Raw genomic sequence first — 72,089 nt, forward strand, 5'->3', positions numbered from 1 at the left:
TTTCCGAAAAAGCTACTTTTTCGAACTCCTCCTAGGCCGTTGCTCCAATTTCCACGAAAATTGAATCAGATCATCTTCAGACCATGCCGACAAAAAGTTATGGAATTCGTGTTGATTCGTCAAACCGTTCTCGAATACCGCGCAAACAAATTTTACGTAGCGCTAACGAAAACAGACACAAGCTTGTATCTCCTCAACACTTTTTCATATTCAGACCAAACTTGGTCCATATCATCACAAGCATGACCTGAGGCTACATGCTGCGTTTCGCCATAGTGCCACCTACTGGTCCGGAGATATGAAAAATGGCTGTTTTTGCTTATAACTTCTGAATGGATTGCCCAAAAATCATAAACGTGGTCTCGTTAGATTCAGGACGTCATGCTGAGTCGACTGATATCCAATTTTCCCAGATCAGCCATTTTGGCTGTCGGCCATTTTGAATTATGTGCTAAAATGCTGTATTTTAGGAATGCATGAACGTATCGTTACGAAACTCGGTATGGGTCATCAGCACGATGTCCTGAAGGAGTCTGAGAAGTTTCGAAACAGTGCCATCTAGTGGTGAATTTTTTTCCCCAAATGCTTCCAAATGCTTATAACTTTGGGTGTGGTCAACTTATTTTCACGAGACTCATCTCTTTAGACTCCTGAATCATTGCCGAGTCCAACGATACCAAACATGTTAGGTTTTGCCTTATGGTTTGTGTAGCGTTGTGATTTAGCGCTTAAAAAACATTTGGCTATATCTTTGAAACCGCTTGTCCGATCGAGACGAAACCACCGTCAGAAGTTTGGAAACATAGGTCGATAGCTATACGCCAATGCCCAAATGTGAAAATATTGATGTTTAGGGGTAGTAAATTCCAATCAAAGTCATGTGTCAGTCATTTTTTACGTGTTTTTTCATATAAATGTCTATAACTCCGAAGCGAATTGAGATATTTTCACCAAAATTGACACAAATATGCATGGGCTCACTCTGAGGACACATAAAAAAAATGGTGGGACTGAGTCTCTTGGTGGCGATATAACAGAACAAAACATGAAATTCCCATTGACTTCAATACAATTTTGTGAATTAAAATGCTATAGTAAACAAATGCATTGGTGTAATATTACGAAACTCAGAATGTGCCATCAGCACCATCCCCTGAAGGTACCCAAAATATTTCGAGACAGCGCCACCTAGTGATCAAATGTTATGACAAAATTTCCAAAAAGGCTAATAACTTTTGAATAAATCTGGCTTTTGAAATGCCACTGGTCTTAATAGATTCCTTGGGTCAAGCCGAAAACATAGATACCAAGTTTTCCTTATTTGGCCGAACTTCCTGTCCGCTATCTTGATTTTCAGTCAAAACCTACTTTTTCTAACTCCTCCTAGACCATTTATCTGATTTTCACCAAAATCGAATCGTATCATCTCCAGACTGTGCTGACTAAAAGTTATGGATTTCGTGACGATACACGAAACTGTTTTCGTATAGCGTAGCAGCAAATTTGAGGCATGATGCTAAAAGCACTATTCAGGCTTTATCTCTGCAATGCCTTGACATATTGACACCAAACTTTGTATGTGTCATTGTCACTTCACTCTGACCACATCACATCAGTTTTGTAACTGCGCCACCTATTGGTCGAAAGTGATAATCCATTAAATCATATTTTGAATGACAATTTATGTGATTTTTCAGCCATTTCACCTAAAATACTCTTTAAATGTATTTAATTGCTCATTGTTGCAGTTGGTCTGACACCTTCAGCCATGTTGGCATATCCTGTCATCTGCTTGCGCTTGGCCCCGATAATTGCTGCTTGCAGCTATATTTATTATTATTATTATTCTTCCGCCATGGGAGTCTATGGCAGCCCATAGAACCGATTGCGGGAAAGTTGTTTTGGTTTGACATTCTGATAGAGGACCGTCTCAACATTAAATACACCAATTTTGGTGTTTCTAAGTCATTCCCTCTAGCGCCACCACCTGTCCAAAGTTTCACTTTTATTTTGCTAATAACTTTTGAACCGTAAGGCCAATCAGCGAAATTCTTTTTTCCTCTGATTCCTGAGCTCATGGCGATTCGATTGCACCCTATGACGTCATTTGACGTCATAAAAATATGGCCGCCATCTTGAATTTTCAAAAAAAGCTACTTTTTCGAACTCGTCCTAGACGGTTTGTCCGATTTGCACGAAAATTGAACCAGATCATCTTCAGGTAGTGCTGACAAAAAGTTATGGAATTCAAATGGATTCGTCAAACCGTTTTCAATAAACGCACAAATACATTTTACGTAGCGCTAGCAAAAACAGTCGTAAGGCCGTATCTCCGCAACGGTTTATCGTATTCAGACCAAACTTGGTACTTGTACTCACAAGCATGACCTGAGGCTACATGCTGCGTTTCGGCGCAGCGCCACCTACTGGTCCGGAGTTATGAAAAATGGCTATTTTTGCTTATAACTTCTGAACAGTTTGTCCAAAAATCATACAATTGGTCTCGTTAGATTCAGGGCAACATGCCGAGTCGACTGATATCCAATTTGACCATATCGGTCATTTTGGCTGTCGGCCATTTTGAATTTTGTGCTAAAATTCTGTATTTTATGAACGCATGAACAGATTGTTACGAAACGTGGTATGGGTCATCAGCACAATGCCCTGAATGAGCCTGAGAAGTTTCGAAACAGCGCCACCTAGTGGTGAATTTTTTTTTTCAAACGCTTATAACTTTGGGTGTGGTCGACTTATTTTCACGAGACTCATCTAATTAGTATCCTGAAACCTTGCCGAGTCCTACGATACCAAACATGCTAGGTTTCGCCTTACGGTTTGTGTAGCGTTGTGATTTAGCGCTTAAAAAACATTTGGCTATATCTTCGAAACCGATTGTCCGATCGAGACGAAACCTCCGTCAGAAGTTTGGAAACATAGGTCGATAGCTATACGCCAATGCCCAAATGCGAAAATATTGATGTTTAGGGGTAGTAAAATTCAAACAAAGTCTTGTGTCAGTCATTTTTTACGTGTTTTTTCATATAAATGTCTATAACTCTAAAGCAAATTGAGATATTTTCACCAAAACTGACACACATATGTATGGGCTCACTCTGAGGACACGTAAAAAAAATTGTGGGACTGAGCCTCTTGGTGGCGCTATAATAGAACAAAACATGAAATTCCCATTGACTTCAATACAGTTTTGTGATATAAAATGCTATTTTCATTCAAAATCTACTTTTTCGAACTCCTCCCACACCGTTTGTCCGATTTTCACCAAAATCGAATTGTATCATCTCCAGACTGTGCCGACTAAAAGTTATGGATTTCGTGTCAATTGACGAAACCGTTTTCGTATAGCGCAGCAGCAAATTTGAGGCATGATGCTAAAAGCATTATTCAGGCTTTATGTCTGCAATGCCTTGACATATTGACACCAAACTTTGCATGTGTCATTGTCACTTCACTCTGACCACATCACATCAGTTTTGAAACTGCACCACCTATTGGTTGAAAGTGATAATCCATTACAAATTATTTTTAATTATTGTTTCTATGATTTTTCAGCCATTTTGCCTAAAATCCTCTTTAAATGTCTTTAATTGCTCATTGTTGCAGTTGGTCTGACACTTTCAAACATGTCGAAATGTCTTGTCGTCTTATTCTGCTTGGCCCCGGTAATTGCTGCTTGCAGCTATATTTATTATTATTATTATTAGGGGCCAAGCACCGAAGGTGCGGAGGCACCTATTGTATCTGTTCCGTTTCTTATTATTATTATTATTATTATTATTATTATTATTCTTCCGCCATGGGAGTCTATGGCAGCCCATAGAACCGATTGCGGGAAAGTTGTTTTGGTTTGACATTCTGATAGAGGACCGTCTCAACATTAAATACACCAATTTTGGTGTTTCTAAGTCATTCCCTCTAGCGCCACCACCTGTCCAAAGTTTCACTTTTATTTTGCTAATAACTTTTGAACCGTAAGGCCAATCAGCGAAATTCTTTTTTCCTCTTATTTCTGAGCTCATGCCGATTCGATTGCACCCTATGACGTCATTTGCCGTCATAAAAATATGGCCGCCATCTTGAATTTTCAAAAAAAGCTACTTTTTCGAACTCGTCCTAGACGGTTTGTCCGATTTGCACGAAAATTGAACCAGATCATCTTCAGGTAGTGCTGACAAAAAGTTATGGAATTCAAATGGATTCGTCAAACCGTTTTCAATAAACGCACAAATACATTTTACGTAGCGCTAGCAAAAACAGTCGTAAGGCCGTATCTCCGCAACGGTTTATCGTATTCAGACCAAACTTGGTACTTGTACTCACAAGCATGACCTGAGGCTACATGCTGTGTTTCGGCGCAGCGCCACCTACTGGTCCGGAGATATGAAAAATGGCTATTTTTGCTTATAACTTCTGAACAGTTTGTCCAAAAATCATACAATTGGTCTCGTTAGATTCAGGGCAACATGCCGAGTCGACTGATATCAAATTTGACCATATCGGTCATTTTGGCTGTCGGCCATTTTGAATTTTGTGCTAAAATTCTGTATTTTATGAACGCATGAACGGATTGTTACGAAACGTGGTATGGGTCATCAGCACAATGCCCTGAATGAGCCTGAGAAGTTTCGAAACAGCGCCACCTAGTGGTGAATTTTTTTTTTCAAATGCTTATAACTTTGGGTGTGGTCGACTTATTTTCACGAAACTCATCTTTTTAGACTCCTGAATCGTTGCCGAGTCCTACGATACCAAACATGCTAGGTTTTGCCTTACGGTTTGTGTAGCGTTGTGATTTAGCGCTTAAAAAACATTTGGCTATATCTTTGAAACCGCTAGTCCGATCGAGACGAAACCACCGTCAGAAGTTTGGAAACATAGGTCGATAGCTATACGCCAATGCCCAAATGCGAAAATATTGATGTTTAGGGGTACTAATTTCCAATCAAAGTCATGTGTCAGTCATTTTTTTCGTGTTTTTTCATATAAATGTCTATAACTCCGAAGTGAATTGAGATATTTTCACCAAAATTGACACACATATGTATGGGCTCACTCTGAGGACACGTAAAAAAAATTGTGGGACTGAGCCTCTTGGTGGCGCTATAATTGAACAAAATATGAAATTCCCATTGACTTCAATACAGTTTTGTGAAATAAAATGCTATACTAAACAAATGCATTGGTGTAATATTACGAAACTCAGATTGTGTCATCAGCACCATCCCCTGAAGGCAACCAAAATATTTCAAGACAGCGCCACCTAGTGGTCAAAAGTTATAACAAAATTTCCAAAAAGGCTAATAACTTTTGAATAAATCTGGCTATTGAAATGCCACGGGTCTTAATAGATTCCTTGGGTCAAGCCGAGAACATAGATACCAAGTTTTCCTTATTTGGCCAAACTTCCTGTCCGCCATCTTGATTTTCATTCAAAACCTACTTTTTCTAACTCCTCCTAGACCGTTTGTCCGATTTTCACCAAAATCGAATCGTATCATCTCCAGACTGTGCCGACAAAAAGTTATGGATTTCGTGTCGATTGATGAAACCGTTTTTGTATAGCACAGCAGCAAAGTTGAGGCATGATGCCAAAATGACTATTCAGGCTTTATATCTGCAATGCCTCGACATATTGACACAAAACTTTGTATGTGTCACTGTCTCCTTACTCTGACCACACCACATCAATTTCGTAACAGCGCCACCTTTTGGTCAAAAGTGACAATCCATTAAATCATATTTTGAATCACTTTTTACATGATTTTTCAGCCATTTCGCCTAAAATCCTCTTTAAATGTCTTTAATTGCTCATTGTTGCAGTTGGTCTGACACTTTCAGACATGTTGGCATGTCTTGTCGTCTTATTCTGCTTGGCCCCGGTAATTGCTGCTTGCAGCTATATTTATTATTATTATTATTATTATTCTTCCGCCATGGGAGTCTATGGCAGCCCATAGAACCGATTGCGGGAAAGTTGTTTTGGTTTGACATTCTGATAGAGGACCGTCTCAACATTAAATACACCAATTTTGGTGTTTCTAAGTCATTCCCTCTAGCGCCACCACCTGTCCAAAGTTTCACTTTTATTTTGCTAATAACTTTTGAACCAAAAGGCCAATCAGCGAAATTCTTTTTTCCTCTGATTCCTGAGCTCATGGCGATTCGATTGCACCCTATGTCGTCATTTGCCGTCATAAAAATATGGCCGCCATCTTGAATTTTCAAAAAAAGCTACTTTTTCGAACTCGTCCTAGACGGTTTGTCCGATTTGCACGAAAATTGAACCAGATCATCTTCAGGTAGTGCTGACAAAAAGTTATGGAATTCAAATGGATTCGTCAAACCGTTTTCAATAAACGCACAAATACATTTTATGTAGCGCTAGCAAAAACAGTCGTAAGGCCGTATCTCCGCAACGGTTTATCGTATTCAGACCAAACTTGGTACTTGTACTCACAAGCATGACCTGAGGCTACATGCTGTGTTTCGGCGCAGCGCCACCTACTGGTCCGGAGATATGAAAAATGGCTATTTTTGCTTATAACTTCTGAACAGTTTGTCCAAAAATCATACAATTGGTCTCGTTAGATTCAGGGCAACATGCCGAGTCGACTGATATCCAATTTGACCATATCGGTCATTTTGGCTGTCGGCCATTTTGAATTTTGTGCTAAAATTCTGTATTTTATGAACGCATGAACGGATTGTTACGAAACGTGGTATGGGTCATCAGCACAATGCCCTGAATGAGCCTGAGAAGTTTCGAAACAGCGCCACCTAGTGGTGAATTTTTTTTTTCAAATGCTTATAACTTTGGGTGTGGTCGACTTATTTTCACGAAACTCATCTTTTTAGACTCCTGAATCGTTGCCGAGTCCTACGATACCAAACATGCTAGGTTTTGCCTTACGGTTTGTGTAGCGTTGTGATTTAGCGCTTAAAAAACATTTGGCTATATCTTTGAAACCGCTAGTCCGATCGAGACGAAACCACCGTCAGAAGTTTGGAAACATAGGTCGATAGCTATACACCAATGCCCAAATGCGAAAATATTGATGTTTAGGGGTACTAATTTCCAATCAAAGTCATGTGTCAGTCATTTTTTTCGTGTTTTTTCATATAAATGTCTATAACTCCGAAGCGAATTGAGATATTTTCACCAAAATTGACACACATATGTATGGGCTCACTCTGAGGACACGTAAAAAAAATTGTGGGACTGAGCCTCTTGGTGGCGCTATAATTGAACAAAATATGAAATTCCCATTGACTTCAATACAGTTTTGTGAAATAAAATGCTATACTAAACAAATGCATTGGTGTAATATTACAAAACTCAGATTGTGTCATCAGCACCATCCCCTGAAGGCAACCAAAATATTTCAAGACAGCGCCACCTAGTGGTCAAAAGTTATAACAAAATTTCCAAAAAGGCTAATAACTTTTGAATAAATCTGGCTATTGAAATGCCACAGGTCTTAATAGATTCCTTGGGTCAAGCCGAGAACATAGATACCAAGTTTTCCTTATTTGGCCAAACTTCCTGTCCGCCATCTTGATTTTCATTCAAAACCTACTTTTTCAAACTCCTCCTAGACCGTTTGTCCGATTTTCACCAAAATCGAATCGTATCATCTCCAGACTGTGCCGACAAAAAGTTATGGATTTCGTGTCGATTGATGAAACCGTTTTCGTATAGCACAGCAGCAAAGTTGAGACATGATGCTAATAGCACTAATTAAGGCTTTATCTCTGCAATGCCTTGAAATATTGACACCAAACTTTGTATGTGTCATTGTAACTTCACTCTGACCACATCACATCAGTTTTGTAACTGCGCCACCTATTGGTCGAAAGTGATAATCCATCAAATCATATTTTTAATTATTGTTTCTATGATTTTTCAGGCATTTTGCCTAAAATCCTCTTTAAATGTCTTTATTGCTCATTGTTGCAGTTGGTCTGACACTTTCAGACATGTTGGCATGTCTTGTCGTCTTATTCTGCTTGGCCCCGGTAATGGCTGCTTGCAGCTATATTTATTATTATTATTATTATTATTCTTCTTCTTCTTCCGCCATGGGAGTCTATGGCAGCCCATAGAACCGATTGCGGGAAAGTTGTTTTGGTTTGACATTCTGATAGAGGACAGTCCCAACATTAAATACACCAATTTTGGTGTTTCTAAGTCATTCCCTCTAGCGCCACCACCTGTCCAAAGTTTCACTTTTATTTTGCTAATAACTTTTGAACCGTAAGGCCAATCAGCGAAATTCTTTTTTCCTCTGATTCCTGAGCTCATGCCGATTCGATTGCACCCTATGACGTCATTTTCCGTCATATAAATATGGCCGCCATTTTGAATTTTCTGAAAAAGCTACTTTTTCGAACTCGTCCTAGACGGTTTGTCCGATTTGCACGAAAATTGAACCAGATCATCTTCAGGCAGTGCTGACCAAAAGTTATGGAATTCAAATTGATTCGTCAAACCGTTTTTGATAAACGCACGAATACATTTTACGTAGCGCTAGCAAAAACAGTCATAAGGCTGTATCTCCGCAACGGTTTATCGTATTCAGACCAAACTTGGTACATGTACTCACAAGCATGACCTGAGGCTACATGCTGCGTTTCGGCGCAGCGCCACCTACTGGTCCGAAGATATGAAAAATGGCTATTTTTGCTTATAACTTCTGAACAGTTTGTCCAAAAATCATAAAATTGGTCTTGATAGATTCAGGGCGACATGCCGAGTCGACTGATATCCAATTTTGCCATATCGGCCATTTTGACTGTCGGCCATTTTGAATTTTGTGCTAAAATGCTGTATTTTAACAACGCATGAACGGATTGTTACGAAACTTGGCATGGGTCATCAACACGATGTCCTGAAGGAGTGTGAGAAGTTTCAAAACAGCGCCACCTAGTGGTCAAAAGTTATAACAAAATTTCCAAAAAGGCTAATAACTTTTGAATAAATATGTCTATTGAAATGCCACTGGTCTTAATAGATTCCTTGGGTCAAGCCGAGAACATAGATACCAAGTTTTCCTTATTTGGCCGAACTTCCTGTCCGCCATCTTGATTTTCAGTCAAAACCTACTTTTTCAAACTCCTCCTAGACCGTTTGTCCGATTTTCACCAAAATCGAATTGTATCATCTCCAGACCGTGCCGACTAAAAGTTATGGATTTCGTGTCGATAGACGAAACCGTTTTTGTATAGCGCAGCAGCAAAGTTGAGGCATGATGCTAATAGCACTATTCAGGCTTTATCTCTGCAATGCCTTGACATATTAACACCAAACTTTGTATGTGTCATTGTCACTTCACTCTGACCACATCACATCAGTTTTGTAACTGCGCCACCTATTGGTCGAAAGTGATAATCCATTAAATCATATTTTTAATTATTGTTTCTATGATTTTTTCAGGCATTTTGCATAAAATCCTCTTTAAAGTCTTTAATTGCTCATTGTCGCAGTTGGTCTGACACTTTCAGACATGTTGGCATGTCTTGTCGTCTTATTCTGCTTGGCCCCGGTAATTGCTGCTTGCAGCTATATTTATTATTAGGGGCCAAGCACCGAAGGTGCGGAGGCACCTATTGTATCCGTTCGCGTTCTTATTAGGGGCCAAGCACCGAAGGTGCGGAGGCACCTATTGTATCTGTTCCGTTTCTTATTATTATTATTATTATTATTATTATTATTATTCTTCCGCCATGGGAGTCTATGGCAGCCCATAGAACCGATTGCGGGAAAGTTGTTTTGGTTTGACATTCTGATAGAGGACCGTCTCAACATTAAATACACCAATTTTGGTGTTTCTAAGTCATTCCCTCTAGCGCCACCACCTGTCCAAAGTTTCACTTTTATTTTGCTAATAACTTTTGAACCGTAAGGCCAATCAGCGAAATTCTTTTTTCCTCTGATTCCTGAGCTCATGGCGATTCGATTGCACCCTATGACGTCATTTGACGTCATAAAAATATGGCCGCCATCTTGAATTTTCAAAAAAAGCTACTTTTTCGAACTCGTCCTAGACGGTTTGTCCGATTTGCACGAAAATTGAACCAGATCATCTTCAGGTAGTGCTGACAAAAAGTTATGGAATTCAAATGGATTCGTCAAACCGTTTTCAATAAACGCACAAATACATTTTACGTAGCGCTAGCAAAAACAGTCGTAAGGCCGTATCTCCGCAACGGTTTATCATATTCAGACCAAACTTGGTACTTGTACTCACAAGCATGACCTGAGGCTACATGCTGTGTTTCGGCGCAGCGCCACCTACTGGTCCGGAGTTATGAAAAATGGCTATTTTTGCTTATAACTTCTGAACAGTTTGTCCAAAAATCATACAATTGGTCTCGTTAGATTCAGGGCAACATGCCGAGTCGACTGATATCCAATTTGACCATATCGGTCATTTTGGCTGTCGGCCATTTTGAATTTTGTGCTAAAATTCTGTATTTTATGAACGCATGAACAGATTGTTACGAAACGTGGTATGGGTCATCAGCACAATGCCCTGAATGAGCCTGAGAAGTTTCGAAACAGCGCCACCTAGTGGTGAATTTTTTTTTTCAAATGCTTATAACTTTGGGTGTGGTCGACTTATTTTCACGAAACTCATCTTTTTAGACTCCTGAATCGTTGCCGAGTCCTACGATACCAAACATGCTAGGTTTTGCCTTACGGTTTGTGTAGCGTTGTGATTTAGCGCTTAAAAAACATTTGGCTATATCTTTGAAACCGCTAGTCCGATCGAGACGAAACCACCGTCAGAAGTTTGGAAACATAGGTCGATAGCTATACGCCAATGCCCAAATGCGAAAATATTGATGTTTAGGGGTACTAATTTCCAATCAAAGTCATGTGTCAGTCATTTTTTTCGTGTTTTTTCATATAAATGTCTATAACTCCGAAGCGAATTGAGATATTTTCACCAAAATTGACACACATATGTATGGGCTCACTCTGAGGACACGTAAAAAAAATTGTGGGACTGAGCCTCTTGGTGGCGCTATAATTGAACAAAATATGAAATTCCCATTGACTTCAATACAGTTTTGTGAAATAAAATGCTATACTAAACAAATGCATTGGTGTAATATTACGAAACTCAGATTGTGTCATCAGCACCATCCCCTGAAGGCAACCAAAATATTTTAAGACAGCGCCACCTAGTGGTCAAAAGTTATAACAAAATTTCCAAAAAGGCTAATAACTTTTGAATAAATCTGGCTATTGAAATGCCACGGGTCTTAATAGATTCCTTGGGTCAAGCCGAGAACATAGATACCAAGTTTTCCTTATTTGGCCAAACTTCCTGTCCGCCATCTTGATTTTCATTCAAAACCTACTTTTTCGAACTCCTCCTAGACCGTTTGTCCGATTTTCACCAAAATCGAATCGTATCATCTCCAGACTGTGCCGACAAAAAGTTATGGATTTCGTGTCGATTGATGAAACCGTTTTCGTATAGCACAGCAGCAAAGTTGAGGCATGATGCCAAAATGACTATTCAGGCTTTATATCTGCAATGCCTCGACATATTGACACAAAACTTTGTATGTGTCACTGTCTCCTTACTCTGACCACACCACATCAATTTCGTAACAGCGCCACCTTTTGGTCAAAAGTGACAATCCATTAAATCATATTTTGAATCACTTTTTACATGATTTTTCAGCCATTTCGCCTAAAATCCTCTTTAAATGTCTTTAATTGCTCATTGTTGCAGTTGGTCTGACACTTTCAGACATGTTGGCATGTCTTGTCGTCTTATTCTGCTTGGCCCCGGTAATTGCTGCTTGCAGCTATATTTATTAGGGGCCAAGCACCGAAGGTGCGGAGGCACCTATTGTATCTGTTCCGTTTCTTATTATTATTAGGGGCCAAGCACCGAAGGTGCGGAGGCACCTATTGTATCTGTTCCGTTTCTTATTATTATTATTATTATTATTATTATTATTATTCTTCCGCCATGGGAGTCTATGGCAGCCCATAGAACCGATTGCGGGAAAGTTGTTTTGGTTTGACATTCTGATAGAGGACCGTCTCAACATTAAATACACCAATTTTGGTGTTTCTAAGTCATTCCCTCTAGCGCCACCACCTGTCCAAAGTTTCACTTTTATTTTGCTAATAACTTTTGAACCAAAAGGCCAATCAGCGAAATTCTTTTTTCCTCTGATTCCTGAGCTCATGGCGATTCGATTGCACCCTATGACGTCATTTTCCGTCATAAAAATATGGCCGCCATCTTGAATTTTCAAAAAAAGCTACTTTTTCGAACTCGTCCTAGACGGTTTGTCCGATTTGCACGAAAATTGAACCAGATCATCTTCAGGTAGTGCTGACAAAAAGTTATGGAATTCAAATGGATTCGTCAAACCGTTTTCGATAAACGCACAAATACATTTTACGTAGCGCTAGCAAAAACAGTCATAAGGCCGTATCTCCGCAACGGTTTATCGTATTCAGACCAAACTTGGTACTTGTACTCACAAGCATGACCTGAGGCTACATGCTGTGTTTCGGCGCAGCGCCACCTACTGGTCCGGAGATATGAAAAATGGCTATTTTTGCTTATAACTTCTGAACAGTTTGTCCAAAAATCATACAATTGGTCTCGTTAGATTCAGGGCAACATGCCGAGTCGACTGATATCCAATTTGACCATATCGGTCATTTTGGCTGTCGGCCATTTTGAATTTTGTGCTAAAATTCTGTATTTTATGAACGCATGAACGGATTGTTACGAAACGTGGTATGGGTCATCAGCACAATGCCCTGAATGAGCCTGAGAAGTTTCGAAACAGCGCCACCTAGTGGTGAATTTTTTTTTTCAAATGCTTATAACTTTGGGTGTGGTCGACTTATTTTCACGAAACTCATCTTTTTAGACTCCTGAATCGTTGCCGAGTCCTACGATACCAAACATGCTAGGTTTCGCCTTACGGTTTGTGTAGCATTGTGATTTAGCGCTTAAAAAACATTTGGCTATATCTTTGAAACCGCTAGTCCGATCGAGACGAAACCACCGTCAGAAGTTTGGAAACATAGGTCGATAGCTATACGCCAATGCCCAAATGCGAAAATATTGATGTTTAGGGGTACTAATTTCCAATCAAAGTCATGTGTCAGTCATTTTTTTCGTGTTTTTTCATATAAATGTCTATAACTCCGAAGCGAATTGAGATATTTTCACCAAAATTGACACACATATGTATGGGCTCACTCTGAGGACACGTAAAAAAAATTGTGGGACTGAGCCTCTTGGTGGCGCTATAATTGAACAAAATATGAAATTCCCATTGACTTCAATACAGTTTTGTGAAATAAAATGCTATACTAAACAAATGCATTGGTGTAATATTACGAAACTCAGATTGTGTCATCAGCACCATCCCCTGAAGGCAACCAAAATATTTCAAGACAGCGCCACCTAGTGGTCAAAAGTTATAACAAAATTTCCAAAAAGGCTAATAACTTTTGAATAAATCTGGCTATTGAAATTCCACGGTTCTTAATAGATTCCTTGGGTCAAGCCGAGAACATAGATACCAAGTTTTCCTTATTTGGCCAAACTTCCTGTCCGCCATCTTGATTTTCATTCAAAACCTACTTTTTCGAACTCCTCCTAGACCGTTTGTCCGATTTTCACCAAAATCGAATCGTATCATCTCCAGACTGTGCCGACAAAAAGTTATGGATTTCGTGTCGATTGATGAAACCGTTTTCGTATAGCGCAGCAGCAAAGTTGAGGCATGATGCCAAAATGACTATTCAGGCTTTATATCTGCAATGCCTCGACATATTGACACAAAACTTTGTATGTGTCACTGTCTACTTACTCTGACCACACCACATCAATTTCGTAACAGCGCCACCTTTTGGTCAAAAGTGACAATCCATTAAATCATATTTTGAATCACTTTTTACATGATTTTTCAGCCATTTCGCCTAAAATCCTCTTTAAATGTCTTTAATTGCTCATTGTTGCAGTTGGTCTGACACTTTCAGACATGTTGGCATGTCTTGTCGTCTTATTCTGCTTGGCCCCGGTAATTGCTGCTTGCAGCTATATTTATTATTATTCTTCTTCCGCCATGGGAGTCTATGGCAGCCCATAGAACCGATTGCGGGAAAGTTATGAAATTTGGCACAATGATAGAGGACAGTCCAAAAAGTCACCATACCAAATTTGGTGTCTTAAAACCAATCCCTCTAGCGCCACCACCTGTCCAAAATTTCACTTTTATTTTGCTAATAACTTTTGAACCGTTCGGCCAATCAACAAAATTATTTTTTCCTCTGATTCCCGAGCTCATGCCGATTCGATTGCACCCTATGACGTCATTTTCCGGCTTATAAATATGGCCGCCATTTTTAGTGGGCTGAAAAAGCTACTTTTTCGAACTCGTCCTAGACGGTTTGTCCGATTTGCACGAAAATTGAACCAGATCATCTTCAGGCAGTGCTGACAAAAAGTTATGGAATTCAAATTGATTCGTCAAACCGTTTTCGAATAACGCTCGAACACATTTTACGTAGCGCTTGCGAAAACAGTCGTAGGGCTGTATCTCCGCAACGCTTTATCATATTCAGACCAAAATTGGTACATGTCATCACAAGCATGACCTGAGGCTACATGCTGCGTTTCGGCGCAGCGCCACCTACTGGTCCGGAGATATGAAAAATGGCTATTTTTGCTTATAACTTCTGAACATTTTGTCCAAAAATCATAAAATTGGTCTCGTTAGATTCAGGGCAACATGCCGAGTCGACTGATATAAAATTTTACCATATCGGCCATTTTGACTGTCGGCCATTTTGAATTTTGTGCTAAAATGCTGTATTTTAAGAACGCATGAACGGATTGTTACGAAACTCGGTATGGGTCATCAGCACGATGTTCTGAAGGAGCGTGAGAAGTTTCGAAACAGCGCCACCTAGTGGTGAATTTTATTTTTCAAATGCTTATAACTTTGGGTGTGGTCGACTTATTTTCACCAAACTCATCTCATTAGACTCCTGAATCCTTGCCAAGTCCAACGATACCAAATATGCTAGGTTTCGCCTTACGGTTTGTGTAGCGTTGTGATTTAGCACTTAAAAAACATTAGGTGATATCTTCGAAACCGTTTGTCCGATCGAGACGAAACCACCGTCAGAAGTTTGGAATCATAGCTTGTTAACTAAACGTTAATGCCCAAATGCGAAAATATTGATGTTTAGGGGTACTAATTTCCAATCAAAGTCATGTGTCAGTCATTTTTTTCGTGTTTTTTCATATAAATGTCTATAACTCCGAAGTGAATTGAGATATTTTCACCAAAATTGACACACATATGTATGGGCTCACTCTGAGGACACGTAAAAAAAATTGTGGGACTGAGCCTCTTGGTGGCGCTATAATTGAACAAAATATGAAATTCCCATTGACTTCAATACAGTTTTGTGAAATAAAATGCTATACTAAACAAATGCATTGGTGTAATATTACGAAACTCAGATTGTGTCATCAGCACCATCCCCTGAAGGCAACCAAAATATTTCAAGACAGCGCCACCTAGTGGTCAAAAGTTATAACAAAATTTCCAAAAAGGCTAATAACTTTTGAATAAATCTGGCTATTGAAATGCCACGGGTCTTAATAGATTCCTTGGGTCAAGCCGAGAACATAGATACCAAGTTTTCCTTATTTGGCCAAACTTCCTGTCCGCCATCTTGATTTTCATTCAAAACCTACTTTTTCGAACTCCTCCTAGACCGTTTGTCCGATTTTCACCAAAATCGAATCGTATCATCTCCAGACCGTGCCGACTAAAAGTTATGGATTTCGTGTCGATAGACGAAACTGTTTTCGTATAGCGCAGCAGCAAAGTTGAGGCATGATGTTAATAGCAATAATTAAGGCTTTATCTCTGCAATGCCTTGATATATTGACACCAATCTTTGTATGTGTCATTGTCACTTCACTCTGACCACATCACATCAGTTTTGTAACTGCGCCACCTATTGGTCGAAAGTGATAATCCATCAAATCATATTTTTAATTATTGTTTCTATGATTTTTCAGGCATTTTGCCTAAAATCCTCTTTAAATGTCTTTAATTGCTCATTGTTGCAGTTGGTCTGACACTTTCAGACATGTTGGCATGTCTTGTCGTCTTATTCTGCTTGGCCCCGGTAATGGCTGCTTGCAGCTATATTTATTATTAGGGGCCAAGCACCGAAGGTGCGGAGGCACCTATTGTATCTGTTCCGTTTCTTATTATTATTATTATTATTATTATTATTATTATTCTTCCGCCATGGGAGTCTATGGCAGCCCATAGAACCGATTGCGGGAAAGTTGTTTTGGTTTGACATTCTGATAGAGGACCGTCTCAACATTAAATACACCAATTTTGGTGTTTCTAAGTCATTCCCTCTAGCGCCACCACCTGTCCAAAGTTTCACTTTTATTTTGCTAATAACTTTTGAACCGTAAGGCCAATTAGCGAAATTCTTTTTTCCTCTGATTCCTGAGCTCATGGCGATTCGATTGCACCCTATGACGTCATTTGCCGTCATAAAAATATGGCCGCCATCTTGAATTTTCAAAAAAAGCTACTTTTTCGAACTCGTCCTAGACGGTTTGTCCGATTTGCACGAAAATTGAACCAGATCATCTTCAGGTAGTGCTGACCAAAAGTTATGGAATTCAAATGGATTCGTCAAACCGTTTTCAATAAACGCACAAATACATTTTACGTAGCGCTAGCAAAAACAGTCGTAAGGCCGTATCTCCGCAACGGTTTATCGTATTCAGACCAAACTTGGTACTTGTACTCACAAGCATGACCTGAGGCTACATGCTGCGTTTCGGCGCAGCGCCACCTACTGGTCCGGAGATATGAAAAATGGCTATTTTTGCTTATAACTTCTGAACAGTTTGTCCAAAAATCATACAATTGGTCTCGTTAGATTCAGGGCAACATGCCGAGTCGACTGATATCCAATTTGACCATATCGGTCATTTTGGCTGTCGGCCATTTTGAATTTTGTGCTAAAATTCTGTATTTTATGAACGCATGAACGGATTGTTACGAAATGTGGTATGGGTCATCAGCACGATGCCCTGAATGAGCCTGAGAAGTTTCGAAACAGCGCCACCTAGTGGTGAATTTTTTTTTTCAAATGCTTATAACTTTGGGTGTGGTCGACTTATTTTCACGAAACTCATCTTTTTAGACTCCTGAATCGTTGCCGAGTCCTACGATACCAAACATGCTAGGTTTCGCCTTACGGTTTGTGTAGCGTTGTGATTTAGCGCTTAAAAAACATTTGGCTATATCTTTGAAACCGCTAGTCCGATCGAGACGAAACCACCGTCAGAAGTTTGGAAACATAGGTCGATAGCTATACGCCAATGCCCAAATGCGAAAATATTGATGTTTAGGGGTAGTAATATTCAATCAAAGTCATGTGTCAGTCATTTTTTTCGTGTTTTTTCATATAAATGTCTATAACTCCGAAGCAAATTGAGATTTTTGCACCAAAATCGACACATATATGTATGGGCTCACTCTGAGGACACATTAAAAAAATGGTGGGACTGAGCCTCTTGGTGGCGCTATAATAGAACAAAACATGAAATTCCCATTGACTTCAATGCAGTTTTGTGAAATAAAATGCTATACTAAACAAATGCATTGGTGTAATATTACGAAACTCAGAATGTGCCATCAGCACCATCCCCTGAAGGTACCCAAAATATTTAGAGACAGCGCCACCTAGTGGTCAAAAGTTATAACAACATTTCCAAAACTGCTAATAACTTTTGAATACATCGGCCTATGTAAATGTCACTGGTCTTAATAGATTCCTTGGGTCAAGCCGAGAACATAGATACCAAATTTTCCTTATTTGGTCAAACTTCTTGTCCGCCATCTTGATTTTCATTCAAAACCTACTTTTTCGAACTCCTCCTAGACCGTTTGTCCGATTTTCACCAAAATCGAATCGTATCATCTCCAGACCGTGCCGACTAAAAGTTATGGATTTCGTGTCGATAGACGAAACCGTTTTCGTATAGCGCAGCAGCAAAGTTGAGGCATGATGCTAATAGCATTAATTAAGGCTTTATCTCTGCAATGCCTTGACATATTGACACCAAACTTTGTATGTGTCATTGTAACTTCACTCTGACCACATCACATCAGTTTTGTAACTGCGCCACCTATTGGTCGAAAGTGATAATCCATCAAATCATATTTTTAATTATTGTTTCTATGATTTTTCAGGCATTTTGCCTAAAATCCTCTTTAAATGTCTTTAATTGCTCATTGTTGCAGTTGGTCTGACACTTTCAGACATGTCGGCATGTCTTGTCGTCTTATTCTGCTTGGCCCCGGTAATGGCTGCTTGCAGCTATATTTATTATTATTATTATTATTCTTCCGCCATGGGAGTCTATGGCAGCCCATAGAACCGATTGCGGGAAAGTTGTTTTGGTTTGACATTCTGATAGAGGACCGTCTCAACATTAAATACACCAATTTTGGTGTTTCTAAGTCATTCCCTCTAGCGCCACCACCTGTCCAAAGTTTCACTTTTATTTTGCTAATAACTTTTGAACCGTAAGGCCAATTAGCGAAATTCTTTTTTCCTCTGATTCCTGAGCTCATGGCGATTCGATTGCACCCTATGACGTCATTTGCCGTCATAAAAATATGGCCGCCATCTTGAATTTTCAAAAAAAGCTACTTTTTCGAACTCGTCCTAGACGGTTTGTCCGATTTGCACGAAAATTGAACCAGATCATCTTCAGGTAGTGCTGACCAAAAGTTATGGAATTCAAATGGATTCGTCAAACCGTTTTCAATAAACGCACAAATACATTTTACGTAGCGCTAGCAAAAACAGTCGTAAGGCCGTATCTCCGCAACGGTTTATCGTATTCAGACCAAACTTGGTACTTGTACTCACAAGCATGACCTGAGGCTACATGCTGCGTTTCGGCGCAGCGCCACCTACTGGTCCGGAGATATGAAAAATGGCTATTTTTGCTTATAACTTCTGAACAGTTTGTCCAAAAATCATACAATTGGTCTCGTTAGATTCAGGGCAACATGCCGAGTCGACTGATATCCAATTTGACCATATCGGTCATTTTGGCTGTCGGCCATTTTGAATTTTGTGCTAAAATTCTGTATTTTATGAACGCATGAACGGATTGTTACGAAATGTGGTATGGGTCATCAGCACGATGCCCTGAATGAGCCTGAGAAGTTTCGAAACAGCGCCACCTAGTGGTGAATTTTTTTTTTCAAATGCTTATAACTTTGGGTGTGGTCGACTTATTTTCACGAAACTCATCTTTTTAGACTCCTGAATCGTTGCCGAGTCCTACGATACCAAACATGCTAGGTTTCGCCTTACGGTTTGTGTAGCGTTGTGATTTAGCGCTTAAAAAACATTTGGCTATATCTTTGAAACCGCTAGTCCGATCGAGACGAAACCACCGTCAGAAGTTTGGAAACATAGGTCGATAGCTATACGCCAATGCCCAAATGCGAAAATATTGATGTTTAGGGGTAGTAATATTCAATCAAAGTCATGTGTCAGTCATTTTTTTCGTGTTTTTTCATATAAATGTCTATAACTCCGAAGCAAATTGAGATTTTTGCACCAAAATCGACACATATATGTATGGGCTCACTCTGAGGACACATTAAAAAAATGGTGGGACTGAGCCTCTTGGTGGCGCTATAATAGAACAAAACATGAAATTCCCATTGACTTCAATGCAGTTTTGTGAAATAAAATGCTATACTAAACAAATGCATTGGTGTAATATTACGAAACTCAGAATGTGCCATCAGCACCATCCCCTGAAGGTACCCAAAATATTTAGAGACAGCGCCACCTAGTGGTCAAAAGTTATAACAACATTTCCAAAACTGCTAATAACTTTTGAATACATCGGCCTATGTAAATGTCACTGGTCTTAATAGATTCCTTGGGTCAAGCCGAGAACATAGATACCAAATTTTCCTTATTTGGTCAAACTTCTTGTCCGCCATCTTGATTTTCATTCAAAACCTACTTTTTCGAACTCCTCCTAGACCGTTTGTCCGATTTTCACCAAAATCGAATCGTATCATCTCCAGACCGTGCCGACTAAAAGTTATGGATTTCGTGTCGATAGACGAAACCGTTTTCGTATAGCGCAGCAGCAAAGTTGAGGCATGATGCTAATAGCATTAATTAAGGCTTTATCTCTGCAATGCCTTGACATATTGACACCAAACTTTGTATGTGTCATTGTAACTTCACTCTGACCACATCACATCAGTTTTGTAACTGCGCCACCTATTGGTCGAAAGTGATAATCCATCAAATCATATTTTTAATTATTGTTTCTATGATTTTTCAGGCATTTTGCCTAAAATCCTCTTTAAATGTCTTTAATTGCTCATTGTTGCAGTTGGTCTGACACTTTCAGACATGTCGGCATGTCTTGTCGTCTTATTCTGCTTGGCCCCGGTAATGGCTGCTTGCAGCTATATTTATTATTATTATTATTCTTCCGCCATGGGAGTCTATGGCAGCCCATAGAACCGATTGCGGGAAAGTTGTTTTGGTTTGACATTCTGATAGAGGACCGTCTCAACATTAAATACACCAATTTTGGTGTTTCTAAGTCATTCCCTCTAGCGCCACCACCTGTCCAAAGTTTCACTTTTATTTTGCTAATAACTTTTGAACCGTAAGGCCAATCAGCGAAATTCTTTTTTCCTCTGATTCCTGAGCTCATGGCGATTCGATTGCACCCTATGACGTCATTTGCCGTCATAAAAATATGGCCGCCATCTTGAATTTTCAAAAAAAGCTACTTTTTCGAACTCGTCCTAGACGGTTTGTCCGATTTGCACGAAAATTGAACCAGATCATCTTCAGGTAGTGCTGACAAAAAGTTATGGAATTCAAATGGATTCGTCAAACCGTTTTCAATAAACGCACAAATACATTTTACGTAGCGCTAGCAAAAACAGTCGTAAGGCCGTATCTCCGCAACGGTTTATCGTATTCAGACCAAACTTGGTACTTGTACTCACAAGCATGACCTGAGGCTACATGCTGTGTTTCGGCGCAGCGCCACCTACTGGTCCGGAGATATGAAAAATGGCTATTTTTGCTTATAACTTCTGAACAGTTTGTCCAAAAATCATACAATTGGTCTCGTTAGATTCAGGGCAACATGCCGAGTCGACTGATATCAAATTTGACCATATCGGTCATTTTGGCTGTCGGCCATTTTGAATTTTGTGCTAAAATTCTGTATTTTATGAACGCATGAACGGATTGTTACGAAACGTGGTATGGGTCATCAGCACAATGCCCTGAATGAGCCTGAGAAGTTTCGAAACAGCGCCACCTAGTGGTGAATTTTTTTTTTCAAATGCTTATAACTTTGGGTGTGGTCGACTTATTTTCACGAAACTCATCTTTTTAGACTCCTGAATCGTTGCCGAGTCCTACGATACCAAACATGCTAGGTTTTGCCTTACGGTTTGTGTAGCGTTGTGATTTAGCGCTTAAAAAACATTTGGCTATATCTTTGAAACCGCTAGTCCGATCGAGACGAAACCACCGTCAGAAGTTTGGAAACATAGGTCGATAGCTATACGCCAATGCCCAAATGCGAAAATATTGATGTTTAGGGGTACTAATTTCCAATCAAAGTCATGTGTCAGTCATTTTTTTCGTGTTTTTTCATATAAATGTCTATAACTCCGAAGTGAATTGAGATATTTTCACCAAAATTGACACACATATGTATGGGCTCACTCTGAGGACACGTAAAAAAAATTGTGGGACTGAGCCTCTTGGTGGCGCTATAATTGAACAAAATATGAAATTCCCATTGACTTCAATACAGTTTTGTGAAATAAAATGCTATACTAAACAAATGCATTGGTGTAATATTACGAAACTCAGATTGTGTCATCAGCACCATCCCCTGAAGGCACCCAAAATATTTCAAGACAGCGCCACCTAGTGGTCAAAAGTTATAACAAAATTTCCAAAAAGGCTAATAACTTTTGAATAAATCTGGCTATTGAAATGCCACGGGTCTTAATAGATTCCTTGGGTCAAGCCGAGAACATAGATACCAAGTTTTCCTTATTTGGCCAAACTTCCTGTCCGCCATCTTGATTTTCATTCAAAACCTACTTTTTCTAACTCCTCCTAGACCGTTTGTCCGATTTTCACCAAAATCGAATCGTATCATCTCCAGACTGTGCCGACAAAAAGTTATGGATTTCGTGTCGATTGATGAAACCGTTTTTGTATAGCACAGCAGCAAAGTTGAGGCATGATGCCAAAATGACTATTCAGGCTTTATATCTGCAATGCCTCGACATATTGACACAAAACTTTGTATGTGTCACTGTCTCCTTACTCTGACCACACCACATCAATTTCGTAACAGCGCCACCTTTTGGTCAAAAGTGACAATCCATTAAATCATATTTTGAATCACTTTTTACATGATTTTTCAGCCATTTCGCCTAAAATCCTCTTTAAATGTCTTTAATTGCTCATTGTTGCAGTTGGTCTGACACTTTCAGACATGTTGGCATGTCTTGTCGTCTTATTCTGCTTGGCCCCGGTAATTGCTGCTTGCAGCTATATTTATTATTCTTCTTCTTCTTCTTCTTCCGCTCTTGGAGTCTATGGCAGCCCATAGAACCGATTGCGGGAAAGTTGTTTTGGTTTGACATTCTGATAGAGCACAGTCCCAACATTAAATACACCAATTTTGGTGTTTCTAAGTCATTCCCTCTAGCGCCACCACCTGTCCAAAGTTTCACTTTTATTTTGCTAATAACTTTTGAACTGTAAGGCCAATCAACAAAATTATTTTTTCCTCTGATTCCTGAGCTCATGCCGATTCGATTGCATCCTATGACTTCATTTTCTGTAATAAAAATATGGCCGCCATTTTGATTCATTCGAAAAACCTACTTTTTCGAACTCGTCCTAGACGGTTTGTCCGATTTGCACGAAAATTGAACCAGATCATCTTCAGGCAGTGCTGACCAAAAGTTATGGAATTCAAATTGATTCGTCAAACCATTTTCAATAAACGCACGAACAAATTTTACGTAGCGCCTGCAAAAACAGTCGTAAGGCTGTATCTCTGCAACGGTTTATCGTATTCAGACCAAACTTGGTACATGTCATCACAAGCATGACCTGAGGCTACATGCTGCGTTTCGGCGCAGCGCCACCTACTGGTCCGGAGATATGAAAAATGGCTATTTTTGCTTATAACTTCTGAACAGTTTGTCCAAAAATCATAAAATTGGTCTCGTTAGATTCAGGGCGACATGCCGAGTCGACTGATATCCAATTTTACCATATCGGCCATTTTGACTGTCGGCCATTTTGAATTATGTGCTAAAATGCTGTATTTTATGAACGCATGAACGGATTGTTACGAAACTTGGCATGGGTCATCAGCACGATGTCCTGAAGGAGTGTGAGAAGTTTCGAAACAGCGCCACCTAGTGGGGAATTTTTTTTTTCAAATGCTTATAACTTTGGGTGCGGTCGACTTATTTTCACGAGACTCATCTAATTAGACTCCTGAAACCTTGCCGAGTCCTACGATACCAAACATGCTAGGTTTCGCCTTACGGTTTGTGTAGCGTTGTGATTTAGCGCTTAAAAAACATTAGGCTATATCTTCGAAACCGCTTGTCCGATCGAGACGAAACCACCGTCAGAAGTTTGGAAACATAGGTCGATAGCTAAACGCCAATGCCCAAATGCGAAAATATTGATGTTTAGGGGTAGTAAAATTCAAACAAAGTCATGTGTCAGTCATTTTTTACGTGTTTTTTCATATAAATGTTTATAACTCTAAAGCAAATTGAGATATTTTCACCAAAACTGACACACATATGTATGGGCTCACTCTGAGGACACGTAAAAAAAATTGTGGGACTGAGCCTCTTGGTGGCGCTATAATAGAACAAAACATGAAATTCCCATTGACTTCAATACAGTTTTGTGAGATAAAATGCTATTTTCATTCAAAACCTACTTTTTCGAACTCCTCCCACACCGTTTGTCCGATTTTCACCAAAATCGAATCGTATCATCCCCAGACTGTGCCGACTAAAAGTTATGGATTTCGTGTCAATTGACGAAACCGTTTTCGTATAGCGCAGCAGCAAATTTGAGGCATGATGCTAATAGCACTATTCAGGCTTTATCTCTGCAATGCCTTGACATATTGACACCAAACTTTGTATGTGTCATTGTCTCCTCACTCTGACCACATCACATCAGTTTTGTAACTGCGCCACCTATTTGTCGAAAGTGATAATCCATTAAATCATATTTTTAATTACTGTTTCTATGATTTTTCAGCCATTTCGTCTAAAATCCTCTTTAAATGTCTTTAATTGCTCATTGTTGCAGTTGGTCTGACACTTTCAGACATGTCGGCATGTCTTGTCGTCTTATTCTGCTTGGCCCCGGTAATTGCTGCTTGCAGCTATATTTATTATTAGGGGCCAAGCACCGAAGGTGCGGAGGCACCTATTGTATCCGTTCGCGTTCTTATTATTATTCTTCTTCTTCTTCTTCTTCTTCCGCTCTTGGAGTCTATGGCAGCCCATAGAACCGATTGCGGGAAAGTTGTTTTGGTTTGACATTCTGATAGAGCACAGTCCCAACATTAAATACACCAATTTTGGTGTTTCTAAGTCATTCCCTCTAGCGCCACCACCTGTCCAAAGTTTCACTTTTATTTTGCTAATAACTTTTGAACTGTAAGGCCAATCAACAAAATTATTTTTTCCTCTGATTCCTGAGCTCATGCCGATTCGATTGCATCCTATGACTTCATTTTCTGTAATAAAAATATGGCCGCCATTTTGATTCATTCGAAAAACCTACTTTTTCGAACTCGTCCTAGACGGTTTGTCCGATTTGCACGAAAATTGAACCAGATCATCTTCAGGCAGTGCTGACCAAAAGTTATGGAATTCAAATTGATTCGTCAAACCATTTTCAATAAACGCACGAACAAATTTTACGTAGCGCCTGCAAAAACAGTCGTAAGGCTGTATCTCTGCAACGGTTTATCGTATTCAGACCAAACTTGGTACATGTCATCACAAGCATGACCTGAGGCTACATGCTGCGTTTCGGCGCAGCGCCACCTACTGGTCCGGAGATATGAAAAATGGCTATTTTTGCTTATAACTTCTGAACAGTTTGTCCAAAAATCATAAAATTGGTCTCGTTAGATTCAGGGCGACATGCCGAGTCGACTGATATCCAATTTTACCATATCGGCCATTTTGACTGTCGGCCATTTTGAATTATGTGCTAAAATGCTGTATTTTATGAACGCATGAACGGATTGTTACGAAACTTGGCATGGGTCATCAGCACGATGTCCTGAAGGAGTGTGAGAAGTTTCGAAACAGCGCCACCTAGTGGGGAATTTTTTTTTTCAAATGCTTATAACTTTGGGTGCGGTCGACTTATTTTCACGAGACTCATCTAATTAGACTCCTGAAACCTTGCCGAGTCCTACGATACCAAACATGCTAGGTTTCGCCTTACGGTTTGTGTAGCGTTGTGATTTAGCGCTTAAAAAACATTAGGCTATATCTTCGAAACCGCTTGTCCGATCGAGACGAAACCACCGTCAGAAGTTTGGAAACATAGGTCGATAGCTATACGCCAATGCCCAAATGCGAAAATATTGATGTTTAGGGGTAGTAAAATTCAAACAAAGTCATGTGTCAGTCATTTTTTACGTGTTTTTTCATATAAATGTTTATAACTCTAAAGCAAATTGAGATATTTTCACCAAAACTGACACACATATGTATGGGCTCACTCTGAGGACACGTAAAAAAAATTGTGGGACTGAGCCTCTTGGTGGCGCTATAATAGAACAAAACATGAAATTCCCATTGACTTCAATACAGTTTTGTGAGATAAAATGCTATTTTCATTCAAAACCTACTTTTTCGAACTCCTCCCACACCGTTTGTCCGATTTTCACCAAAATCGAATCGTATCATCCCCAGACTGTGCCGACTAAAAGTTATGGATTTCGTGTCAATTGACGAAACCGTTTTCGTATAGCGCAGCAGCAAATTTGAGGCATGATGCTAATAGCACTATTCAGGCTTTATCTCTGCAATGCCTTGACATATTGACACCAAACTTTGTATGTGTCATTGTCTCCTCACTCTGACCACATCACATCAGTTTTGTAACTGCGCCACCTATTTGTCGAAAGTGATAATCCATTAAATCATATTTTTAATTACTGTTTCTATGATTTTTCAGCCATTTCGTCTAAAATCCTCTTTAAATGTCTTTAATTGCTCATTGTTGCAGTTGGTCTGACACTTTCAGACATGTCGGCATGTCTTGTCGTCTTATTCTGCTTGGCCCCGGTAATTGCTGCTTGCAGCTATATTATTAGGGGCCAAGCACCGAAGGTGCGGAGGCACCTATTGTATCTGTTCCGTTTCTTATTATTAGGGGCCAAGCACCGAAGGTGCGGAGGCACCTATTGTATCCGTTCGCGTTCTTATTATTATTCTTCTTCTTCTTCTTCTTCTTCTTCTTCTTCTTCCGCTCTTGGAGTCTATGGCAGCCCATAGAACCGATTGCGGGAAAGTTGTTTTGGTTTGACATTCTGATAGAGCACAGTCCCAACATTAAATACACCAATTTTGGTGTTTCTAAGTCATTCCCTCTAGCGCCACCACCTGTCCAAAGTTTCACTTTTATTTTGCTAATAACTTTTGAACTGTAAGGCCAATCAACAAAATTATTTTTTCCTCTGATTCCTGAGCTCATGCCGATTCGATTGCATCCTATGACTTCATTTTCTGTAATAAAAATATGGCCGCCATTTTGATTCATTCGAAAAACCTACTTTTTCGAACTCGTCCTAGACGGTTTGTCCGATTTGCACGAAAATTGAACCAGATCATCTTCAGGCAGTGCTGACCAAAAGTTATGGAATTCAAATTGATTCGTCAAACCGTTTTCAATAAACGCACAAACAAATTTTACGTAGCGCCTGCAAAAACAGTCGTAAGGCTGTATCTCTGCAACGGTTTATCGTATTCAGACCAAACTTGGTACATGTCATCACAAGCATGACCTGAGGCTACATGCTGCGTTTCGGCGCAGCGCCACCTACTGGTCCGGAGATATGAAAAATGGCTATTTTTGCTTATAACTTCTGAACAGTTTGTCCAAAAATCATAAAATTGGTCTCGTTAGATTCAGGGCGACATGCCGAGTCGACTGATATCCAATTTTACCATATCGGCCATTTTGACTGTCGGCCATTTTGAATTATGTGCTAAAATGCTGTATTTTATGAACGCATGAACGGATTGTTACGAAACTTGGCATGGGTCATCAGCACGATGTCCTGAAGGAGTGTGAGAAGTTTCGAAACAGCGCCACCTAGTGGGGAATTTTTTTTTTCAAATGCTTATAACTTTGGGTGCGGTCGACTTATTTTCACGAGACTCATCTAATTAGACTCCTGAAACCTTGCCGAGTCCTACGATACCAAACATGCTAGGTTTCGCCTTACGGTTTGTGTAGCGTTGTGATTTAGCGCTTAAAAAACATTAGGCTATATCTTCGAAACCGCTTGTCCGATCGAGACGAAACCACCGTCAGAAGTTTGGAAACATAGGTCGATAGCTATACGCCAATGCCCAAATGCGAAAATATTGATGTTTAGGGGTAGTAAAATTCAAACAAAGTCATGTGTCAGTCATTTTTTACGTGTTTTTTCATATAAATGTTTATAACTCTAAAGCAAATTGAGATATTTTCACCAAAACTGACACACATATGTATGGGCTCACTCTGAGGACACGTAAAAAAAATTGTGGGACTGAGCCTCTTGGTGGCGCTATAATAGAACAAAACATGAAATTCCCATTGACTTCAATACAGTTTTGTGAGATAAAATGCTATTTTCATTCAAAACCTACTTTTTCGAACTCCTCCCACACCGTTTGTCCGATTTTCACCAAAATCGAATCGTATCATCCCCAGACTGTGCCGACTAAAAGTTATGGATTTCGTGTCAATTGACGAAACCGTTTTCGTATAGCGCAGCAGCAAATTTGAGGCATGATGCTAATAGCACTATTCAGGCTTTATCTCTGCAATGCCTTGACATATTGACACCAAACTTTGTATGTGTCATTGTCTCCTCACTCTGACCACATCACATCAGTTTTGTAACTGCGCCACCTATTTGTCGAAAGTGATAATCCATTAAATCATATTTTTAATTACTGTTTCTATGATTTTTCAGCCATTTCGTCTAAAATCCTCTTTAAATGTCTTTAATTGCTCATTGTTGCAGTTGGTCTGACACTTTCAGACATGTCGGCATGTCTTGTCGTCTTATTCTGCTTGGCCCCGGTAATTGCTGCTTGCAGCTATATTATTAGGGGCCAAGCACCGAAGGTGCGGAGGCACCTATTGTATCTGTTGCGTTTCTTATTATTAGGGGCCAAGCACCGAAGGTGCGGAGGCACCTATTGTATCCGTTCGCGTTCTTATTATTCTTCTTCTTCTTCTTCTTCTTCTTCTTCTTCTTCTTCCGCTCTTGGAGTCTATGGCAGCCCATAGAACCGATTGCGGGAAAGTTGTTTTGGTTTGACATTCTGATAGAGCACAGTCCCAACATTAAATACACCAATTTTGGTGTTTCTAAGTCATTCCCTCTAGCGCCACCACCTGTCCAAAGTTTCACTTTTATTTTGCTAATAACTTTTGAACTGTAAGGCCAATCAACAAAATTATTTTTTCCTCTGATTCCTGAGCTCATGCCGATTCGATTGCATCCTATGACTTCATTTTCTGTAATAAAAATATGGCCGCCATTTTGATTCATTCGAAAAACCTACTTTTTCGAACTCGTCCTAGACGGTTTGTCCGATTTGCACGAAAATTGAACCAGATCATCTTCAGGCAGTGCTGACCAAAAGTTATGGAATTCAAATTGATTCGTCAAACCGTTTTCAATAAACGCACGAACAAATTTTACGTAGCGCCTGCAAAAACAGTCGTAAGGCTGTATCTCTGCAACGGTTTATCGTATTCAGACCAAACTTGGTACATGTCATCACAAGCATGACCTGAGGCTACATGCTGCGTTTCGGCGCAGCGCCACCTACTGGTCCGGAGATATGAAAAATGGCTATTTTTGCTTATAACTTCTGAACAGTTTGTCCAAAAATCATAAAATTGGTCTCGTTAGATTCAGGGCGACATGCCGAGTCGACTGATATCCAATTTTACCATATCGGCCATTTTGACTGTCGGCCATTTTGAATTATGTGCTAAAATGCTGTATTTTATGAACGCATGAACGGATTGTTACGAAACTTGGCATGGGTCATCAGCACGATGTCCTGAAGGAGTGTGAGAAGTTTCGAAACAGCGCCACCTAGTGGGGAATTTTTTTTTTCAAATGCTTATAACTTTGGGTGCGGTCGACTTATTTTCACGAGACTCATCTAATTAGACTCCTGAAACCTTGCCGAGTCCTACGATACCAAACATGCTAGGTTTCGTCTTACGGTTTGTGTAGCGTTGTGATTTAGCGCTTAAAAAACATTAGGCTATATCTTCGAAACCGCTTGTCCGATCGAGACGAAACCACCGTCAGAAGTTTGGAAACATAGGTCGATAGCTATACGCCAATGCCCAAATGCGAAAATATTGATGTTTAGGGGTAGTAAAATTCAAACAAAGTCATGTGTCAGTCATTTTTTACGTGTTTTTTCATATAAATGTATATAACTCTAAAGCAAATTGAGATATTTTCACCAAAACTGACACACATATGTATGGGCTCACTCTGAGGACACGTAAAAAAAATTGTGGGACTGAGCCTCTTGGTGGCGCTATAATAGAACAAAACATGAAATTCCCATTGACTTCAATACAGTTTTGTGAGATAAAATGCTATTTTCATTCAAAACCTACTTTTTCGAACTCCTCCCACACCGTTTGTCCGATTTTCACCAAAATCGAATCGTATCATCCCCAGACTGTGCCGACTAAAAGTTATGGATTTCGTGTCAATTGACGAAACCGTTTTCGTATAGCGCAGCAGCAAATTTGAGGCATGATGCTAATAGCACTATTCAGGCTTTATCTCTGCAATGCCTTGACATATTGACACCAAACTTTGTATGTGTCATTGTCTCCTCACTCTGACCACATCACATCAGTTTTGTAACTGCGCCACCTATTTGTCGAAAGTGATAATCCATTAAATCATATTTTTAATTACTGTTTCTATGATTTTTCAGCCATTTCGTCTAAAATCCTCTTTAAATGTCTTTAATTGCTCATTGTTGCAGTTGGTCTGACACTTTCAGACATGTCGGCATGTCTTGTCGTCTTATTCTGCTTGGCCCCGGTAATTGCTGCTTGCAGCTATATTTAGGGGCCAAGCACCGAAGGTGCGGAGGCACCTATTGTTTTCGTTCCCGTTCTTATTATTATTATTATTATTATTATTATTATTCTTCCTTCTTCCGACTGGGAGTCTATGGCAGCCCATAGAACCGATTGCGGGAAAGTTGTTTTGGTTTGACATTCTGATAGAGGACCGTCTCAACATTAAATACACCAATTTTGGTGTTTCTAAGTCATTCCCTCTAGCGCCACCACCTGTCCAAAATTTCACTTTTATTTTGCTAATAACTTTTGAACCGTAAGGCCAATCAGCGAAATTCTTTTTTCCACTGATTCCTGAGCTCATGGCGATTCGATTGCACCCTATGACGTCATTTGCCGTCATAAAAATATGGCCGCCATCTTGAATTTTCAAAAAAAGCTACTTTTTCGAACTCGTCCTAGACGGTTTGTCCGATTTGCACGAAAATTGAACCAGATCATCTTCAGGTAGTGCTGACAAAAAGTTATGGAATTCAAATGGATTCGTCAAACCGTTTTCGATAAACGCACGAATACATTTTACGTAGCGCTAGCAAAAACAGTCGTAAGGCCGTATCTCCGCAACGGTTTATCGTATTCAGACCAAACTTGGTACTTGTACTCACAAGCATGACCTGAGGCTACATGCTGTGTTTCGGCGCAGCGCCACCTACTGGTCCGGAGATATGAAAAATGGCTATTTTTGCTTATAACTTCTGAACAGTTTGTCCAAAAATCATACAATTGGTCTCGTTAGATTCAGGGCAACATGCCGAGTCGACTGATATCCAATTTGACCATATCGGTCATTTTGGCTGTCGGCCATTTTGAATTTTGTGCTAAAATTCTGTATTTTATGAACGCATGAACGGATTGTTACGAAACGTGGTATGGGTCATCAGCACAATGCCCTGAATGAGCCTGAGAAGTTTCGAAACAGCGCCACCTAGTGGTGAATTTTTTTTTTCAAATGCTTATAACTTTGGGTGTGGTCGACTTATTTTCACGAAACTCATCTTTTTAGACTCCTGAATCATTGCCGAGTCCTACGATACCAAACATGCTAGGTTTTGCCTTACGGTTTGTGTAGCGTTGTGATTTAGCGCTTAAAAAACATTTGGCTATATCTTTGAAACCGCTAGTCCGATCGAGACGAAACCACCGTCAGAAGTTTGGAAACATAGGTCGATAGCTATACACCAATGCCCAAATGCGAAAATATTGATGTTTAGGGGTACTAATTTCCAATCAAAGTCATGTGTCAGTCATTTTTTTCGTGTTTTTTCATATAAATGTCTATAACTCCGAAGCAAATTGAGATTTTTGCACCAAAATCGACACATATATGTATGGGCTCACTCTGAGGACACATAAAAAAAATGGTGGGACTGAGCCTCTTGGTGGCGCTATAATAGAACAAAACATGAAATTCCCATTGACTTCAATGCAGTTTTGTGAAATAAAATGCTATACTAAACAAATGCATTGGTGTAATATTACGAAACTCAGAATGTGCCATCAGCACCATCCCCTGAAGGTACCCAAAATATTTAGAGACAGCGCCACCTAGTGGTCAAAAGTTATAACAACATTTCCAAAACTGCTAATAACTTTTGAATACATCGGCCTATGTAAATGCCACTGGTCTTAATAGATTCCTTGGGTCAAGCCGAGAACATAGATACCAAATTTTCCTTATTTGGTCAAACTTCTTGTCCGCCATCTTGATTTTCATTCAAAACCTACTTTTTCGAACTCCTCCTAGACCGTTTGTCCGATTTTCACCAAAATCGAATCGTATCATCTCCAGACCGTGCCGACTAAAAGTTATGGATTTCGTGTCAATAGACGAAACCGTTTTCGTATAGCGCAGCAGCAAAGTTGAGGCATGATGCTAATAGCATTAATTAAGGCTTTATCTCTGCAATGCCTTGACATATTGACACCAAACTTTGTATGTGTCATTGTAACTTCACTCTGACCACATCACATCAGTTTTGTAACTGCGCCACCTATTGGTCGAAAGTGATAATCCATCAAATCATATTTTTATTTATTGTTTCTATGATTTTTCAGGCATTTTGCCTAAAATCCTCTTTAAATGTCTTTAATTGCTCATTGTTGCAGTTGGTCTGACACTTTCAGACATGTCGGCATGTCTTGTCGTCTTATTCAGCTTGGCCCCGGTAATGGCTGCTTGCAGCTATATTTATTATTCTTCTTCTTCCGCCATGGGAGTCTATGGCAGCCCATAGAACCGATTGCGGGAAAGTTGTTTTGGTTTGACATTCTGATAGAGGACAGTCCCAACATTAAATACACCAATTTTTGTGTTTCTAAGTCATTCCCTCTAGCGCCACCACCTGTCCAAAGTTTCACTTTTATTTTGCTAATAACTTTTGAACCGTAAGGCCAATCAACAAAATTCTTTTTTCCTCTTATTTCTGAGCTCATGCCGATTCGATTGCACCCTATGACGTCATTTTCCGTCATATAAATATGGCCGCCATTTTTAATTTTCTGAAAAAGCTACTTTTTCGAACTCGTCCTAGACGGTTTGTCCGATTTGCACGAAAATTGAACCAGATCATCTTCAGGCAGTGCTGACCAAAAGTTATGGAATTCAAATTGATTCGTCAAACCGTTTTCAATAAACGCACGAACAAATTTTACGTAGCGCCTGCAAAAACAGTCGTAAGGCTGTATCTCTGCAACGGTTTATCGTATTCAGACCAAACTTGGTACATGTCATCACAAGCATGACCTGAGGCTACATGCTGCGTTTCGGCGCAGCGCCACCTACTGGTCCGGAGATATGAAAAATGGCTATTTTTGCTTATAACTTCTGAACAGTTTGTCCAAAAATCATAAAATTGGTCTCGTTAGATTCAGGGCGACATGCCGAGTCGACTGATATCCAATTTTACCATATCGGCCATTTTGACTGTCGGCCATTTTGAATTATGTGCTAAAATGCTGTATTTTATGAACGCATGAACGGATTGTTACGAAACTTGGCATGGGTCATCAGCACGATGTCCTGAAGGAGTGTGAGAAGTTTCGAAACAGCGCCACCTAGTGGGGAATTTTTTTTTTCAAATGCTTATAACTTTGGGTGCGGTCGACTTATTTTCACGAGACTCATCTAATTAGACTCCTGAAACCTTGCCGAGTCCTACGATACCAAACATGCTAGGTTTCGCCTTACGGTTTGTGTAGCGTTGTGATTTAGCGCTTAAAAAACATTAGGCTATATCTTCGAAACCGCTTGTCCGATCGAGACGAAACCACCGTCAGAAGTTTGGAAACATAGGTCGATAGCTATACACCAATGCCCAAATGCGAAAATATTGATGTTTAGGGGTAGTAAAATTCAAACAAAGTCATGTGTCAGTCATTTTTTACGTGTTTTTTCATATAAATGTTTATAACTCTAAAGCAAATTGAGATATTTTCACCAAAACTGACACACATATGTATGGGCTCACTCTGAGGACACGTAAAAAAAATTGTGGGACTGAGCCTCTTGGTGGCGCTATAATAGAACAAAACATGAAATTCCCATTGACTTCAATACAGTTTTGTGAGATAAAATGCTATTTTCATTCAAAACCTACTTTTTCGAACTCCTCCCACACCGTTTGTCCGATTTTCACCAAAATCGAATCGTATCATCCCCAGACTGTGCCGACTAAAAGTTATGGATTTCGTGTCAATTGACGAAACCGTTTTCGTATAGCGCAGCAGCAAATTTGAGGCATGATGCTAATAGCACTATTCAGGCTTTATCTCTGCAATGCCTTGACATATTGACACCAAACTTTGTATGTGTCATTGTCTCCTCACTCTGACCACATCACATCAGTTTTGTAACTGCGCCACCTATTTGTCGAAAGTGATAATCCATTAAATCATATTTTTAATTACTGTTTCTATGATTTTTCAGCCATTTCGTCTAAAATCCTCTTTAAATGTCTTTAATTGCTCATTGTTGCAGTTGGTCTGACACTTTCAGACATGTCGGCATGTCTTGTCGTCTTATTCTGCTTGGCCCCGGTAATTGCTGCTTGCAGCTATATTTAGGGGCCAAGCACCGAAGGTGCGGAGGCACCTATTGTATCCGTTCGCGTTCTTATTATTATTATTCTTCTTCTTCTTCTTCTTCCGCTCTTGGAGTCTATGGCAGCCCATAGAACCGATTGCGGGAAAGTTGTTTTGGTTTGACATTCTGATAGAGCACAGTCCCAACATTAAATACACCAATTTTGGTGTTTCTAAGTCATTCCCTCTAGCGCCACCACCTGTCCAAAGTTTCACTTTTATTTTGCTAATAACTTTTGAACTGTAAGGCCAATCAACAAAATTATTTTTTCCTCTGATTCCTGAGCTCATGCCGATTCGATTGCATCCTATGACTTCATTTTCTGTAATAAAAATATGGCCGCCATTTTGATTCATTCGAAAAACCTACTTTTTCGAACTCGTCCTAGACGGTTTGTCCGATTTGCACGAAAATTGAACCAGATCATCTTCAGGCAGTGCTGACCAAAAGTTATGGAATTCAAATTGATTCGTCAAACCGTTTTCAATAAACGCACGAACAAATTTTACGTAGCGCCTGCAAAAACAGTCGTAAGGCTGTATCTCTGCAACGGTTTATCGTATTCAGACCAAACTTGGTACATGTCATCACAAGCATGACCTGAGGCTACATGCTGCGTTTCGGCGCAGCGCCACCTACTGGTCCGGAGATATGAAAAATGGCTATTTTTGCTTATAACTTCTGAACAGTTTGTCCAAAAATCATAAAATTGGTCTCGTTAGATTCAGGGCGACATGCCGAGTCGACTGATATCCAATTTTACCATATCGGCCATTTTGACTGTCGGCCATTTTGAATTATGTGCTAAAATGCTGTATTTTATGAACGCATGAACGGATTGTTACGAAACTTGGCATGGGTCATCAGCACGATGTCCTGAAGGAGTGTGAGAAGTTTCGAAACAGCGCCACCTAGTGGGGAATTTTTTTTTTCAAATGCTTATAACTTTGGGTGCGGTCGACTTATTTTCACGAGACTCATCTAATTAGACTCCTGAAACCTTGCCGAGTCCTACGATACCAAACATGCTAGGTTTCGTCTTACGGTTTGTGTAGCGTTGTGATTTAGCGCTTAAAAAACATTAGGCTATATCTTCGAAACCGCTTGTCCGATCGAGACGAAACCACCGTCAGAAGTTTGGAAACATAGGTCGATAGCTATACGCCAATGCCCAAATGCGAAAATATTGATGTTTAGGGGTAGTAAAATTCAAACAAAGTCATGTGTCAGTCATTTTTTACGTGTTTTTTCATATAAATGTTTATAACTCTAAAGCAAATTGAGATATTTTCACCAAAACTGACACACATATGTATGGGCTCACTCTGAGGACACGTAAAAAAAATTGTGGGACTGAGCCTCTTGGTGGCGCTATAATAGAACAAAACATGAAATTCCCATTGACTTCAATACAGTTTTGTGAGATAAAATGCTATTTTCATTCAAAACCTACTTTTTCGAACTCCTCCCACACCGTTTGTCCGATTTTCACCAAAATCGAATCGTATCATCCCCAGACTGTGCCGACTAAAAGTTATGGATTTCGTGTCAATTGACGAAACCGTTTTCGTATAGCGCAGCAGCAAATTTGAGGCATGATGCTAATAGCACTATTCAGGCTTTATCTCTGCAATGCCTTGACATATTGACACCAAACTTTGTATGTGTCATTGTCTCCTCACTCTGACCACATCACATCAGTTTTGTAACTGCGCCACCTATTTGTCGAAAGTGATAATCCATTAAATCATATTTTTAATTACTGTTTCTATGATTTTTCAGCCATTTCGTCTAAAATCCTCTTTAAATGTCTTTAATTGCTCATTGTTGCAGTTGGTCTGACACTTTCAGACATGTCGGCATGTCTTGTCGTCTTATTCTGCTTGGCCCCGGTAATTGCTGCTTGCAGCTATATTTAGGGGCCAAGCACCGAAGGTGCGGAGGCACCTATTGTATCCGTTCGCGTTCTTATTATTATTAGGGGCCAAGCACCGAAGGTGCGGAGGCACCTATTGTATCTGTTCCGTTTCTTATTATTATTAGGGGCCAAGCACCGAAGGTGCGGAGGCACCTATTGTATCTGTTCCGTTTCTTATTATTATTATTATTATTATTATTATTATTATTCTTCCGCCATGGGAGTCTATGGCAGCCCATAGAACCGATTGCGGGAAAGTTGTTTTGGTTTGACATTCTGATAGAGGACCGTCTCAACATTAAATACACCAATTTTGGTGTTTCTAAGTCATTCCCTCTAGCGCCACCACCTGTCCAAAGTTTCACTTTTATTTTGCTAATAACTTTTGAACCGTAAGGCCAATTAGCGAAATTCTTTTTTCCTCTGATTCCTGAGCTCATGGCGATTCGATTGCACCCTATGACGTCATTTGCCGTCATAAAAATATGGCCGCCATCTTGAATTTTCAAAAAAAGCTACTTTTTCGAACTCGTCCTAGACGGTTTGTCCGATTTGCACGAAAATTGAACCAGATCATCTTCAGGTAGTGCTGACCAAAAGTTATGGAATTCAAATGGATTCGTCAAACCGTTTTCAATAAACGCACAAATACATTTTACGTAGCGCTAGCAAAAACAGTCGTAAGGCCGTATCTCCGCAACGGTTTATCGTATTCAGACCAAACTTGGTACTTGTACTCACAAGCATGACCTGAGGCTACATGCTGCGTTTCGGCGCAGCGCCACCTACTGGTCCGGAGATATGAAAAATGGCTATTTTTGCTTATAACTTCTGAACAGTTTGTCCAAAAATCATACAATTGGTCTCGTTAGATTCAGGGCAACATGCCGAGTCGACTGATATCCAATTTGACCATATCGGTCATTTTGGCTGTCGGCCATTTTGAATTTTGTGCTAAAATTCTGTATTTTATGAACGCATGAACGGATTGTTACGAAATGTGGTATGGGTCATCAGCACGATGCCCTGAATGAGCCTGAGAAGTTTCGAAACAGCGCCACCTAGTGGTGAATTTTTTTTTTCAAATGCTTATAACTTTGGGTGTGGTCGACTTATTTTCACGAAACTCATCTTTTTAGACTCCTGAATCGTTGCCGAGTCCTACGATACCAAACATGCTAGGTTTCGCCTTACGGTTTGTGTAGCGTTGTGATTTAGCGCTTAAAAAACATTTGGCTATATCTTTGAAACCGCTAGTCCGATCGAGACGAAACCACCGTCAGAAGTTTGGAAACATAGGTCGATAGCTATACGCCAATGCCCAAATGCGAAAATATTGATGTTTAGGGGTAGTAATATTCAATCAAAGTCATGTGTCAGTCATTTTTTTCGTGTTTTTTCATATAAATGTCTATAACTCCGAAGCAAATTGAGATTTTTGCACCAAAATCGACACATATATGTATGGGCTCACTCTGAGGACACATTAAAAAAATGGTGGGACTGAGCCTCTTGGTGGCGCTATAATAGAACAAAACATGAAATTCCCATTGACTTCAATGCAGTTTTGTGAAATAAAATGCTATACTAAACAAATGCATTGGTGTAATATTACGAAACTCAGAATGTGCCATCAGCACCATCCCCTGAAGGTACCCAAAATATTTAGAGACAGCGCCACCTAGTGGTCAAAAGTTATAACAACATTTCCAAAACTGCTAATAACTTTTGAATACATCGGCCTATGTAAATGTCACTGGTCTTAATAGATTCCTTGGGTCAAGCCGAGAACATAGATACCAAATTTTCCTTATTTGGTCAAACTTCTTGTCCGCCATCTTGATTTTCATTCAAAACCTACTTTTTCGAACTCCTCCTAGACCGTTTGTCCGATTTTCACCAAAATCGAATCGTATCATCTCCAGACCGTGCCGACTAAAAGTTATGGATTTCGTGTCGATAGACGAAACCGTTTTCGTATAGCGCAGCAGCAAAGTTGAGGCATGATGCTAATAGCATTAATTAAGGCTTTATCTCTGCAATGCCTTGACATATTGACACCAAACTTTGTATGTGTCATTGTAACTTCACTCTGACCACATCACATCAGTTTTGTAACTGCGCCACCTATTGGTCGAAAGTGATAATCCATCAAATCATATTTTTAATTATTGTTTCTATGATTTTTCAGGCATTTTGCCTAAAATCCTCTTTAAATGTCTTTAATTGCTCATTGTTGCAGTTGGTCTGACACTTTCAGACATGTCGGCATGTCTTGTCGTCTTATTCTGCTTGGCCCCGGTAATGGCTGCTTGCAGCTATATTTATTATTATTATTATTATTATTATTCTTCCGCCATGGGAGTCTATGGCAGCCCATAGAACCGATTGCGGGAAAGTTGTTTTGGTTTGACATTCTGATAGAGGACCGTCTCAACATTAAATACACCAATTTTGGTGTTTCTAAGTCATTCCCTCTAGCGCCACCACCTGTCCAAAGTTTCACTTTTATTTTGCTAATAACTTTTGAACCGTAAGGCCAATTAGCGAAATTCTTTTTTCCTCTGATTCCTGAGCTCATGGCGATTCGATTGCACCCTATGACGTCATTTGCCGTCATAAAAATATGGCCGCCATCTTGAATTTTCAAAAAAAGCTACTTTTTCGAACTCGTCCTAGACGGTTTGTCCGATTTGCACGAAAATTGAACCAGATCATCTTCAGGTAGTGCTGACCAAAAGTTATGGAATTCAAATGGATTCGTCAAACCGTTTTCAATAAACGCACAAATACATTTTACGTAGCGCTAGCAAAAACAGTCGTAAGGCCGTATCTCCGCAACGGTTTATCGTATTCAGACCAAACTTGGTACTTGTACTCACAAGCATGACCTGAGGCTACATGCTGCGTTTCGGCGCAGCGCCACCTACTGGTCCGGAGATATGAAAAATGGCTATTTTTGCTTATAACTTCTGAACAGTTTGTCCAAAAATCATACAATTGGTCTCGTTAGATTCAGGGCAACATGCCGAGTCGACTGATATCCAATTTGACCATATCGGTCATTTTGGCTGTCGGCCATTTTGAATTTTGTGCTAAAATTCTGTATTTTATGAACGCATGAACGGATTGTTACGAAATGTGGTATGGGTCATCAGCACGATGCCCTGAATGAGCCTGAGAAGTTTCGAAACAGCGCCACCTAGTGGTGAATTTTTTTTTTCAAATGCTTATAACTTTGGGTGTGGTCGACTTATTTTCACGAAACTCATCTTTTTAGACTCCTGAATCGTTGCCGAGTCCTACGATACCAAACATGCTAGGTTTCGCCTTACGGTTTGTGTAGCGTTGTGATTTAGCGCTTAAAAAACATTTGGCTATATCTTTGAAACCGCTAGTCCGATCGAGACGAAACCACCGTCAGAAGTTTGGAAACATAGGTCGATAGCTATACACCAATGCCCAAATGCGAAAATATTGATGTTTAGGGGTAGTAATATTCAATCAAAGTCATGTGTCAGTCATTTTTTTCGTGTTTTTTCATATAAATGTCTATAACTCCGAAGCAAATTGAGATTTTTGCACCAAAATCGACACATATATGTATGGGCTCACTCTGAGGACACATTAAAAAAATGGTGGGACTGAGCCTCTTGGTGGCGCTATAATAGAACAAAACATGAAATTCCCATTGACTTCAATGCAGTTTTGTGAAATAAAATGCTATACTAAACAAATGCATTGGTGTAATATTACGAAACTCAGAATGTGCCATCAGCACCATCCCCTGAAGGTACCCAAAATATTTAGAGACAGCGCCACCTAGTGGTCAAAAGTTATAACAACATTTCCAAAACTGCTAATAACTTTTGAATACATCGGCCTATGTAAATGTCACTGGTCTTAATAGATTCCTTGGGTCAAGCCGAGAACATAGATACCAAATTTTCCTTATTTGGTCAAACTTCTTGTCCGCCATCTTGATTTTCATTCAAAACCTACTTTTTCGAACTCCTCCTAGACCGTTTGTCCGATTTTCACCAAAATCGAATCGTATCATCTCCAGACCGTGCCGACTAAAAGTTATGGATTTCGTGTCGATAGACGAAACCGTTTTCGTATAGCGCAGCAGCAAAGTTGAGGCATGATGCTAATAGCATTAATTAAGGCTTTATCTCTGCAATGCCTTGACATATTGACACCAAACTTTGTATGTGTCATTGTAACTTCACTCTGACCACATCACATCAGTTTTGTAACTGCGCCACCTATTGGTCGAAAGTGATAATCCATCAAATCATATTTTTAATTATTGTTTCTATGATTTTTCAGGCATTTTGCCTAAAATCCTCTTTAAATGTCTTTAATTGCTCATTGTTGCAGTTGGTCTGACACTTTCAGACATGTCGGCATGTCTTGTCGTCTTATTCTGCTTGGCCCCGGTAATGGCTGCTTGCAGCTATATTTATTCTTCTTCTTCTTCTTCTTCCGCTCTTGGAGTCTATGGCAGCCCATAGAACCGATTGCGGGAAAGTTGTTTTGGTTTGACATTCTGATAGAGCACAGTCCCAACATTAAATACACCAATTTTGGTGTTTCTAAGTCATTCCCTCTAGCGCCACCACCTGTCCAAAGTTTCACTTTTATTTTGCTAATAACTTTTGAACTGTAAGGCCAATCAACAAAATTATTTTTTCCTCTGATTCCTGAGCTCATGCCGATTCGATTGCATCCTATGACTTCATTTTCTGTAATAAAAATATGGCCGCCATTTTGATTCATTCGAAAAACCTACTTTTTCGAACTCGTCCTAGACGGTTTGTCCGATTTGCACGAAAATTGAACCAGATCATCTTCAGGCAGTGCTGACCAAAAGTTATGGAATTCAAATTGATTCGTCAAACCATTTTCAATAAACGCACGAACAAATTTTACGTAGCGCCTGCAAAAACAGTCGTAAGGCTGTATCTCTGCAACGGTTTATCGTATTCAGACCAAACTTGGTACATGTCATCACAAGCATGACCTGAGGCTACATGCTGCGTTTCGGCGCAGCGCCACCTACTGGTCCGGAGATATGAAAAATGGCTATTTTTGCTTATAACTTCTGAACAGTTTGTCCAAAAATCATACAATTGGTCTCGTTAGATTCAGGGCAACATGCCGAGTCGACTGATATCCAATTTGACCATATCGGTCATTTTGGCTGTCGGCCATTTTGAATTTTGTGCTAAAATTCTGTATTTTATGAACGCATGAACGGATTGTTACGAAACGTGGTATGGGTCATCAGCACAATGCCCTGAATGAGCCTGAGAAGTTTCGAAACAGCGCCACCTAGTGGTGAATTTTTTTTTTCAAATGCTTATAACTTTGGGTGTGGTCGACTTATTTTCACGAAACTCATCTTTTTAGACTCCTGAATCGTTGCCGAGTCCTACGATACCAAACATGCTAGGTTTCGCCTTACGGTTTGTGTAGCGTTGTGATTTAGCGCTTAAAAAACATTTGGCTATATCTTTGAAACCGCTAGTCCGATCGAGACGAAACCACCGTCAGAAGTTTGGAAACATAGGTCGATAGCTATACACCAATGCCCAAATGCGAAAATATTGATGTTTAGGGGTAGTAAAATTCAAACAAAGTCATGTGTCAGTCATTTTTTACGTGTTTTTTCATATAAATGTTTATAACTCTAAAGCAAATTGAGATATTTTCACCAAAACTGACACACATATGTATGGGCTCACTCTGAGGACACGTAAAAAAAATTGTGGGACTGAGCCTCTTGGTGGCGCTATAATAGAACAAAACATGAAATTCCCATTGACTTCAATACAGTTTTGTGAGATAAAATGCTATTTTCATTCAAAACCTACTTTTTCGAACTCCTCCCACACCGTTTGTCCGATTTTCACCAAAATCGAATCGTATCATCCCCAGACTGTGCCGACTAAAAGTTATGGATTTCGTGTCAATTGACGAAACCGTTTTCGTATAGCGCAGCAGCAAATTTGAGGCATGATGCTAATAGCACTATTCAGGCTTTATCTCTGCAATGCCTTGACATATTGACACCAAACTTTGTATGTGTCATTGTCTCCTCACTCTGACCACATCACATCAGTTTTGTAACTGCGCCACCTATTTGTCGAAAGTGATAATCCATTAAATCATATTTTTAATTACTGTTTCTATGATTTTTCAGCCATTTCGTCTAAAATCCTCTTTAAATGTCTTTAATTGCTCATTGTTGCAGTTGGTCTGACACTTTCAGACATGTCGGCATGTCTTGTCGTCTTATTCTGCTTGGCCCCGGTAATTGCTGCTTGCAGCTATATTTATTATTATTATTCTTCCGCCATGGGAGTCTATGGCAGCCCATAGAACCGATTGCGGGAAAGTTGTTTTGGTTTGACATTCTGATAGAGGACCGTCTCAACATTAAATACACCAATTTTGGTGTTTCTAAGTCATTCCCTCTAGCGCCACCACCTGTCCAAAGTTTCACTTTTATTTTGCTAATAACTTTTGAACCGTAAGGCCAATCAGCGAAATTCTTTTTTCCTCTGATTCCTGAGCTCATGGCGATTCGATTGCACCCTATGACGTCATTTGACGTCATAAAAATATGGCCGCCATCTTGAATTTTCAAAAAAAGCTACTTTTTCGAACTCGTCCTAGACGGTTTGTCCGATTTGCACGAAAATTGAACCAGATCATCTTCAGGTAGTGCTGACAAAAAGTTATGGAATTCAAATGGATTCGTCAAACCGTTTTCAATAAACGCACAAATACATTTTACGTAGCGCTAGCAAAAACAGTCGTAAGGCCGTATCTCCGCAACGGTTTATCGTATTCAGACCAAACTTGGTACTTGTACTCACAAGCATGACCTGAGGCTACATGCTGTGTTTCGGCGCAGCGCCACCTACTGGTCCGGAGTTATGAAAAATGGCTATTTTTGCTTATAACTTCTGAACAGTTTGTCCAAAAATCATACAATTGGTCTCGTTAGATTCAGGGCAACATGCCGAGTCGACTGATATCCAATTTGACCATATCGGTCATTTTGGCTGTCGGCCATTTTGAATTTTGTGCTAAAATTCTGTATTTTATGAACGCATGAACAGATTGTTACGAAACGTGGTATGGGTCATCAGCACAATGCCCTGAATGAGCCTGAGAAGTTTCGAAACAGCGCCACCTAGTGGTGAATTTTTTTTTTCAAACGCTTATAACTTTGGGTGTGGTCGACTTATTTTCACGAGACTCATCTAATTAGTATCCTGAAACCTTGCCGAGTCCTACGATACCAAACATGCTAGGTTTCGCCTTACGGTTTGTGTAGCGTTGTGATTTAGCGCTTAAAAAACATTTGGCTATATCTTCGAAACCGATTGTCCGATCGAGACGAAACCTCCGTCAGAAGTTTGGAAACATAGGTCGATAGCTATACGCCAATGCCCAAATGCGAAAATATTGATGTTTAGGGGTAGTAAAATTCAAACAAAGTCTTGTGTCAGTCATTTTTTACGTGTTTTTTCATATAAATGTCTATAACTCTAAAGCAAATTGAGATATTTTCACCAAAACTGACACACATATGTATGGGCTCACTCTGAGGACACGTAAAAAAAATTGTGGGACTGAGCCTCTTGGTGGCGCTATAATAGAACAAAACATGAAATTCCCATTGACTTCAATACAGTTTTGTGATATAAAATGCTATTTTCATTCAAAATCTACTTTTTCGAACTCCTCCCACACCGTTTGTCCGATTTTCACCAAAATCGAATTGTATCATCTCCAGACTGTGCCGACTAAAAGTTATGGATTTCGTGTCAATTGACGAAACCGTTTTCGTATAGCGCAGCAGCAAATTTGAGGCATGATGCTAAAAGCATTATTCAGGCTTTATGTCTGCAATGCCTTGACATATTGACACCAAACTTTGCATGTGTCATTGTCACTTCACTCTGACCACATCACATCAGTTTTGAAACTGCACCACCTATTGGTTGAAAGTGATAATCCATTACAAATTATTTTTAATTATTGTTTCTATGATTTTTCAGCCATTTTGCCTAAAATCCTCTTTAAATGTCTTTAATTGCTCATTGTTGCAGTTGGTCTGACACTTTCAAACATGTCGAAATGTCTTGTCGTCTTATTCTGCTTGGCCCCGGTAATTGCTGCTTGCAGCTATATTTATTAGGGGCCAAGCACCGAAGGTGCGGAGGCACCTATTGTTTCTGTTCGCGTTCTTATTAGGGGCCAAGCACCGAAGGTGCGGAGGCACCTATTGTATCTGTTCCGTTTCTTATTATTATTATTAGGGGCCAAGCACCGAAGGTGCGGAGGCACCTATTGTTTCTGTTCGCGTTCTTATTATTAGGGGCCAAGCACCGAAGGTGCGGAGGCACCTATTGTATCTGTTCCGTTTCTTATTATTATTATTATTAGGGGCCAAGCACCGAAGGTGCGGAGGCACCTATTGTATCTGTTCCGTTTCTTATTATTATTAGGGGCCAAGCACCGAAGGTGCGGAGGCACCTATTGTTTCTGTTCGCGTTCTTATTATTATTATTATTATTATTATTATTAGGGGCCAAGCACCGAAGGTGCGGAGGCACCTATTGTATCTGTTCCGTTTCTTATTATTATTAGGGGCCAAGCACCGAAGGTGCGTAGGCACCTATTGTATCTGTTCCCGTTCTTATTATTATTATTCTTCCTTCTTCCAACTGGGAGTCTATGGCAGCCCATAGAACCGAATGCGGGAAAGTTGTTTTGGTTTGACATTCTGATAGAGGACAGTCCCAACATTAAATACACCAATTTTGGTGTGTCTAAGTAATTCCCTCTAGCGCCACCACCTGTCCAAAGTTTCACTTTTATTTTGCTAATAACTTTTGAACCGTAAGGCCAATCAACAAAATTCTTTTTCTCTCTGATTCCTGAGCTCATGCCAATTCGATTGCACCCTATGACATCATTTCTGTCATAACAATATGGCCGCCATTTTGAATTTATCTAAAAAGCTACTTTTTCAAACTCGTCCTAGACGGTTTGTCCGATTTGCATGAAAATTGAACCAGATCATCTACAGACCATGCTGACAAAAAGTTATGGAATTCAAGTTGATTCGCTTAACAGTTTTCGATAAACCCACGAATACATTTTACGTAGCGCTTGCGAAAACAGATGTAAGGCCGTATCTCCGCAACGCTTTATCGGATTCAGACCAAACTTGGTACATGTCATCACAAGCATGACCTGAGGCTACATGCTGTGTTTCGGCGCAGCGCCACCTACTGGTCCGGAGATATGAAAAATGGCTATTTTTGCTTATAACTTCTGAACAGTTTGTCCAAAAATCATAAAATTGGTCTCGTTAGATTCAGGGTAACATGCCGAGTCGACTGATATCCAATATTACCATATCGGCCATTTTGACTGTCGGCCATTTTGAATTTTGTGCTAAAATGCTGTATTTTAAGAACGCATGAACAGATTGTTACGAAACGTGGTATGGGTCATCAGCACAATGCCCTGAATGAGCCTGAGAAGTTTCGAAACAGCGCCACCTTGTGGTGAATTTTTTTTTTCAAATGCTTATAACTTTGGGTGTGGTCGACTTATTTTCACGAAACTCATCTTTTTAGACTCCTGAATCGTTGCCGAGTCCTATGATACCAAACATGCTAGGTTTCGCCTTACGGTTTGTGTAGCGTTGTGATTTAGCGCTTAAAAAACATTTGGCTATATCTTTGAAACCGCTAGTCCGATCGAGACGAAACCACCGTCAGAAGTTTGGAAACATAGGTCGATAGCTATACGCCAATGCCCAAATGCAAAAATATTGATGTTTAGGGGTAGTAAATTCCAAACAAAGTCATGTGTCAGTCATTTTTTACGTGTTTTTTCATATAAATGCCTATAACTCTGAAGCGAATTGAGATATTTTCACCAAAACTGACATACATATGTATGGGCTCACTCTGAGGACACATAAAAAAAATTGTGGGACTTAGCCTCTTGGTGGCGCTATAATAGAATAAAACATGAAATTCCCATTGACTTCAATACAGTTTTGTGAAATAAAATGCTATACTAAACAAATGCATTGGTGTAATATTACAAAACTCAGAATGTGCCATCAGCACCATCCCCTAAAGGTATTCAAAATATTTCGAAACAGCGCCACCTAGTGGTCAAAACTTATAATACATTTCCAAAAAGGCTAATAACTTTTGAATACATCTGGCTACTGAAATGCCACTAGTCTTAATAGATTCCTTGGGTCAAGCCGAGAACATAGATACCAAGTTTACCTTATTTGGCCAAACTTCCTGTCCGCCATCTTGATTTTCATTCAAAACCTACTTTTTCGAACTCCTCCTAGACCGTTTGTCCGATTTTCACCAAAATCGAATCGTATCATCTCCAGACCGTGCCGACTAAAAGTTATGGATTTCGTGTGGATAGACCAAACCGTTTTCGTATAGCGCAGCAGCAAAGTTGAGGCATGATGCTAATAGCACTATTCAGGCTTTATCTCTGCAATGCCTTGACATATTGACACCAAACTTTGTATGTGTCATTGTCACTTCACTCTGACCACATCACATCAGTTTTGTAACTGCGCCACCTATTGGTCGAAAGTGATAATGCATTAAATCATATTTTTATTGACTGTTTCTATGATTTTTCAGCCATTTCGTCTAAAATCCTCTTTAAATGTCTTTAATTGCTCATTGTTGCAGTTGGTCTGACACTTTCAGACATGTTGGCATGTCTTGTCGTCTGATTGTGCTTGGCCCCGATAATTGCTGCTTGCAGCTATATTTAGGGGCCAAGCACCGAAGGTGCGGAGGCACCTATTGTATCTGTTCCGTTTCTTATTATTAGGGGCCAAGCACCGAAGGTGCGGAGGCACCTATTGTATCTGTTCCGTTTCTTATTATTATTATTATTATTATTAGGGGCCAAGCACCGAAGGTGCGGAGGCACCTATTGTTTTCGTTCGCGTTCTTATTATTATTATTATTATTATTATTATTATTATTATTCTTCATTGTTCCGACTGGGAGTCTATGGCAGCCCATAGAACCGATTGCGGGAAAGTTGTAATGGTTTGACATTCTGATAGAGGACAGTCCCAACATTAAATACACCAATTTTGGTGTGTCTAAGTCATTCCCTCTAGCGCCACCAACTGTCCAAAGTTTCACTCATGTTTCTGCTAATAACTTTTGAACCACAAGGGCTAGAAACAAAATTCTTTTTTCCTCTGATTTCTGAGCTCAGGGCGATTCGATTGCACCCTATGACGTCATTTTTCGTCATAATAATTTTTCCGCCATTTTGAATTTTCCGAAAAACCTACTTTTTCAAACTCCTCCTAGGCCGTTGCTCCAATTTCCACGAAAATTGAATCAGATCATCATCAGACCATGCCGACAAAAAGTTATGGAATTCGTGTTGATTCATCAAACCGTTCTCGAATACCGCGCAAACAAATTTTACGTAGCGCTTGCGAAAACAGACACAAGCCAGTATCTCCTCAACACTTTATCATATTAAGACCAAACTTGGTACATCTCATCACAAGCATGACCTGAGGCAACATGCTGCGTTTCGGCACAGTGCCACCTACTGGTCCGGAGATATGAAAAATGGCTATTTTTGCTTATAACTTCTGAATGGTTTGTCCAAAAATCATAAAAGTGGTCTCGTTAGATTCAGGGCATCATGCTGAGTCGACTGATATCCAATTTTCCCCGATCAGCCATTTTGGCTGTCGGCCATTTTGAATTATGTGCTAAAATGCTGTATTTTATGAACGCGTGAATGTATCGTTACAAAACTCGGAATGGATCATCAGCACGATGCCCTGAAGGAGCCTGAGAAGTTTCGAAACAGTGCCACCTAGTGGTGAATTTTTTTCCCCAAATGCTTCCAAATGCTTATAACTTTGGGTGTGGTCGACTTATTTTCACGAGACTCATCTCATTAGAGTCCTGAATCGTTGCTGAGTCCCACGATACCAAACATGCTAGGTTTTGCCTTACGGTTTGTGTAGCGTTGTGATTTAGCGCTTAAAAAACATTTGGCTATATCTTCGAAACCGCTAGTCCGATCGAGACGAAACCACCTTCAGAAGTTTGGAAACATAGGTCGATAGCTATACGCCAATGCCCAAATGCGAAAATATTGATGTTTAGGGGTAGTAAATTCCAATCAAAGTCATGTGTCAGTCATTTTTTACGTGTTTTTTCATATAAATGTCTATAACTCCGAAGCGAATTGAGATATTTTCACCAAAATCGACACACATATGTACGAGCTCACTCTGAGGACATGTAAAAAAAATGGTGGGACTCAGCCTCTTGGTAGCGCTATAATAGAACAAAACATGAAATTCCCATTGACTTCAATACAGTTTTGTGAAATAAAATGCTATACTAAACAAATGCATTGGTGTAATATTACGAAACTCAAAATGTGCCATCAGCACCATTCCCTGAAGGTACCCAAAATATTTCAAGACAGTGCCACCTAGTGGTCAAAAGTTATAACAACATTTCCATAAAGGCTAATAACTTTTGAATAAATCTGACTACTGAAATGCCACTGGTCTTAATAGATTCCTTGGGTCAAGCCGAGAACATAGATACCAAGTTTTCCTTATTTGGCCAAACTTCCTGTCCGCCATCTTGATTTTCATTCAAAACCTACTTTTTCGAACTCCTCCTAGACCGTTTGTCCGATTTTCACCAAAATCGAATCGTATCATCTCCAGACTGTGCTGACTAAAAGTTATGGATTTCGTGTCTATAGACGAAACCGTTTTCGTATAGCGTAGCAGCAAACTTGAGGCATGATGCTAAAAGCACTATTCAGGCTTTATCTCTGCAATGCCTTGACATATTGACACCAAACTTTGTATGTGTCATTGTCACTTCACTCTGACCACATCACATCACATTTGTAACTGCGCCACCTATTGGTCGAAAGTGATAATCCATTAAATCATATTTTGAATGACTTTTTATATGATTTTTCAGCCATTTCGCCTAAAATCCTCTTTAAATGTATTTAATTGCTCATTGTTGCAGATGGTCTGACACCTTCAGCCATGTTGGCATATCCTGTCATCTGCTTGCGCTTGGCCCCGATAATTGCTGCTTGCAGCTATATTTATTATTATTATTCTTCATTGTTCCGACTGGGAGTCTATGGCAGCCCATAGAACCGATTGCGGGAAAGTTGTAATGGTTTGACATTCTGATAGAGGACAGTCCCAACATTAAATACACCAATTTTGGTGTGTCTAAGTCATTCCCTCTAGCGCCACCAACTGTCCAAAGTTTCACTCATGTTTCTGCTAATAACTTTTGAACCACAAGGGCTAGAAACAAAATTCTTTTTTCCTCTGATTTCTGAGCTCAGGGCGATTCGATTGCACCCTATGACGTCATTTTTCGTCATAATAATTTTTCCGCCATTTTGAATTTTCCGAAAAACCTACTTTTTCAAACTCCTCCTAGGCCGTTGCTCCAATTTCCACGAAAATTGAATCAGATCATCATCAGACCATGCCGACAAAAAGTTATGGAATTCGTGTTGATTCATCAAACCGTTCTCGAATACCGCGCAAACAAATTTTACGTAGCGCTTGCGAAAACAGACACAAGCCAGTATCTCCTCAACACTTTATCATATTAAGACCAAACTTGGTACATCTCATCACAAGCATGACCTGAGGCAACATGCTGCGTTTCGGCACAGTGCCACCTACTGGTCCGGAGATATGAAAAATGGCTATTTTTGCTTATAACTTCTGAATGGTTTGTCCAAAAATCATAAAAGTGGTCTCGTTAGATTCAGGGCATCATGCTGAGTCGACTGATATCCAATTTTCCCCGATCAGCCATTTTGGCTGTCGGCCATTTTGAATTATGTGCTAAAATGCTGTATTTTATGAACGCGTGAATGTATCGTTACAAAACTCGGAATGGATCATCAGCACGATGCCCTGAAGGAGCCTGAGAAGTTTCGAAACAGTGCCACCTAGTGGTGAATTTTTTTCCCCAAATGCTTCCAAATGCTTATAACTTTGGGTGTGGTCGACTTATTTTCACGAGACTCATCTCATTAGAGTCCTGAATCGTTGCTGAGTCCCACGATACCAAACATGCTAGGTTTTGCCTTACGGTTTGTGTAGCGTTGTGATTTAGCGCTTAAAAAACATTTGGCTATATCTTCGAAACCGCTAGTCCGATCGAGACGAAACCACCTTCAGAAGTTTGGAAACATAGGTCGATAGCTATACGCCAATGCCCAAATGCGAAAATATTGATGTTTAGGGGTAGTAAATTCCAATCAAAGTCATGTGTCAGTCATTTTTTACGTGTTTTTTCATATAAATGTCTATAACTCCGAAGCGAATTGAGATATTTTCACCAAAATCGACACACATATGTACGAGCTCACTCTGAGGACATGTAAAAAAAATGGTGGGACTCAGCCTCTTGGTAGCGCTATAATAGAACAAAACATGAAATTCCCATTGACTTCAATACAGTTTTGTGAAATAAAATGCTATACTAAACAAATGCATTGGTGTAATATTACGAAACTCAAAATGTGCCATCAGCACCATTCCCTGAAGGTACCCAAAATATTTCAAGACAGTGCCACCTAGTGGTCAAAAGTTATAACAACATTTCCATAAAGGCTAATAACTTTTGAATAAATCTGACTACTGAAATGCCACTGGTCTTAATAGATTCCTTGGGTCAAGCCGAGAACATAGATACCAAGTTTTCCTTATTTGGCCAAACTTCCTGTCCGCCATCTTGATTTTCATTCAAAACCTACTTTTTCGAACTCCTCCTAGACCGTTTGTCCGATTTTCACCAAAATCGAATCGTATCATCTCCAGACTGTGCTGACTAAAAGTTATGGATTTCGTGTCTATAGACGAAACCGTTTTCGTATAGCGTAGCAGCAAACTTGAGGCATGATGCTAAAAGCACTATTCAGGCTTTATCTCTGCAATGCCTTGACATATTGACACCAAACTTTGTATGTGTCATTGTCACTTCACTCTGACCACATCACATCACATTTGTAACTGCGCCACCTATTGGTCGAAAGTGATAATCCATTAAATCATATTTTGAATGACTTTTTATATGATTTTTCAGCCATTTCGCCTAAAATCCTCTTTAAATGTATTTAATTGCTCATTGTTGCAGATGGTCTGACACCTTCAGCCATGTTGGCATATCCTGTCATCTGCTTGCGCTTGGCCCCGATAATTGCTGCTTGCAGCTATATTTATTATTAGGGGCCAAGCACCGAAGGTGCGGAGGCACCTATTGTTTCTGTTCGCGTTCTTATTATTATTATTCTTCTTCTTCTTCTTCCGCCATGGGAGTCTATGGCAGCCCATAGAACCGATTGCGGGAAAGTTGTTTTGGTTTGACATTCTGATAGAGGACAGTCCCAACATTAAGTACACCAATTTTGGTGTGTCTAAGTCATTCCCTCTAGCGCCACCACCTGTCCAAAGTTTCACTTTTACTTTGCTAATAACTTTTGAACCGTAAGGCCAATCAGCGAAATCCTTTTTTCCTCTGATTCCTGAGCTCATGACGATTCGATTGCACCCTATGACGTCATTTTCCGTCATAAAAACATGGCCGCCATTTTGAATCATTCGAAAAACCTACTTTTTCGAACTCGTCCTAGACGGTTTGTCCGATTTGCACGAAAATTGAACCAGATCATCTTCAGGGAGTGCTGACAAAAAGTTATGGAATTCAAATTGATTCGTCAAACCGTTTTCGATAAACGCTCGAACAAATTTTACGTAGCGCCTGCAAAAACAGTCGTAAGGCTGTATCTCCGCAACGGTTTATCGTATTCAGACCAAACTTGGTACATGTCATCACAAGCATGACCTGAGGCTACATGCTGCGTTTCGGCGCAGCGCCACCTACTGGTCCGGAGATATGAAAAATGGCTATTTTTGCTTATAACTTCTGAACTGTTTGTCTAAAAATCATAAAATTGGTCTCATTAGATTCAGGGCGACATGCCGAGTCGACTGATATCCAATTTTACCATATCGGCCATTTTGACTGTCGGACATTTTGAATTATGTGCTAAAATGCTGTATTTTAGGAACGCATGAACGGATTGTTACAAAACTTGGCATGGGTCATCAGCACGATGTCCTGAAGGAGCGTGAGAAGTTTCGAAACAGCGCCACCTAGTGGTGAAATTTTTTTTTCAAACGCTTATAACTTTGGGTTTGGTCGACTTATTTTCACGAGACTCATCTAATTAGACTCCTGAAACCTTGCCGAGTCCTACGATACCAAACATGCTAGGTTTCGCCTTACGGTTTGTGTAGCGTTGTGATTTAGCTCTTAAAAAACATTAGGCTATATCTTCGAAACCGTTTGTCCGATCGAGACGAAACCACCGTCAGAAGTTTGGAAACATAGGTCGATAGCTATACGCCAATGCCCAAATGCGAAAATATTGATGTTTAGGGGTACTAATTTCCAATCAAAGTCATGTGCCAGTAATTTTTTTCGTGTTTTTTCATATAAATGTCTATAACTCCGAAGCAAATTCAGATTTTTGCACCAAAATCGACACATATATGTATGGGCTCACTCTGAGGACACATAAAAAAAATGGTGTGACTGAGCCTCTTGGTGGCGCTATAATAGAACAAAACATGAAATTCCCATTGACTTCAATACAGTTTTGTGAAATAAAATGCTATTTTCATTCAAAACCTACTTTTTCGAACTCCTCCCACACCGTTTGTCCGATTTTCACCAAAATCGAATCATATCATCTCCAGACTGTGCCGACTAAAAGTTATGGATTTCGTGTCGATTGACGAAACCGTTTTCGTATAGCGCAGCAGCAAATTTGAGGCATGATGATAAAAGCACTATTCAGGCTTTATCTCTGCAATGCCTTGACATATTGACACCAAACTTTGTATGTGTCATTGTCTCCTCACTCTGACCACATCACATCAGTTTTGTAACTGTGCCACCTATTTGTCAAAAGTGATAATCAATTAAATCATATTTTTAATTGCTGTTTCTATGATTTTTCAGCCATTTCGTCTAAAATCCTCTTTAAATGTCTTTAATTGCTCATTGTTGCAGTTGGTCTGACACTTTCAGACATGTTGGCATGTCTTGTCGTCTTATTCTGCTTGGCCCCGGTAATTGCTGCTTGCAGCTATATTTATTATTATTATTCTTCCGCCATGGGAGTCTATGGCAGCCCATAGAACCGATTGCGGGAAAGTTGTTTTGGTTTGACATTCTGATAGAGGACCGTCTCAACATTAAATACACCAATTTTGGTGTTTCTAAGTCATTCCCTCTAGCGCCACCACCTGTCCAAAGTTTCACTTTTATTTTGCTAATAACTTTTGAACCGTAAGGCCAATCAGCGAAATTCTTTTTTCCTCTGATTCCTGAGCTCATGGCGATTCGATTGCACCCTATGACGTCATTTGCCGTCATAAAAATATGGCCGCCATCTTGAATTTTCAAAAAAAGCTACTTTTTCGAACTCGTCCTAGACGGTTTGTCCGATTTGCACGAAAATTGAACCAGATCATCTTCAGGTAGTGCTGACAAAAAGTTATGGAATTCAAATGGATTCGTCAAACCGTTTTCAATAAACGCACAAATACATTTTACGTAGCGCTAGCAAAAACAGTCGTAAGGCCGTATCTCCGCAACGGTTTATCGTATTCAGACCAAACTTGGTACTTGTACTCACAAGCATGACCTGAGGCTACATGCTGTGTTTCGGCGCAGCGCCACCTACTGGTCCGGAGATATGAAAAATGGCTATTTTTGCTTATAACTTCTGAACAGTTTGTCCAAAAATCATACAATTGGTCTCGTTAGATTCAGGGCAACATGCCGAGTCGACTGATATCCAATTTTGCCATATCGGTCATTTTGGCTGTCGGCCATTTTGAATTTTGTGCTAAAATTCTGTATTTTATGAACGCATGAACGGATTGTTACGAAACGTGGTATGGGTCATCAGCACGATGCCCTGAATGAGCCTGAGAAGTTTCGAAACAGCGCCACCTAGTGGTGAATTTTTTTTTCCAAATGCTTATAACTTTGGGTGTGGTCGACTTATTTTCACGAAACTCATCTTTTTAGACTCCTGAATCGTTGCCGAGTCCTACGATACCAAACATGCTAGGTTTCGCCTTACGGTTTGTGTAGCGTTGTGATTTAGCGCTTAAAAAACATTTGGCTATATCTTTGAAACCGCTAGTCCGATCGAGACGAAACCACCGTCAGAAGTTTGGAAACATAGGTCGATAGCTATACGCCAATGCCCAAATGCGAAAATATTGATGTTTAGGGGTACTAATTTCCAATCAAAGTCATGTGTCAGTCATTTTTTTCGTGTTTTTTCATATAAATGTCTATAACTCCGAAGCGAATTGAGATATTTTCACCAAAATTGACACACATATGTATGGGCTCACTCTGAGGACACGTAAAAAAAATTGTGGGACTGAGCCTCTTGGTGGCGCTATAATTGAACAAAATATGAAATTCCCATTGACTTCAATACAGTTTTGTGAAATAAAATGCTATACTAAACAAATGCATTGGTGTAATATTACGAAACTCAGATTGTGTCATCAGCACCATCCCCTGAAGGCAACCAAAATATTTCAAGACAGCGCCACCTAGTGGTCAAAAGTTATAACAAAATTTCCAAAAAGGCTAATAACTTTTGAATACATCTGGCTATTGAAATGCCACTGGTCTTAATAGATTCCTTGGGTCAAGCCGAGAACATAGATACCAAGTTTTCCTTATTTGGCCAAACTTCCTGTCCGCCATCTTGATTTTCATTCAAAACCTACTTTTTCGAACTCCTCCTAGACCGTTTGTCCGATTTTCACCAAAATCGAATCGTATCATCTCCAGACTGTGCCGACAAAAAGTTATGGATTTCGTGTCGATTGATGAAACCGTTTTCGTATAGCACAGCAGCAAAGTTGAGGCATGATGCCAAAATGACTATTCAGGCTTTATATCTGCAATGCCTCGACATATTGACACAAAACTTTGTATGTGTCACTGTCTCCTTACTCTGACCACACCACATCAATTTCGTAACAGCGCCACCTTTTGGTCAAAAGTGACAATCCATTAAATCATATTTTGAATCACTTTTTACATGATTTTTCAGCCATTTCGCCTAAAATCCTCTTTAAATGTCTTTAATTGCTCATTGTTGCAGTTGGTCTGACACTTTCAGACATGTTGGCATGTCTTGTCGTCTTATTCTGCTTGGCCCCGGTAATTGCTGCTTGCAGCTATATTTATTATTATTCTTCTTCTTCTTCCGCTCTTGGAGTCTATGGCAGCCCATAGAACCGATTGCGGGAAAGTTGTTTTGGTTTGACATTCTGATAGAGCACAGTCCCAACATTAAATACACCAATTTTGGTGTTTCTAAGTCATTCCCTCTAGCGCCACCACCTGTCCAAAGTTTCACTTTTATTTTGCTAATAACTTTTGAACTGTAAGGCCAATCAACAAAATTATTTTTTCCTCTGATTCCTGAGCTCATGCCGATTCGATTGCATCCTATGACTTCATTTTCTGTAATAAAAATATGGCCGCCATTTTGATTCATTCGAAAAACCTACTTTTTCGAACTCGTCCTAGACGGTTTGTCCGATTTGCACGAAAATTGAACCAGATCATCTTCAGGCAGTGCTGACCAAAAGTTATGGAATTCAAATTGATTCGTCAAACCGTTTTCAATAAACGCACGAACAAATTTTACGTAGCGCCTGCAAAAACAGTCGTAAGGCTGTATCTCTGCAACGGTTTATCGTATTCAGACCAAACTTGGTACATGTCATCACAAGCATGACCTGAGGCTACATGCTGCGTTTCGGCGCAGCGCCACCTACTGGTCCGGAGATATGAAAAATGGCTATTTTTGCTTATAACTTCTGAACAGTTTGTCCAAAAATCATAAAATTGGTCTCGTTAGATTCAGGGCGACATGCCGAGTCGACTGATATCCAATTTTACCATATCGGCCATTTTGACTGTCGGCCATTTTGAATTATGTGCTAAAATGCTGTATTTTATGAACGCATGAACGGATTGTTACGAAACTTGGCATGGGTCATCAGCACGATGTCCTGAAGGAGTGTGAGAAGTTTCGAAACAGCGCCACCTAGTGGGGAATTTTTTTTTTCAAATGCTTATAACTTTGGGTGCGGTCGACTTATTTTCACGAGACTCATCTAATTAGACTCCTGAAACCTTGCCGAGTCCTACGATACCAAACATGCTAGGTTTCGCCTTACGGTTTGTGTAGCGTTGTGATTTAGCGCTTAAAAAACATTAGGCTATATCTTCGAAACCGCTTGTCCGATCGAGACGAAACCACCGTCAGAAGTTTGGAAACATAGGTCGATAGTTATACACCAATGCCCAAATGCGAAAATATTGATGTTTAGGGGTAGTAAAATTCAAACAAAGTCATGTGTCAGTCATTTTTTACGTGTTTTTTCATATAAATGTTTATAACTCTAAAGCAAATTGAGATATTTTCACCAAAACTGACACACATATGTATGGGCTCACTCTGAGGACACGTAAAAAAAAATTGTGGGACTGAGCCTCTTGGTGGCGCTATAATAGAACAAAACATGAAATTCCCATTGACTTCAATACAGTTTTGTGAGATAAAATGCTATTTTCATTCAAAACCTACTTTTTCGAACTCCTCCCACACCGTTTGTCCGATTTTCACCAAAATCGAATCGTATCATCCCCAGACTGTGCCGACTAAAAGTTATGGATTTCGTGTCAATTGACGAAACCGTTTTCGTATAGCGCAGCAGCAAATTTGAGGCATGATGCTAATAGCACTATTCAGGCTTTATCTCTGCAATGCCTTGACATATTGACACCAAACTTTGTATGTGTCATTGTCTCCTCACTCTGACCACATCACATCAGTTTTGTAACTGCGCCACCTATTTGTCGAAAGTGATAATCCATTAAATCATATTTTTAATTACTGTTTCTATGATTTTTCAGCCATTTCGTCTAAAATCCTCTTTAAATGTCTTTAATTGCTCATTGTTGCAGTTGGTCTGACACTTTCAGACATGTCGGCATGTCTTGTCGTCTTATTCTGCTTGGCCCCGGTAATTGCTGCTTGCAGCTATATTTATTATTATTATTATTATTCTTCCGCCATGGGAGTCTATGGCAGCCCATAGAACCGATTGCGGGAAAGTTGTTTTGGTTTGACATTCTGATAGAGGACCGTCTCAACATTAAATACACCAATTTTGGTGTTTCTAAGTCATTCCCTCTAGCGCCACCACCTGTCCAAAGTTTCACTTTTATTTTGCTAATAACTTTTGAACCAAAAGGCCAATCAGCGAAATTCTTTTTTCCTCTGATTCCTGAGCTCATGGCGATTCGATTGCACCCTATGACGTCATTTGCCGTCATAAAAATATGGCCGCCATCTTGAATTTTCAAAAAAAGCTACTTTTTCGAACTCGTCCTAGACGGTTTGTCCAATTTGCACGAAAATTGAACCAGATCATCTTCAGGTAGTGCTGACAAAAAGTTATGGAATTCAAATGGATTCGTCAAACCGTTTTCAATAAACGCACAAATACATTTTACGTAGCGCTAGCAAAAAAAGTCGTAAGGCCGTATCTCCGCAACGGTTTATCGTATTCAGACCAAACTTGGTACTTGTACTCACAAGCATGACCTGAGGCTACATGCTGTGTTTCGGCGCAGCGCCACCTACTGGTCCGGAGATATGAAAAATGGCTATTTTTGCTTATAACTTCTGAACAGTTTGTCCAAAAATCATACAATTGGTCTCGTTAGATTCAGGGCAACATGCCGAGTCGACTGATATCCAATTTGACCATATCGGTCATTTTGGCTGTCGGCCATTTTGAATTTTGTGCTAAAATTCTGTATTTTATGAACGCATGAACGGATTGTTACGAAACGTGGTATGGGTCATCAGCACAATGCCCTGAATGAGCCTGAGAAGTTTCGAAACAGCGCCACCTAGTGGTGAATTTTTTTTTTCAAATGCTTATAACTTTGGGTGTGGTCGACTTATTTTCACGAAACTCATCTTTTTAGACTCTTGAATCGTTGCCGAGTCCTACGATACCAAACATGCTAGGTTTTGCCTTACGGTTTGTGTAGCGTTGTGATTTAGCGCTTAAAAAACATTTGGCTATATCTTTGAAACCGCTAGTCCGATCGAGACGAAACCACCGTCAGAAGTTTGGAAACATAGGTCGATAGCTATATGCCAATGCCCAAATGCGAAAATATTGATGTTTAGGGGTACTAATTTCCAATCAAAGTCATGTGTCAGTCATTTTTTTCGTGTTTTTTCATATAAATGTCTATAACTCCGAAGCGAATTGAGATATTTTCACCAAAATTGACACACATATGTATGGGCTCACTCTGAGGACACGTAAAAAAAATTGTGGGACTGAGCCTCTTGGTGGCGCTATAATTGAACAAAATATGAAATTCCCATTGACTTCAATACAGTTTTGTGAAATAAAATGCTATACTAAACAAATGCATTGGTGTAATATTACGAAACTCAGATTGTGTCATCAGCACCATCCCCTGAAGGCAACCAAAATATTTCAAGACAGCGCCACCTAGTGGTCAAAAGTTATAACAAAATTTCCAAAAAGGCTAATAACTTTTGAATAAATCTGGCTATTGAAATTCCACGGTTCTTAATAGATTCCTTGGGTCAAGCCGAGAACATAGATACCAAGTTTTCCTTATTTGGCCAAACTTCCTGTCCGCCATCTTGATTTTCATTCAAAACCTACTTTTTCGAACTCCTCCTAGACCATTTGTCCGATTTTCACCAAAATCGAATCGTATCATCTCCAGACTGTGCCGACAAAAAGTTATGGATTTCGTGTCGATTGATGAAACCGTTTTCGTATAGCACAGCAGCAAAGTTGAGGCATGATGCCAAAATGACTATTCAGGCTTTATATCTGCAATGCCTCGACATATTGACACAAAACTTTGTATGTGTCACTGTCTACTTACTCTGACCACACCACATCAATTTCGTAACAGCGCCACCTTTTGGTCAAAAGTGACAATCCATTAAATCATATTTTGAATCACTTTTTACATGATTTTTCAGCCATTTCGCCTAAAATCCTCTTTAAATGTCTTTAATTGCTCATTGTTGCAGTTGGTCTGACACTTTCAGACATGTTGGCATGTCTTGTCGTCTTATTCTGCTTGGCCCCGGTAATTGCTGCTTGCAGCTATATTTATTATTATTAGGGGCCAAGCACCGAAGGTGCGGAGGCACCTATTGTTTTCGTTCCTGTTCTTATTATTATTATTATTATTATTATTATTATTATTATTCTTCCTTCTTCCGACTGGGAGTCTATGGCAGCCCATAGAACCGATCGTGGGAAAGTTATAATGATTTGACATTCTAATAGAGGACAGTCCCAACATTAAATACACCAATTTTGGTGTGTCTAAGTCTTTCCCTCTAGCGCCACCAACTGTCCAAAGTTGCACTCATGTTGATGCTAATAACTTTTGAACCACTAGGGCTAGAAACAAAATTCGTTTTTCCTCTGATTCCTGAGCTCATGACGATTCGAATGCACCATATGACGTCATTTTTCGTCATAAAAATGTTTCCGCCATTTTGAATTTTCCGAAAAACCTACTTTTTCGAACTCCTTCTAGGCCGTTGGTCCAATTTCCACGAAAATTGAATCAGATCATCTTCAGACCATGCCGACAAAAAGTTATGGAATTCGTGTTGATTCGTCAAACCGTTTTCGAATACCGCGCAAACAAATTTTATGTAGCGCTTGCGAAAACAGACACAAGCCTGTATCTCCGCAACGCTTTATCGTATTCAGACCAAACTAAGCACATATCATCACAAGCATGACCTGAGCCTACATGCTGCGTTTCGTCGCAGTGCCACCCTCTGGTCCGGAGATATGAAAAATGGCTTTTTTTGCTTATAACTTCTGAATGGTTTGTCCAAAAATCATAAAAGTGGTCTCGTTAGATTCAAGGGATCATGCTGAGTCGACTGATATCCAATTTTCCCAGATCAGCCATTTTGGCTGTCGGCCATTTTGAATTATGTGCTAAAATGCTGTATTTTAGGAATGCATGAACGTATCGTTATGAAACTCGGTATGGGTCATCAGCACGATGTCCTGAAGGAGCCTGAGAAGTTTCGAAACAGTGCCATCTAGTGGTGAATTTTTTTCCCCAAATGCTTCCAAATGCTTATAACTTTGGGTGTGGTCAACTTATTTTCACAGGACTCATCTCTTTAGACTCCTGAATCGTTGCCGAGTCCAACGATACCAAACATGTTAGGTTTCGCCTTATGGTTTGTGTAGCGTTGTGATTTAGCGCTTAAAAAACATTTGGCTATATCTTTGAAACAGCTTGTCCGATCAAGACGAAACCACCTTCAGAAGTTTGGAAACATAGGTCGATAGCTATACGCCAATGCCCAAATGTGAAAATATTGATGTTTAGGGGTAGTAATATTCAATCAAAGTCATGTGTCAGTCATTTTTTACGTGTTTTTTCATATAAATGTCTATAACTCCGAAGCAAATTGAGATTTTTGCACCAAAATCAACACATAGATGTATGGGCTCACTCTGAGGACACATAAAAAAAATGGTGGGACTGAGCCTCTTGGTGGCGCTATAATAGAACAAAACATGAAATTCCCATTGACTTCAATGCAGTTTTGTGAAATAAAATGCTATACTTAACAAATGCATTGGTGTAATATTACGAAACTCAGAATGTGCCATCAGCACCATCCCCTGAAGGTACCCAACATATTTAGAGACAGCGCCACCTAGTGGTCAAAAGTTATAACAACATTTCCAACACTGCTAATAACTTTTGAATACATCGGCCTATGTAAATGCCACTGGTCTTAATAGATTCCTTGGGTCAAGCCGAGAACATAGATACCAAATTTTCCTTATTTGGTCAAACTTCTTGTCCGCCATCTTGATTTTCATTCAAAACCTACTTTTTCGAACTCCTCCTAGACCGTTTGTCCGATTTTCACCAAAATCGAATCGTATCATCTCCAGACCGTGCCGACTAAAAGTTATGGATTTCGTGTCGACAGACGAAACCGTTTTCGTATAGCGCAGCAGCAAAGTTGAGGCATGATGCTAATAGCACTATTCAGGCTTTATCTCTGCAATGCCTTGACATATTGACACCAAACTTTGTATGTGTCATTGTCACTTCACTCTGACCACATCACATCAGTTTTGTAACTGTGCCACCTATTGGTCGAAAGTGATAATCCATAAAATCATATTTTTAATTATTGTTTCTATGATTTTTCAGGCATTTTGCATAAAATCCTCTTTAAAGTCTATAATTGCTCATTGTTGCAGTTGGTCTGACACTTTCAGACATGTTGGCATGTCTTGTCGTCTTATTCTGCTTGGCCCCGGTAATTGCTGCTTGCAGCTATATTTATTAGGGGCCAAGCACCGAAGGTGCGGAGGCACCTATTGTATCTGTTCCGTTTCTTATTATTATTATTATTATTATTATTATTATTATTCTTCCGCCATGGGAGTCTATGGCAGCCCATAGAACCGATTGCGGGAAAGTTGTTTTGGTTTGACATTCTGATAGAGGACCGTCTCAACATTAAATACACCAATTTTGGTGTTTCTAAGTCATTCCCTCTAGCGCCACCACCTGTCCAAAGTTTCACTTTTATTTTGCTAATAACTTTTGAACCGTAAGGCCAATCAGCGAAATTCTTTTTTCCTCTGATTCCTGAGCTCATGGCGATTCGATTGCACCCTATGACGTCATTTGCCGTCATAAAAATATGGCCGCCATCTTGAATTTTCAAAAAAAGCTACTTTTTCGAACTCGTCCTAGACGGTTTGTCCGATTTGCACGAAAATTGAACCAGATCATCTTCAGGTAGTGCTGACAAAAAGTTATGGAATTCAAATGGATTCGTCAAACCGTTTTCAATAAACGCACAAATACATTTTACGTAGCGCTAGCAAAAACAGTCGTAAGGCCGTATCTCCGCAACGGTTTATCGTATTCAGACCAAACTTGGTACTTGTACTCACAAGCATGACCTGAGGCTACATGCTGTGTTTCGGCGCAGCGCCACCTACTGGTCCGGAGATATGAAAAATGCCTATTTTTGCTTATAACTTCTGAACAGTTTGTCCAAAAATCATACAATTGGTCTCGTTAGATTCAGGGCAACATGCCGAGTCGACTGATATCCAATTTGACCATATCGGTCATTTTGGCTGTCGGCCATTTTGAATTTTGTGCTAAAATTCTGTATTTTATGAACGCATGAACGGATTGTTACGAAATGTGGTATGGGTCATCAGCACAATGCCCTGAATGAGCCTGAGAAGTTTCGAAACAGCGCCACCTAGTGGTGAATTTTTTTTTTCAAATGCTTATAACTTTGGGTGTGGTCGACTTATTTTCACGAAACTCATCTTTTTAGACTCCTGAATCGTTGCCGAGTCCTACGATACCAAACATGCTAGGTTTCGCCTTACGGTTTGTGTAGCGTTGTGATTTAGCGCTTAAAAAACATTTGGCTATATCTTTGAAACCGCTAGTCCGATTGAGACGAAACCACCGTCAGAAGTTTGGAAACATAGGTCGATAGCTATACGCCAATGCCCAAATGCGAAAATATTGATGTTTAGGGGTACTAATTTCCAATCAAAGTCATGTGTCAGTCATTTTTTTCGTGTTTTTTCATATAAATGTCTATAACTCCGAAGCGAATTGAGATATTTTCACCAAAATTGACACACATATGTATGGGCTCACTCTGAGGACGCGTAAAAAAAATTGTGGGACTGAGCCTCTTGGTGGCGCTATAATTGAACAAAATATGAAATTCCCATTGACTTCAATACAGTTTTGTGAAATAAAATGCTATACTAAACAAATGCATTGGTGTAATATTACGAAACTCAGATTGTGTCATCAGCACCATCCCCTGAAGGCAACCAAAATATTTCAAGACAGCGCCACCTAGTGGTCAAAAGTTATAACAAAATTTCCAAAAAGGCTAATAACTTTTGAATAAATCTGTCTATTGAAATGCCACTGGTCTTAATAGATTCCTTGGGTCAAGCCGAGAACATAGATACCAAGTTTTCCTTATTTGGCCGAACTTCCTGTCCGCCATCTTGATGTTCAGTCAAAACCTACTTTTTCGAACTCCTCCTAGACCGTTTGTCCGATTTTCACCAAAATCGAATCGTATCATCTCCAGACCGTGCCGACTAAAAGTTATGGATTTCGTGTCGATAGACGAAACCGTTTTCGTATAGCGCAGCAGCAAAGTTGAGGCATGATGCTAATAGCACTATTCAGGCTTTATCTCTGCAATGCCTTGACATATTGACACCAAACTTTGTATGTGTCATTGTCACTTCACTCTGACCACATCACATCAGTTTTGTAACTGCGCCACCTATTGGTCGAAAGTGATAATCCATAAAATCATATTTTTAATTATTGTTTCTATGATTTTTCAGGCATTTTGCATAAAATCCTCTTTAAAGTCTATAATTGCTCATTGTTGCAGTTGGTCTGACACTTTCAGACATGTTGGCATGTCTTGTCGTCTTATTCTGCTTGGCCCCGGTAATTGCTGCTTGCAGCTATATTTAGGGGCCAAGCACCGAAGGTGCGGAGGCACCTATTGTATCTGTTCCGTTTCTTATTATTATTATTATTATTATTAGGGGCCAAGCACCGAAGGTGCGGAGGCACCTATTGTTTTCGTTCGCGTTCTTATTATTATTATTATTATTATTATTATTATTATTATTCTTCATTTTTCCGACTGGGAGTCTATGACAGCCCATAGAACCGATTGCGGGAAAGTTTTAATGGTTTGACATTCTGATAGAGGACAGTCCCAACATTAAATACACCAATTTTGGTGTGTCTAAGTCATTCCCTCTAGCGCCACCAACTGTCCAAAGTTGCACTCATGTTTATGCTAATAACTTTTGAACCACAATGGCTAGAAACAAAATTCTTTTTTGCTCTGATTCCTGAGCTCATGACGATTCGATTGCACCATATGACGTCATTTTTCGTCATTATAATTTTTCCGCCATTTTGAATTTTTCAAAAAACCTACTTTTTCGAACTCCTCCTAGGTTGTTGCTCCAATTTCCACGAAAATTGAATCAGATCATCTTCAGACCATGCCGACAAATAGTTATGCAATTCGTGTTGATTCGTCAAACCGTTCTCGAATACCGCGCAAACAAATTTTATGTAGCGCTTGCGAAAACAGACACAAGCCTGTATCTCCGCAACGCTTTATCGTATTCAGACCAAACTAAGCACATATCATCACAAGCATGACCTGAGCCTACATGCTGCGTTTCGGCGCAGTGCCACCTACTGGTCCGGAGATATGAAAAATGGCTGTTTTTGCTTATAACTTCTGAATGGTTTGTCCAAAAATCATAAAAGTGGTCTTGTTAGATTCAGGGCAACATGCTGAGTCGACTGATATCCAATTTTCCCAGATCAGCCATTTTGGCTGTCGGCCATTTTGAATTATGTGCTAAAATGCTGTATTTTAGGAATGCATGAACGTATCGTTACGAAACTCGGTATAGGTCATCAGTACAAGGCCCTGAAGGTACTCAAAAGATTACGAGACAGCGCCACCTTTTGGTCAAAAGTTATAATTAAATTCCCAAAAATGCTAATAACTTTTGACTACGTATGTTTACGCTTGTGGGAAAGTTATGAAATTTGGCACACTGACAGAGGAGAGTCTGAACTATCAGCCTAGCAAATTTGGAGTCTCCAACTCATTTCCTCTAGCGCCACCAACTGTCCAAAGTTGTACTCATGTTTATGCTAATAACTTTTGAACCACAAGGGCTAGAAACAAAATTCCGTTTTCATCTGATTCCGTAGCTCAATACGATTCGATTGCACCCTATGACGTCATTTTCCGTCATGGAAAGTTTTCCGCCATTTTGAATTTTCCGAAAAAACTACTTTTTCGAACTCCTCTTAGACCGTTTGTCCGATTTTCACCAAAATTGAATTGTATCATCTCCAGACTGTGCTGACTAAAAGTTATGGATTTCGTGTCGATAGACGAAACCGTTTTCGTATAGTGCAGCAGCAAATTTGAGGCATGATGCCAATAGCACTTTTCAGGCTTTATCTCTGCAATGCTTTGACATAGACACCAAACTTTGTATGTGTCGTTGTCACTTCACTCTGACCTTATCACATCAGTTTTGTAATCATGTCAACTTGAAAAATATGAATATTGAAAAATATGTTTTATTTTATTTATAAAGGTTTAACATTTAATGATTTTTCAGCATTTGACAGATTATATGTAAAACAATGTTTCCAGTACACCATAGCTCTACAAATTAATATCACAGCCTTTATATTTCAGTAGAAATAGCTGATATACATTAGGGATTCAATATAATTGGTGCTTGGAAGCATCATTGAACAATTGCAACAGATTATTTATTTTTTTTTTTTTTTTTAAATTGACCTGTCGAAAATCCTTATACGTCATTGACCCTTATTGATCATCACTTGTAATACTTATGGCACCAAGACAGAAATTCTATCAACAGAAAACACTGCTTGCATTTGTATTTTATACAGGATAAATATTTTATGGATGGCAGTTCCCATATCACCCAGTAGGCTATGCATCCCTGCAGTTTAGCCTATTGATTGTTCATATAAAGACTTTTATGACTATGTTACAATTAAAATATTATCAAAAAGAAGGCAAAAGTCATGGCGGTGAAGGACATGAGTATAAGAGGAGTTGATTGTTATAATTCTCAGAATTATAGTTTGTACAGATTTTTTTTTACTTTTATACCATAGTCCAGTGGTTCCAATAGTTTTTAGAGTGTTGTACCCCGAACAGATTATTTTTTTAGCAGGGTTAGGCAATCATATATATATTTTTAAATGTTCAATAGAGAAATATGCAATGTATGATTTAAGTATTAAACTTAAAACAGTAGGGGGCGGTAAATCACTGTGTTTATGATTGAGTCAGTCATTAATTTAGTACGGTTACGAAGCAAATGCCTGTATTTATGAATTGTTTATTAAATCATTAACTCCAGTATTCGATCAAAGCCGTACATACGTTCAGGAAACACTGATGTGTGCTGCAGTCCTGCTGTGGCTTTCATTGAATCTTTTTTTGTTACAAAATTGTTCAATACTTTACTGCTTGCGTGTGTGCTTGTGGATTCAGTCACTTTTGACAGCAAACTAAATTTGATATATATTATATATTTGTCATATATTATGCCATTTTGCCTGTTAGAAATACATAGTTGGTTTTAATGTTATAAGGTGTAGTAGAAATAAATTAATGGCAAGAACATAGTCTAGATTCTATGTGGACACAATAATGATTTGATGCAAATAGCAATGCATGCTTTAAACAGTTTAATGTAGCTACCCTCAGTTTAATTGATGTTCTAATTTAAAGTGCTGCCTTCATAAAAACACAGGTAAACACACATTTTTAGATAGTCACTGGATTCACGTCTGCGTACGAAACATTCAAGATCACAAAAAAGTTCAAAGGTAAAACAAACCTTTTAGAAATTATACTAAAAATAATGACAGAATTCTTAGTATGTATTAACAATAAGTAGCATTTTTGTATTTAATTAATTAAATCAATATAATAATAAAAATACATACATTTGTATCATCAATCTGTAGAGGCATATAATTTTTAAGTACAATGTATCTCTAAAAACTTTAAAACATAAACTGGCAGTCTAGTTACAATGTGCATATTTAAAAATGTAAAACAATAGTTTTAAAGTAAAATAAGTTAATAATAAACTATTTAAAATACAAAACTCTTGTATCCAGACACAGGTGAGAATAATGGGCAAATGATGAAAAAAAATTACAACACACTTGAAACATTGGCACCTCAGAAAACAGGAAATAAACATAAGTATAAACTCAGACACTATTGAATTATTTTTAATCAAAACACCAGTCCTAGAACAGAAACGAAGCATGACAGTTCCGAAATGCAGCTCTTCATGCCTAAATAGTACATCACAAAAGCCACTGTGGTGTTGGGCAGAAAGACTAAGGTGGAGCAGAGCGAGGAAGACACCACACAAGTGCAGGAAGAGCCCATGGGTGTGCAGTGGACAAAGAGACCAATACAAAATCAATGGAGGTTACCATGGCAGAAATGGCATAGTGGGATGCCTTGGAAGACCAAGGCAAAGTGAGGAAGGCTGGAGAACCAAGGTGATACCACTGTACTGAAGGGCCAAGGTGGAGGTAGAAGGTCTGCAGATTGAGGTACAGCTGCTGGAAGTAACAAAGGTGGTGGAGCTGTAGGGATGGACTACGGTGTTTTGGAGGGTGCAGACAGAGTCAGTTGTTTTAACTAGGAGATGACAGATGATGTGCAGTGTCCACATAGTCCTACAACACAGTAAAATAAAATGTTGTTGTTTATTGCAGTTGTATAGGATGTTAAGCAGATTAACAAGTAGTAGGCAAGTGACAAATATATGCAAAACACCAATTCTAAATATTACATATACTCACATTAAATTCATTTTAAAGATGTTTTTGTTCAGTAAGAATGACAGAGTGGGATGTGTTGATGACGCCAGAGAGTTGGAGAATCACTTTGATACCAGTGGATCAGATGACCAAGTGGAGATTGAAGATATGCAGGTCAAGGTGAAGCTGGTGGGAATGAGGATGATGATGCAGCTGGAGGGATGAAGGTCCCTGGTGAAGCTGAATTATTGGAGGGTGCAGACATAGCGGTAAGCCTGGAAGTCTGTTGTGGAACCAGGTGGATCACAAACCAGGGCAGAGTCAGAATGATGAGTCTGAAGAAATGAGAACACACTAGAAACATAGGCACCTCAGAAAACACGAAATAAACATAAGTATAAAGTCTGAAACTATTGAATATTTTTAATCAAAACACCAGTCCTAGAACAGAAATGAAGCATGACATTTCCTGCAGTTCCAAAAGGCAGCTCTTCACGCCTAAATACTACATCACAACAGCCACTGTGTTGGTAGGCAAAAAGACTAAGGTGGTCTAGAGCGAGGAAGACACCCAGTGGAGGAAGAGCCCATGGGCGTGCAGTGGACGAAGAGACCAATGCAAAATCAATGGAGCTTACCACGGCAAAAATGGCATAGTGGGATGCCTTGATGGAGCCCGAAGGAATGGAGGCTCATTGTGGAGAGGGTGCAGACCAGTGCAGATCAGATGGAAGACCAAGGCAAAGTGAGGAAGGCTGGAGAACCAGAGTGAAACCACTGCACTGGAGGGCCAAGGTGGAGGTAGAAGATCTGCAGATTGAGGAACAGCTGGTGGAAGTAACAAATGTGATAGACCTGGAGGGATGGATTACAGTGTTTTGGAGGGTGCAGACAGAGTCAGTTGTTTTAACTAGGAGGTGACAGATGCTGTGCAGTGTCCACATAGTCCTACAACATAATACAATAAAATGTTGTTGTTTATTGCAGTTTTATAGGATGTTAAGCAGAGTATGCAAGTGACAAATATATGCAAAACACCAATTGTAAATATTAAATATACTCACATTAAATTCATTTTAAAGATGTTTTTGTTCAGTAAGAATGACAGAGTGGGATGCATTGATGGCGCCAGAGAGTTGGAGGATCACTTTCATACCAGTGGACCAGATGACCAAGTGGAGATGGAAGATGCACAGTTCAAGGTGAAGCTGGTGGGAATGAGGATGATGGTGCAGCTGGACGGATTGAAAGTCCCTGGTAAAGCTGAATTATTGGAGAAGGTAGACATAGCGGTAGGCCTGGAAGTCTGTTGTGGAATCAGGTGGATCACAGACCAGGGCAGAGTCTGAATGATGAGGAACCCGTTGAAGCCGAGGGACAATAGGCCATATAGTAGAGCCAATGGAGTGAGAAGCCAAGGTGGAGCCAAGGCAACAGAGATCAAAATCAAACAGGTTAGCAAACTGAGAAAATCGCTAGCAATCAGCTGAAGAAACAGAGCACTTTGAATACATAAGAGATAATAATGAACTAAAATAGACACAAATAAGCATAATGGCTAACCAAGGAAACGAATAAGAACACACTACAAATATAAGCAACTCAGAAAACAGGTAGTAAACACAGGAAAATTTGAACAAAATGAACATTACAATAGTAGTTCTAAAACAAAACAAAACATAAATAATATTGATGCCTAATGACTACCTTGAACCAGCAAGTTTTCAGTCCTACTCTTGAGCATTGGCTATTATGCAAAGCCACACGTACTGTATGGGACTTGTCACTACATGGTGGGTACATTTGTAATGTAGTTATAAGTATCTACACTTGTAAATGCAATATAATTTTGTTTACATTGCATTTACAAGTATACATCCAAACAATGCATTTTAAAAAATCCATTGAATATACATTGTATCCACATTGAAATACAAAGTGTAAATTAGTTATTTTTTGTACTACTGTCCTGTTGTGAACAAATTCTGCTTAAGGAAGTATGCATGTTGTCATTACTATGCCACATCTGTGTATCATCTTGTATAATGTTGAAATGCCCTCATAGTATACCTACAAACATAAAAAAAAAAAAAAAACATACTTTTCAATGATGTTTTAACTTAACAAAATACTAAATATGAAAGTTAAACATTTATGCAAAATAGCATTAATAAAAAAAAAATATTAATACTCACATCAGGTCTGTATTTAGAAGCATAGTTTTAGCAAAGTGCAGTCTTTTGGTTGTGTGCTGTGCATCAAATGAAGTGGGGAATTTTCTCAAATAGGTTGATCAGATGGTCAGTTGTTTTGAACTAGAATGTGACGGATGACTTGTAGTGTCCTCATAGTCCTACAAAATAGTAAAACAAAATGTTGTTGTTTAATGTAGTTTTATGCAACATAAGAAAATGTATGAATAATATGATTATGAAAAGCACATTCAAAACAGTATTGAATAAATAATAAATATACTCACATCTCTGTGAAGATCATGTTTTGTTCAACAAGAAAGCCTGCTTATTTTTTCTTTTTTTCTTTCCTATGTTGTTGTAGATGGTAAGAGATGATTGTAGATGGTAAGAGATGAAATGTTCTTTTAACAGGCGATGGTCACTTGTTTTTGTTCAGATGAAGGATGAGATGGTCAAATCTTTGAGCAGAGATTGAAAAGTTCAGTTGTCCATAAGCTCCAGATTGTCTATTGCTTGAGAAAGGTTTCTGCTAGGGAATGTGAAAGTAACACTACAATTTTTGGCATTTTACAATAAAAAAAAAAAAAAAATCATAATTTACTTAAATGAATAAATAAAATTCCCTGTATACAAAATGTATACGATTATTACATCATAGGCCATGAAAACAGTGCTGTAAGTAGAACTACATATCTTCAACTCAGCATAAAATTTGCTGTAGAATGATGATATTGAAGAAAAACACCTTAGCTAGTTCAGGAAAATCACATTATACGTCCCTGATTTACAATGTATTTGCTTTTGATGTAAATATATCTGACATGCTAGTTTATTTTAAAACATTTTAGAAAATAAAAAATTACCACATGCTAAACAGAAAATTGCTTGTTCTACTTAGAAACTGACAAAATGTTCACCAAATGCAACTACTTTACAGCATGGACATAGCTTGTGTGGAAGCCATTCTGAATCTCTGTTCAGAACTGATGCAAAAAATCTTTTGATGCCTGTTATTTAAAAAATTCAAGTATGTAATTTGAATCCTAGAAACCTGAATACCTAATATGATGGTCTGGCCCCATAGTCCAAATGTCAAGCTAAAACCATGTTATAAAGTGATAACTCTAATGGGTGTGGTTTTGCATAATAGCCCAAAGTTGCTGATTCAAGCTTAATAAAAATGTAGTGAAAAAAAAAAAAGAGGAAACCTGGGTTGGCTGGATATATTTTTTTGAATATATATATATATATATATATATATACAAATTACCCATTGTACTGATTTTGCAACAAATTTCTAAACAAAACAAAAACTGTTACATGGACAATAAATCATTGGCAATTGTTGTAATTTTAGAGGCTATATCTATGTCATATAAATCTTTTTATAAATAAACATATTTTGTAGTTACTACCATAATTTTATCTCCCAATTCCTGCAGCATGGCCTACTTAAAATCCACTATGGATTATGGAGTTGATTGGCACAATTTTAAACTATAAAACAAATATATAAAAAACAATATAAGTTAAACAATTTTGG

This window comes from Scardinius erythrophthalmus (genome assembly GCF_964197995.2).
Source record: "Scardinius erythrophthalmus genome assembly, contig: HAP1_SCAFFOLD_204, whole genome shotgun sequence".
Taxonomy (NCBI): domain Eukaryota; kingdom Metazoa; phylum Chordata; class Actinopteri; order Cypriniformes; family Leuciscidae; genus Scardinius; species Scardinius erythrophthalmus.